Source organism: Hypanus sabinus, chromosome 4 (genome assembly GCF_030144855.1).
Source record: "Hypanus sabinus isolate sHypSab1 chromosome 4, sHypSab1.hap1, whole genome shotgun sequence".
Lineage (NCBI taxonomy): Eukaryota > Metazoa > Chordata > Chondrichthyes > Myliobatiformes > Dasyatidae > Hypanus > Hypanus sabinus.
In genome coordinates, this window is record NC_082709.1 from 182,794,309 (window position 1) to 182,866,397 (window position 72,089).

Genomic DNA, 72,089 nt, shown 5'->3' on the forward strand with positions numbered 1-72,089 from the left:
CGCATGCCGATATATTTTACATGCAATGAATACACTTTAAACACTTCTAATTCTAACTAGAAAATACTATTGAATGAATTACTAAGCGAAAATATTATAAACTAAATAACTGTCGTAAAGACAGCACACTCCCCGCTTGACCTTCGTAAGGTCACAATGAGCAGAGTACAAAACTTAGTCTCTTAATCAGTCATTGGGTAGAAGTAGAATAACTTCTGTAACTGGCCCTTGGTAAATTTTCACATCGCCTTGGTCGGTAGTCTTCAATTCGATCTTCCTGACATGTCCATCCTCGCTAGGGAATGTAGCAGTGATTCTGGCCGTTGGCCAGCTGTTGCGAGCGGCTTGCTTGTCCCTGAGCAGGACTAAGTCTTCAACTTGAAGATTCCTTCGGGGTTCTGTCCACTTTTGTCTCTGTTGCAACAAAGGTAGATATTTTTGTCTCCAGCGAGGCCAGAACTGATTTGCCAAAGCCTGGACTTGTCTCCATTGCTTTGTGTACAAATCCTTGTCTGAGAAGTCTCCTGGTGGAGGAGGTGCTCCTGCCTTCTGCGTAAGGAGCGTTGATGGCGAAAGTATAAAGGGGTTTTCTGGGTCAGAAGACGCAGGTAGGAATGATTGTGCGTTTATAATGGCTGTGACCTCTGCCGTTAGGGTGCACAGTACCTCGTGAGCCAATCGGGTGCGTTGCTGTATCTCAGGTTTCCTTTTCCAGGTTTTCCGTAAGGACGTGAACCGTTTGACTGCCTGCTCTTTGTTATCTGGTAAGCGCTGGCATGGTTCTCTGATAGGCAATGGGGCAACCCCATTATTTGCTTCATCTCTGAAGACCTTGGTGTCTTTGGTTTTTAAAGAAATGGTATCTTGAGCTGATTGTGCAAGTTTGTTTCCGTGCTCGGTTTGAACGAAAACTGACTGACCTAGCGTCTCGTCGGTTACTTTACGCTTGGTAATGTCTTGTTGTGCTTCTTTAGGGTACACCTCAGTGAGGCAGATCTCGGAACAAGAACGGCTTGACTGAGTTTGACCGCAAACTTCTGTACAGTTCGAGCTGACAATTGTTGTCCTGGAGTGAACCTCTCCCTCCCCGCCGTCCTGTTGTGGGGGTGAAGGAGCGTTGTCGGTTCTTTCATTCTTGACTTCATCACGGAGCCGTGAGGGTAAATTTCCTTCCTCGTATGGATGTGATGCAATCGTGACTCTCTGAGGTTCCTCGTAGCTGGGGAAGTTATCGAATACGTATGGAGAGGGGAGACGAGCCTGCCTGTCTATTTGAGATTGTACATAGTCGCTTGTGCGTTCCAGTCTGGTCCTTTCTAAAGTAGATCTTGCTGCGGTCAGATCACGCGACCCTTCAGCTTCTTCTATGTACTTTGCTTCCGCCATGGCAGCAGCTTCTTCTCTTTCTAGCTGCAGCACTTGCAACTCTGTCGATATTTTTGCCATTTCCAACTGGATTTCGGCTTCTCGGGCGGCCCTTTCTTTCTGGATTTCGGCTTCTCTGGCGGCCCTTTCTTTCTGGATTTCGGCTTCTCTGGCAGCCTCTTCTCTTTGTCTGGCGGCCCTTTCTTTCTGGATTTCGGCTTCTCTGGCAGCCTCTTCTTTCTGGATTTCGGCTTCTCTGGTGGCCAGTTTCATTTTCAAAACTGCTTCTTGTCTGGCGTAATGCAGTCGCACCTTGGCGGCTTCTGCCTTGGCTCTTGCCTGTGCGGACTTACTTGATGTCGTTCTACTGCCCTTGTCGCTGGGCGCCATCGACTTGATCCCGGATCGAGCTGACATTGCAGCACTTGGAACACCTGATAACGCCCGGGTGGGCTTACTTGATGTCGGTTTACTGCCCTTGTCGCAGGGCGGCGTCGACTTGATGCTGGATTGAGCTGACATTGCAGCACTTGAAACACCTGATAATGCCGCTTTTTCACTGTCACGTTCTCCTTCGGGTGTAACGAAACGCCGAATTTAACGTCCGGATAAACCACAGCCAATGCAAACCAGATCGCAGTAAGATTAACCATTTACTGTTCACTCTTCACATTAACATATGGTGAAAACTGTTGATAAAACAATACAAGATTGATACAGTATTTGTTCCTTCCTTAATATCACATTTCAAGTGTAAATACTTGCAAAGGTGACTATAACTACATTACACTAAGGTGCAGTATACAGGGAGAGTTTACCTGCTCCATTGACTACTTTAAATACACTTCCATGCAAACTATCCGCGACTCTTTAACTAACGAAAGCATAAACATTATCTACCGTCGTTACCTCTAACAGGATCAGCATTAACATCTTAGTTCAATATATCGATTATCTATTAACTTACAGCGTTGCTCTCACTGTGATTTCTCATGCCTGCAAAACTGCTTGTGCTCAGGTGAGCCTCGTGGAAAGCCCCCACCCTCGCGCTAATTTTAAACCGGTGTTTTCCCACAAGACGCGGCGAAACCGGATGTGACGTCATCGCATGCCGATATATTTTACATGCAATGAATACACTTTAAACACTTCTAATTCTAACTAGAAAATACTATTGAATGAATTACTAAGCGAAAATATTATAAACTAAATAACTGTCGTAAAGACAGCACACTCCCCGCTTGACCTTCGTAAGGTCACAATGAGCAGAGTACAAAACTTAGTCTCTTAATCAGTCATTGGGTAGAAGTAGAATAACTTCTGTAACTGGCCCTTGGTAAATTTTCACATCGCCTTGGTCGGTAGTCTTCAATTCGATCTTCCTGACATGTCCATCCTCGCTAGGGAATGTAGCAGTGATTCTGGCCGTTGGCCAGCTGTTGCGAGCGGCTTGCTTGTCCCTGAGCAGGACTAAGTCTTCAACTTGAAGATTCCTTCGGGGTTCTGTCCACTTTTGTCTCTGTTGCAACAAAGGTAGATATTTTTGTCTCCAGCGAGGCCAGAACTGATTTGCCAAAGCCTGGACTTGTCTCCATTGCTTTGTGTACAAATCCTTGTCTGAGAAGTCTCCTGGTGGAGGAGGTGCTCCTGCCTTCTGCGTAAGGAGCGTTGATGGCGAAAGTATAAAGGGGTTTTCTGGGTCAGAAGACGCAGGTAGGAATGATTGTGCGTTTATAATGGCTGTGACCTCTGCCGTTAGGGTGCACAGTACCTCGTGAGCCAATCGGGTGCGTTGCTGTATCTCAGGTTTCCTTTTCCAGGTTTTCCGTAAGGACGTGAACCGTTTGACTGCCTGCTCTTTGTTATCTGGTAAGCGCTGGCATGGTTCTCTGATAGGCAATGGGGCAACCCCATTATTTGCTTCATCTCTGAAGACCTTGGTGTCTTTGGTTTTTAAAGAAATGGTATCTTGAGCTGATTGTGCAAGTTTGTTTCCGTGCTCGGTTTGAACGAAAACTGACTGACCTAGCGTCTCGTCGGTTACTTTACGCTTGGTAATGTCTTGTTGTGCTTCTTTAGGGTACACCTCAGTGAGGCAGATCTCGGAACAAGAACGGCTTGACTGAGTTTGACCGCAAACTTCTGTACAGTTCGAGCTGACAATTGTTGTCCTGGAGTGAACCTCTCCCTCCCCGCCGTCCTGTTGTGGGGGTGAAGGAGCGTTGTCGGTTCTTTCATTCTTGACTTCATCACGGAGCCGTGAGGGTAAATTTCCTTCCTCGTATGGATGTGATGCAATCGTGACTCTCTGAGGTTCCTCGTAGCTGGGGAAGTTATCGAATACGTATGGAGAGGGGAGACGAGCCTGCCTGTCTATTTGAGATTGTACATAGTCGCTTGTGCGTTCCAGTCTGGTCCTTTCTAAAGTAGATCTTGCTGCGGTCAGATCACGCGACCCTTCAGCTTCTTCTATGTACTTTGCTTCCGCCATGGCAGCAGCTTCTTCTCTTTCTAGCTGCAGCACTTGCAACTCTGTCGATATTTTTGCCATTTCCAACTGGATTTCGGCTTCTCGGGCGGCCCTTTCTTTCTGGATTTCGGCTTCTCTGGCGGCCCTTTCTTTCTGGATTTCGGCTTCTCTGGCAGCCTCTTCTCTTTGTCTGGCGGCCCTTTCTTTCTGGATTTCGGCTTCTCTGGCAGCCTCTTCTTTCTGGATTTCGGCTTCTCTGGTGGCCAGTTTCATTTTCAAAACTGCTTCTTGTCTGGCGTAATGCAGTCGCACCTTGGCGGCTTCTGCCTTGGCTCTTGCCTGTGCGGACTTACTTGATGTCGTTCTACTGCCCTTGTCGCTGGGCGCCATCGACTTGATCCCGGATCGAGCTGACATTGCAGCACTTGGAACACCTGATAACGCCCGGGTGGGCTTACTTGATGTCGGTTTACTGCCCTTGTCGCAGGGCGGCGTCGACTTGATGCTGGATTGAGCTGACATTGCAGCACTTGAAACACCTGATAATGCCGCTTTTTCACTGTCACGTTCTCCTTCGGGTGTAACGAAACGCCGAATTTAACGTCCGGATAAACCACAGCCAATGCAAACCAGATCGCAGTAAGATTAACCATTTACTGTTCACTCTTCACATTAACATATGGTGAAAACTGTTGATAAAACAATACAAGATTGATACAGTATTTGTTCCTTCCTTAATATCACATTTCAAGTGTAAATACTTGCAAAGGTGACTATAACTACATTACACTAAGGTGCAGTATACAGGGAGAGTTTACCTGCTCCATTGACTACTTTAAATACACTTCCATGCAAACTATCCGCGACTCTTTAACTAACGAAAGCATAAACATTATCTACCGTCGTTACCTCTAACAGGATCAGCATTAACATCTTAGTTCAATATATCGATTATCTATTAACTTACAGCGTTGCTCTCACTGTGATTTCTCATGCCTGCAAAACTGCTTCTGCTCAGGTGTGCCTCGTGGTAAGCCCCCACCCTCGCGCTAATTTTAAACCGGTGTTTTCCCACAAGACGCGGCGAAACCGGATGTGACGTCATCGCATGCCGATATATTTTACATGTAATGAATACACTTTAAACACTTCTAATTCTAACTAGAAAATACTATTGAATGAATTACTAAGCGAAAATATTATAAACTAAATAACTGTCGTAAAGACAGCACAATCATCAAATGCCCAATTTCCGTTCAAAGTTGTTACAAGTCAATTTACATATCTAGGTGTAACAATTACTAACTTCAAGAATTTATTTAAAGGAAACTTAAACCCCTTATTGAATTATGTGAAAAAGACGCTTTCTAAATGGTCCCCTCTTACTTTATCCCTAATTGGCCGAATTAATTTGATTAAAATGAAGATTCTACCTAAATTTTTATATCTTTTTCAGGCCTTACCTATTTTTATTCCTAAGACATACTTTGATTCTTTAGATTCAATTTTAACCTCTTATATTTGGAACAATAAACAAGCTCATTTAAGTAAAGTTTACTTACAAAGAAATAAAGAGATGGGTGAACTAGCCCTACCCAATTTTAGGTTTTACTATTGGGCTGCCAATATAAGGAATAATACTTTCTGGTCCTATTATATTTATCATAAAGATTGCCATCATGGGTCTCCTTAGAAGTTAATTCTGTAAAAAATTCCTCTATTGTCTCTCTTCTTGGATCATACTCTTTTTCAGCAAATAAAACAACAGATAACATAATTGTTAGGAAAACTTTAAGGATCTGGTCTCAATTTAGAAAATTTTTTGGTTTAGCGAATTTTTCATTATCATCTCCCATTCTACTTAATTATTTTTTTATCCCTTCCATGAATGACAAAGTCTTTAAGGATTGGGATGAACTAGGTATTAAGTGTTTTTGGGACCTGTTTATCTCAGGATCTCTTGCTTCATTTGACCAATTGTCAAATAAATTTGCACTCCCAAAATCACATTTTTACAGATATCTTCAAATTAGAGATTTTCTATGTTTCCAATTAGCTACTTTCCTATAGGTCCTGATAAAAATTTGCTGGGCGGTCTTTTAAATTTAAAACCTCTTATTAATGGTTCTATTACCGGTATCTATAACTTGTTGATTGATTCTAGACAAGACTTTTTAGATAAAATAAAAAAAGCTTGGGAGGATGACCTAAGTTGTCAGATTTCTGATGATAGATGGAATAAAATTCTTAAGTGGGTTAATAAATCATCTTTCTGTGCTCGTCAGTCTCTTCTACAATTTAAAGTGGTTAATAGAGCTTACATTTCTAAACAGAAGCTGTCCAGTTTTTACCCGAATGTTTCTCCACTTTGTAATAAATGCAACTCTGCTGATGCCTCTTTAATTCATATGTTTTGGTTTTGCCCTACAATTGAAAAGTTTTGGCAAGAAGTATTCCATAACTTTTCACAACTTTTTAGGGTCTCCAATTTGACCCAAATCCCCTTACTGCCTTGTTGGTATTACTGCAAATGAAGATATAATTTTAAACACTCCTAACCTGCAGGTTTTAGTTTTTACCTCTCTTTTAGCAAGAAGAGCAATCTTGCTTAAATGGAAGGAGTCTACCTCTCCTACACATCTTCAATAGCTACGTGATATTATGTCATATTTAAATTTAGAAAAGATCCGCTGCTCAGACTTAAATAGAAAATGATCTTTTTATGATATTTGGGGACCTTTCCTATTAACAGTGCACAGACTTTTATGTATATTTTTATCTTCTTTTCTTAAGTGAATATGTTTTTATTCTAATTATCCATTGTCATCCATCAGCTTTTTTCTTTGGTAGTTGGTAAGGGGTTGAATTTTTTTATATATATAACAAATTGCTTTTATGATGTATGACCTATCTTTAAATTTTTGATTACAGAGTTGTATACCTTTATGTGTTATGCTATAACATTATGATCAATTTTATTACAGTATATGAATGTACACAAGTTATGTTGAGATGTATCTATGTGTTGCACTCTGTAAATCTCTGGATCCACAAAGCAATGTCTCCTTGGATCCCATGCTTCCTTACTTTCTCAATAAGCCTTGCATGTGGTATCTTATCAAATGCTTTGCTAAAATCCATATACACTACATCTACAGCTCTACCTTCATCAATGTGTTTAGTTACAACCTCAAAAAATTTAATCAGACTCGTAAGACACAACCTGCCCTTGACAAAGTCATACTGACTATTCCTAATCATATTATGCCTCTCCAAATGTTCATAAATCCTGCCTTTCAGAATCTTCTCCATCAACTTAACAACCACTGGTGTGACACTCACTGGCCTATAATTTCCTGGGCAATCTCTACCCCCTTTCTTGAATATGGCAACAACATTTGCAACCCTCCAGTCCTCCAGAACCTCTCCCATCCTCATTGATGATAAACATGTAACGTCCAGGGCTATCAGCTTGTGTACGTCTAGGGGAAAACCGTGTCTCCGGTTTGCATGGATGCTGTGAAATGCACACTGGTACAAACTCGCACTCACAATATCAGACCACACACCATGTACGTTTACAGAGTACACTTTATAAATCTTACTGGAACTAGGTAATTAATAGCCATACAATATATAAAGAAAAGATAAAGTTGCCAAAACTTATCAGAGTTCAATCAATTCGTGCACGACTGTTGGAGCTCAGTTATCGAAGCCTTCAGTCCACCGTCCGATCTTCCCCGACCTCCTCGACCCGCTGTCTGGGACCAAACTCGGTGGTCGACCAGAGTATGTCCAGCACGTCCTTCCTCTTTGGTTCTTCTCCCAAAAAACCTGCGTACTCACTCCAGGTTCCCACACATACAGATAGAACAACATTACTTCCATTGGTTAGCTTCTCCGTTATCAATAATTATAACCCAAACATTCCAACTAAACAGAGCAATACCTCATCAGTTACCCACAAAGAAGCCATTTCATTATAATGCCACACAGAAGCCATTTTATATATGCAGTTAACAGTTAACATTCAGTAAATAATCTGAGAACCCTGCACAAAGATCATTGCCAGAGGCCCAGCAATCTCCTCCCTCGCTTCCCACCGTAGCCTGGTGTACATCCCCTCTGGTCCTGGTGACTTGTCCAACTTGTTGCTTTCCAAAAGCTCCAGCGCATCCTCTTTCTTAATATCTACATGCTGAAGATTTTCAGTCCACTGCAAGTCATCCCTACAATCACCAACTTCCTTTTCCATACCAAATACTGAAGCAAAGTATTCATTAAGTATCTCTGCTAATTCCTCTGATTCCGTACACACTTTTCCACTGTCACACTTGTTTAGTCCTATTCTCTCACACCTTATCCTCTTGCTTTACACATACATGTAGAATGCCTTGGGGTTTTCCTTCATCCTGTCCACCAAGGCTTTCTCATGGCCCGTTCTGGCTCTCCTAATGTCATTCTTAAGCTCCTTCCTGCTACCCTTATAATCCTCTAGATCTCTATCATCACCCAGTTTTTTGAAGCTTTGTAAGCTCTTCTTTTCTTCTTGAATAGATTTACAACAGCCTTTGTACACCATGGTGCCTGTACCCTACCATCCTTTCCCTGTCTCATTGGAACATACCTACTCAGAACCCCACATAAATATCCCCTGAACATTTGCCACATTTCTTCTGTACATTTCCCTGAGAACATCTGTTTCCAATTTATCCTTCCAATTCCTGCCTGAAGCCTTATATTTCCCCTTACTCCAATTAAACACTTTCCTAACTTGTCTGTTCCTACCCCCTCCAATGCTATGGTAGTGAAGATAGAATTGTGATCACTATCTCCAAAATGCTCTCCCACTCAGAGACCTGACACCTGACCAGGTTCATTTCCCAATACCAGATCAAGTACAGCCTCTCCTCTTGTAGGCTTATCTACTTATTGTGTCAAGAAACCCTCCTGAACACACCTAACAAACTCTACCCCATCTAAACCCGTCACTTTAGTGAGAGGAAAATCAATATTTGGGATATTAACATCTCCCACCACAACAACCTTTTATTATCACTCCCTTCCAGAATCTGTCTCCCTATCTGCTCCTTGATGTCCCTGCTACTATTGGGTTATCTATAAAAAATACCCAGATAGAGTTAATGACCCTTTCCTATTCCTAACTTCCACCCACAGAGACCCCATAGACAACCCCTCCATGACATCCATCTTTTCTGCAGCCATGACACTATCTCTGATCAACAGTGCCACGCCCCCACCTCTTTTGCCTCCCTCCCTGTCCTTTCTGAAACATCTAAAACCTGGCACTTGAAGTAGCCATTCCTGCCCCTGCACCATCCAAGTCTCTGTGATGGCCACAACATCATAGCTCCAAGTGCTGATCCATGCTTTAAGCTCATCCGCTTTGTTCATAATACTCCTCACATTAAATAGACACATTTCAAACCATCGGTCTGAGCATGTCCCTTCTCTATCACCTGCTGATCATCCCTTTCACACTGTCTTGAAGCTTTCTCTATTTGTGAGCCAAACTCCCTTTCCTCCGTCACTTCAGTTCGGTTCCCACCCCCCAGCAATTCCAGTTTAAACTCTCCCCAGTAGCCTTAGCAAACCTCCCTGCCAAGATATTGGTTCCCCTGGGATTCAGGTGCAACCCGTCCTTTTGGTACAGGTCACACCTGCCCCAAAAGAGGTCCCAATGATCCAGAAATCTGAATCCCTGCCCCCGCTCCAATCCCTCAGCCACCCATTTATCCTCCACCTCATCCTATTCCTACTCTCACTGTTGCGTGGCACAGGCAGTAATCCCGAGATTACTACCTTTGCGGTCCTGTTTCTCAACTTCCTCCCTAACTACCTATAGTCTGTGTTCAGGACCTCCTCCCTTTTCCTAGTGATGTCGCTGGTACCAATATGTACCAAGACACCTGGCTGTTCTCCTTCTTCCTTCAAGCTATCGTGGACGTGATCAGAAGCATCCCGGAACCTGGCACCTGGGAGGCAATCTACCATCCGCGTTTCTTTCCTGCGTCCACAGAATCGCCTATCTGACCCCCTAACTATAAAGTCCCCTATCACTTCTGCCATCCTCTTCCTTCCCCTACCCTTCTGAGCCACAGGGCTAGATTCTGTGCCACTGTTGCTTCCCCCAGGTAGGCTGCCCCCCAGCAGAACTCAAGCAAGAATACTTACTAAGGGGGACAGCCACTGGGGAACTCTCTAGCACCTGCTTCTTGCCCTTCCCTCTTCTGATTGTTACCACTTCTCTGTCTCCTGTGGTCCTGGGGTGACTACCTGCCTTTAGTTCCTCTGTGTCACTTCCTCACTCTTCCTGACCAGATGAAGGTCATCGAGCTGCAGCTCCAGTTCCCTAACACGGTCCCTTAGGAGCTGCAGCTTGACGCACCTGGTGCAGATGTGGTTGTTCGGGGGCCGGGAGTCTCCAGGACCTCCCACATCTGACACTGAGCACAGAAAACTGGCCTCACACACATGCTTTCTCTCTTTATTTAAATAGATAACCTACTTGGCCTCGACCCCTTATCACCTAAGCACATGCTTGATTCAATTCCTTCTCCCACCACACTGCACAACTTTGTTTCTGATCTACATCCTTCTGTATCTTTTGGAAAACATCCTCACCATTTACAATTGCAGCAATCATCATATAATCAGCAAACTTACTTATCAGAACACAAACATTCTTAGCTAAATCAAACAGCACAAACTGTGGCTGTCGAGCTGCTAAGGACAAAGAGAGGGTGAAATTTGTTAAGCGTGTTCAGGAAAGTTTCCTCAATTAATAATTCAGGATGGCACAGTTGAATCTATGTGAGCATAACACTTTTACAGTGACAGCAATATGTGTTCAATTTCTGCACAAAAACACAAATGCAGATGCTCTGGATCAAAGAATACGTACACAACACTGGAAGAACTCAGCAGGCCAGGCAGCATCTGTGAGAAAAGAGTAGCCAACATAGCGGGCCGAGACCCTTGATCAGGATTGGGGGACCCCCATTACTGATGAAGGGTCTCGGCCCGACTCTTTTCCCACAGATGCTGCCTGACCTGCTGAGTTCTTCCAGTGTTGTGTACGTATTCTGTGTTCAATTTCTGCTGCTGTGTGTAAGGAGCTTGTACATTTCCCTGTGACCACATGGACTTCCTGCAGTGCTCCAGTTGCCTCCCTGGTCCAAAGATGCGCAGTTTAGTTAGTTAATTGGATACCCGGGAGTAAATGGGCGGCAAGAGCTTATTGGGGTTCATTCCACTCCAATTCCACCTCCCAAAATGAATGCTAACCTTGCATTTGCCTTCCTTAACACCAACTCAACCTATAAGTTAAATTTTCCAGTATCATGCACAAGGACTCCTAAATCCCTTTGAACCTCAGATTTTTGAATTTTCTCCCTGTTTAGAAATAGTCTACGTCTTTGTTCCTTCTACTAAAATGCATGACGATAACCACTTCCCTACACTATATTCCATTTGCCACTTCTTTGCCCATTCTCCTAATCTGTCTAGGTCCTTCTGCAGACTCCCTGTTTCTTCAGTACTAAATCAATTGGACCAGATAGTGTAGTCTATCTAGTCTAGATTATTTATTTACTTTCAGACAGGCAACTGTATTGGTAAAGAAGTATTTTGTAACCAACTATCTGAAATTGTTAGTGACCACCAGACTCCTGAGACAAGAGGCAATGTCTTCTCTCCAATAACTTAGTCAAACATAATATAAATTCCTCAAGCTCAAGAAGACCACATCTCACTCTATGTAGTCACACAGAAGACCTTTTTTGAATTATATGCCCATTCTAATGTTACGAAATTCCCGTAACTGGATCACTTACCAGCAAAGATAGAGAGGTCCGTTGAAGTCTGATGGTAATATTTTTAAAAGTCTTTATTTATAAAGAGGCACAAAAATAAGATTAATACAGACATTCAGATAATATACATCGTTAATACACAATCTAAAAATGCAGGTATAATAATAATCATCAATTAAGCAATAGCTCTATCGTTTGTCTAGGGGATATTGTATTATCCGATGGAAAGATAAAAGTCACTGTCCTTTCAAGCTGCAGCTCTTTGGGTTTAAGAGAGACGGTTTTAAACTTGCCCAGGTCTTTTATGAGGCCAATCTGTTGAGTCGGGGAAGTTGGTTCCCCGTTGTTAGTTCCAAGTCGTTTTCAGTGGTACCAGCCACCAGCCCCCAGGCAAGGGAACCGAACGCACGTGGCTTCCTTCAAATGGCTTCCCGCTATTACGGGATCACTAGCGTTTCTTCTGGTGCGTCTGAGGGGCTTTCCCTACTGCCCCTCTTTTATCTTAACTTGCAGGGTAGTAGATGTCAATCAGGTTGGGGTGATGCAATCTCTCTCTCAACCAGCCCATTTTGCCCGAGGGCTTGCACGTAGCATAGTCCCCAATTCACAAACGTTGTCTCCAGGAGACAATGGCCATGTCTCTCTCTCATTTCCTGGGTCCTCTGACCCAACCCAATAACGCTCTTGCGATTCTCACAAAGGAGGGGGCTACCCCGCACCCTTCGGCCCCTCAGAGCTGTGGTACATTCATAACATTCCCTTTCTTTAAAGCGTTTTCACCAGCAGTGAAACAAAATAGTACAGAGTCTTACAGGGTTTTAGAATCTAACACAATACAAAAGTTTTTTTTCTACAGAGTAATACAGTGATACATTCAATTCAGCATCCAAACGGTTAATGATTACAGTGCCATTTCCTTTAATATTTTAACATCTTGTACCTTACTAAAGTCCTGTAGCATCAGACTTCAAATTAATAACCACCTATTTTTTTTTCTTCAGCAACAAAACTAAGGAGTTGTGATCTTAGCTTACGTGCATCTACAAAAGTTTATGCGAATACTAATCTTTTCGGTCGTTTTCAACTTAACAGGTAGGCTTCCAAGGGGGCTGTCTTTATTATTCACAGGCTTTGGCGAAATCCAGTACAACCTGCTTTGCTATTTAAAATGGTGTCCCCATTAACCGTCGCTTCTTTTCCGGTGAGTTCCCATGTGGGGAACTTGAGTAATCTGGCGAGGTAAACTCCTGCCCGCCTTTTTCATGGGGGTTATTTTATCAACACCGTGTCCCAAACTGAGACCATTTCCACCCAATTCTTTAATTTTACCCAGGTGGCTAGCCCTCTCGTCGGGACCCTTCAGGCTATTGGTTTTTAATTTGAACTCTTTGTTCAAGCAGCATTTCGAATTCGGCCTCTTCACACCACATCCTGGCATAACAATAGAGTGGGGGGCCCCGCTATCTCCCGGCTCACTCTGTAAGCGATCTGCCGGGTTTAAAATTTCTTCATTCGACTTGGGAACTACAGACTTTCCGTTTCCTTCAATAATAATATTTATCTCTCCATTTTTGAGCTCTGCATTAACTTTTAACACACCTTCGAGCACAAACACTTGGGAACTCTCACTTCCCACTGTTACCAAGGTTAACCCTTTTTCCACTGAACCAAGTCTATCTGACCCACAAGGACGGCCGTCCCATTCCACTGAATCAAATACCTCAGACTTTTTCTGAGCTCCGTTACTAGGTTCAGTACCACGTGCATCCACATCTTGGACACACTCAAATGGGACATTGGCCTCTTCCAGGCTTTCAATACCTGTACCCTTTTCAAAAGTTCCCCCGATCCTCCCAGGCACTCTCTGGGCAACTCCCTTCCAGAGTAACCTCAACCCCGTGGGCTGAAACAACCTCATCTGCCAACCTAGCAGACTTCTTCGAGGTAAGGGCATCCTTTTCATCTAAGACTGCCCTCATTTCATTATCAGGAACACCTTTAGAATTTTCAACTTCTTCAAACAGTTCTGCCAAACCAGACAGATCATCCATGTCCAACTCTGGACCTCCTAACCGCTCTATCGGTTCCTCATCTTTATTTTCTGCCTCTAGGATCTTTCTCCTCGCAAAGGGCAGGTCTACCTCCGCTCCCTTACCCTCTTCCACTTTGCTACTCTTCGTTTTACCACTCTCTAAACCCTCATGGTACAGGGTTGGTAGAAACGTCTCGGCCAAATCAACACTGGCCAGATTTAAACTGCTCTCTGTCTTGGCTGCCTTTCTCGACAGGCTGCGAGTGACCACGCATGCGGGATAGATCTGGGACTCTAGGGGCGGAGCCTCAACACTCACCGGCCGGCCGGTCCTCGTCATGGCTGCCCAAACCTTACCACCTGCTAAATCATTACCGAGAAGGACGTTCGCGTCAGTTCTCGGGAATTCTGATGTCACCCCTATTTCAAAGGGTCCAGACACCAGCTCACAATCCATAATGACCTCATGTAAGGGCACCATTCCTATCCTTTTACTTATTCCCCTCACCGTTACCATTCCCGTTTTCCGACCAAATTCTAGTACCTTACTGCTGATCAACGACAGCTCAGCCCCCGTGTCTCTCCAGATCCGTACTGGAACTGGTGTGACTCCCTCCCTCACAGACACGGTTCCGTGTGACAGACAAGTCTCCAACCCTTCTCGTACTCTGTCTACCCGGGGCTCTCTCGTCGATCTACTGATTACCACGGCACATCCGATAGGGACTGCTGCCTTCCCCTTTCCTGTTTCTTTCCTCGGAGCAAAGCACCGCGATGCAATATGTCCCACTTTTCCACAATTAAAGCAGGTCAAGCCCGGAAATCTCTGGCCGTCTGGCCTTTCCCCCTCGACCTTACCACTAGCTCCCGGCGGGATGTCTGCCTCAGCCGGCGGACTTTCTCGATCGTTCCCACGGTCTCTTGGGGAACTTTTATTCGAGGAAAACTTTGTCTTGTGGGTTAGGGCATATTCATCTGCGAACCTAGCAAATTCTGAGATGGACCAATTCGGCTTCTCATTCAAATACATCCAGATCTCCTCCGGAACACAACCTTTAAATTCCTCAATCAAAATTAACTCCCTGAGACGCCCATAATCCTTGTCCACTATTTCTGCGGTGCACCAACGGTCCAAGAGCACACCATTCTCATGGGCAAACTAGGTATACGTCTGATTCCACCCTTTCCGTAAATTTCTGAACTTTTGTCTATATGCTTCAGGTACTAGCTCGTAACCCCGGAGAATGGCCACCTTTACTTTGTCATAACTCTCCTCCTCCATGGACAATGCCATATATACCTGCTGTGCCTTCCCTTTTAACACACTATGTAACAACGCCACCCACTGTGCTCTGGGCCACTCCTAATTCACTGCCACCTTTTCAAAAAGCAAGAAATAACTATCAACATCCATCTCCTCGAACGTGGGTACTAACCTCAACGCCTGACTTACATCAAACCACTCCTCTCGGTCTGACCCCTGACCACGTTGCTCTTGCTTTAACTTCTCCATCTCCAAGTCATGTTTCCTCTGTCTCTCTGCCTCCCTCTCCTTCTCGGCCCTTTCCCTCTCCTTCTCAGCTGCTTCCAGTTTTTTTTTTAACTGAAGTTCATGCTCTCTTTGCTTCTCAGCTCTTTCCTGCTCCCTTTTCAACTCTAACGCCCTTAGCTGGAGCTCCCCGCATGCTCCCTTTGTTTGTCGGCCCTTTCTCTCTCTCTCTCTTTCTCGGCTCTTTCTCTCTCTTTCTCGGCTGCTTTCAGCTACTTTAACTTAATTTCATGTTCTAACCTTAATTTCTCCAACTCTAACTGAGCCGTCCCACTAGCTGGTACTTTTTCAGGGATATTTTCCAATACCTCAGCTGCAAACACATTCTTCTCAATGTAATACTGAGTTATGGCCCTTCGCACATCCCGCTTTTTCATTGACGACCTCACCTCTGCAAGGTTTAACCCCTTCGCCAAATTTACCAAGTCTGATTTAGTGGCCGCCTCTAGCACCTCCAGAGTCGGGTTTTCTATAGATTTATCCACATCCATCTTTTCTGGTTTCCCGTCTGGCTAACCATGTACCAGATCCAAGTTTGGACTTACAAGCCCGATTCACTGACTCCCCAAAATGGTTTCAAATCCCGGACGAGTCCCCAATTGTTACGAAATTCCCGTAACTGGATCACTTACCAGCAAAGATAGAGAGGTCCATTGAAGTCTGATGGTACTATTTTTAAAAGTCTTTATTTATAAAGAGGCACAAAAATAAGATTAAAACAGACATTCAGATAATATACGTCGTCAATAATCTAAAAATGCGGGTAGAATAATAATCATCAATTAAGCAATAGCTCTATCGTTTGTCTAGGGGATATTGTATTGTCTGATGGAAAGATAAAAGTCACTGCTCTTTCAAGCTGCAGCTCTTTGGGTTTAAGAGAGACGGTTTTAAACTTGCCCGGGTCTTTTATGAGGCCAATCCATAGAGTCGGGGAAGTTGGTTCCCCGTTGTTAGTTCCAAGTCATTTTCAGTGGTACCAGCCACCAGCCCCCAGGCAAGGGAACCAAACGCAGGTGGCTTCCTTCAAATGGCTTCCCGCTATTACGGGATCGCTAGCGTTTCTTCTGGTGCATCTGAGGGGCTGTCCCTACTGCCCCTCTTTTATCTTAACTCGCAGGGGTAGTAGATGTCAATCAGGTTGGGGTGATGCAATCTCTCTCTCAACCAGCCCACTTTGCCCGAGGGCTTGCACGTAGCATAGTCCCCAATCCACAAACGTTGTCTCCAGGAGACAATGGCCATGTCTCTCTCTCATTTCCTGGATCCTCTGACCCAACCCAATAATGCTCTTGCGATTCTCACAAAGGAGGGGGCTACCCCACACCCTTCAGCCCCTCAGAGCTGTGGTACATTCATAACACTAAGTAATTATCGATACGTTTCCATACTTTATATTCATTTTTCACTGTAGTGGCTGCACGTGCAGCTATCACCAATATCTTGTCCTGCTCCAACCGTGTTGATGCTGTGGACAAGAATGCACATCAGTGCCTCTAGCTCCTCGGAACACGGAGTAAATCTGGCAAGTCCCCATTGACCCACACCAATTTTTACAGGTGTATTATAAAAACCATCCCATCTGGATGCTTCACAGCTTAGTATATCAGCTAGTCCACCTGTTTAGTCCATCAGGAAAACCTCCCCTCCATGGACTCTGTCTATGCTTCCCACTGCCTCCGTAAAGCAGCCAATATAACAAAAGGCACTTCCCAATGTGGACATTCTCTGCTCTCCCTCTTTCCAGCGAGCAGAAGATACAAAAGCTCACCAGGTTCAAGGACAGTTCTTATCCATCTGCTGTAAGACAACTGAATGAATATCTTACATGAGAAAGATGGACTCTGGATATCTCTAACAACACCTCATGAACTTCACACCTTATGATCTACCTACACTGCACTTTCTCTGTAACTTCTTTTTATTGTGTCCATGAACAGGCAATACGGAGCTCAGTCAGAACTGGACATGTTTTTGCTCCTTGTTGTTGAATTCGGCAAGATCTGCATCAGTGCAGGGTTCCTCTAGCAATGGGCATTGCAGGAGATGTTGCATAGATTGTGGCTCAGTTCCACATTCACAAGTTTTCGGGCTGGTTGTATATCCCATTTGCTCAGTGACACCTTTGAATGACCTACACCAGTCCCAAGTCTGTTAAGGCATTTCCAGGTTGCCCCGTTGCAATTAGCTCCTGGGGGAAGGCTTTCATCCGATGGAATTTCCATCATTGGGGGTTGTTTGAGACTGGCGAGCCGGTCTTCCCACAAGGCGATGCGGGCTTCAGATGGGGTTGATTGTAATGGAACAACATTGTACATGAAGCTCTTACTTGACTTCAGGCGGCTGGGTGTAGGTGTATGACCATGTAGAGGGTGCCTCTCAGCTGATGCTTGAGGGAATCATTCTTTCTTGCTGGCTACCATTCTTCTTATATCAGAGGGAGCGATACCCGCCAGGATATATAGGCTGTTGGTGTTTGTTGGTTTTAAACAACCTGTGATAAGTCAGCAGCTTGCATTCAGAACGGCATCCATCTTCCTATCATGAGTAGATCTTTCCCATGTAGGGCAGGCGTATTCGGCAGTGGAATAGCAAAGAGAAAGTGCACTGGCTCGCAATGGTTTCCAGCGTGCTCCTCATTTTGTGTTAGTGAGCTTGTTGTTTAACCTTATGGTCAAATGCTCTTGTGAACCCGTTGAAATTGGCCTTCTTGTAGTTGAAGTGCCATTTGAATGGTACAACAGTTGGTAACATGGCTGCATTTATCTGAATCCCAATAGGACTGTGCAGTGTCTGTGGTATTGAGTCTCTAACTGTAAACTTGTGTTCTGAGTTTTGTTAACTGCTTTTGCCCAGGTACTACCTCAGTGTCCATGTGTTCTGAAATGATCTGTATGGATGGCAAAATCATGTTTTTCACTTCAGTACATGTGACAATAATAAACCTATTGCCAATTACCAACTTCAATTATCTTTCTGTTTCCTGAGCCAGTGATTAAACAGCTCCACTCCCAGAAGCGACCCTTGTGCAGTCTGTTGTCTTAGCAGTTAGTCAAAGAGAATGACAGGATTGAGTTTTGATATTTGCTTGCATTTATTTTATTAAGCTGTGAACGAGAGCTGGTCCCTGCATAACTGGTGTTGCAGTGGTCTCAGCCATACAGAGCCAACTACTAACAGGGACATACACAGGGTTGGGAAGAGATGGCAGAAGTATTTTCATTTCAATCAGCAGCCCTCGACGAAATGCTGAATTGACCTTCCCTCGCAGTTGTCCACCCAGCTGACCCTGTAAAACAAGAGTGAAAGGAACAATCAGAGACTGAAGGGACTGCAGGTTTTTGACTCTGTTGCCTGCCTGGTGACTGGGGTTAGGACACTTCATCTGGCCTACAGAGAAATTTTCGAGAGGGAAGAGCAAAGAACCAAATACTGCAGTGTGTGTGTGTACTGACAACATAGGCAGAACAAGCATAGGGGTTTGGTTGAAGGAATTTGAACAGCTTGAGATCACTGGGTTGCTATCTGAACCACATGTATGTTGTACGGGGACAATAATTTTGAAGTGTTCTATACATGGCTGAACAATCAATGTGAGAGATGTGAGTTTGAATTTGTGGGTACAAGCACCAGTATTGGGGAAGGAGGGAGAGTTGCAATAGAACAGGCTCCACCAGACCCATCGTGGGGGGGGTCAGGGCCCTGGGGAATCGTGTAACAAGTGCTGTGGCTAGGCTTCAAATGAAATGGTAGCGGTGATGTGGGTTCAGCAGACTGGGAAAGTAAAGGTAAAATAAAAGTAGAAGAGAATGCAGGTGAAATTAGAGATGTTCCTGCAGAAGTGGACAGAGTGAGCAGCTTCAAGTTCCTGAATGTCAAGATCTCTGAGGATCTAACCTGGTCCCAACATATTGATGTAGTCATAAAGAAGGCAAGACAGCGGCTATACTTTATTAGGAGTTTGAAGTGATTTGGCATGTCAACAAATACGCTCAAAAAAATAGTTGTATCGTGGAGAGAATTCTGACAGGCTGCATCACTGTCTGGTATAGAGGGGTTACTGCACAGGACTGAAAGAAGCTGCAGAAGGTTGTAAATCTAGTCAGCTCCATCTTGGGCACTGGCCTACAAATTACCCAGGACATCTTTAGGGAGCGGTGTCTCAGAAAGGCAGCGTCCATTATTAAGGACCTCCAGCACCCAGGGCATGCCCTTTTCTCACTGTTACCATCAGGTAGGAGGTATAGAAGCCTGAAGGCACACACTCAGCAATTCAGGAACAGCTTCTTCCCCTCTGCCATTTGATTCCTAAATGGACTTTGAAGCTTTGGACACTATATTACGTTTAATAAACAGTATTTTTGTTTTTGCACATTTTTTAATAATCTATTCAATATATGTAATTGATCCACTGGTTTATTTATTATGTTTTAATTTCTCTCTCTCTCTCTCTCTCCTAGATTATGTATTGCATTGAACTGCTGCTGCTAAGTTAACAAATTTCACATCACATGCCAGTGATAATAAACCTGATTCTGATTCTGCATAAAAAGTAAGATCTGGTTCAGAAAGGGATAAGAAATAAACTTCAGGCAACGTGGAGACAAATTGGAGTAGAGCAGTGGTGCCTACAGTACTGACGGTGTACTGTACGTGGAGCAAGGTTGATGAGCTTATATCACAATTACAAATTGGGAGTCGGGACACTGGTCACCATAGGGTTGTGGTTGAAAGAAGATCACAGCTGGAAGCTAAACATCCAAGGACACACATTGTATTGAAAGGACCGCAAAGTGGGCAGAGCTGGAGGGAATGACTCTGCTGGTAAAAGATGAAAACAAATCCACAGCAAGAAAGAAGCAAAATCAAATTGCAAGGGTAAAAAGACCCTGCTGGGAGTAATAAACAGACCTCTGGACAGTAGCCATTTGTGGCGTTATTACGAGATAGAAAAGGCATGTAAGAAAGCTGGTGTTCCAGTGATCATGGGGACCTCAAGATTCAGATTGGCTGGAAAAGCTAGGTTGCTATTGGATCCCGAGAGATGGGATTTGTAGAATGCATATGAATGGCTTTTTAGATCAGGTCGCACGTGGGAAAAGGCAATAATAGACTTGGTGTTGTGTGATCAAACAGATTTGATCCGGGAGATGAAGGTAAAGGAACCCAAAGGAAACAGTGATTATAATATGATGGATTTCACCCTATGAGCTTGAGAAACAGAAGCTAAAATTGGATGTAATAGTATTACAAGTGAATCAAGGTAGTTATGGAGACGTGAGAGAGGGGATCGCTAAAGTTGATTGGAATTGAGTCTCTAGTAGGAGTGGTGGTAGGGCAGCAAAGGCATGTGTTTCTGGAATTAACGTGGAACAAGTAGGTTAATTCTGCTCCTATGTCTAATTGTCTTATGGAAGATGAAGTAACCAAGGCCGACAAAGACGGCATAATGCGATTGAGCAGGCATACAATGTTGCAAAACTTAGCAGGAGGATGGAAGATTGGAGAACTTTTCAAACCCAACAGAAGGCACTGAAAACAATCAATATGGGGAGAAAGGGTGAAATATAAAGGTAAACTCATAAATAATACAGGAGTAGATGCCAATTTTTTCCCAGATATTTAAAGAGTAAAAGAGAGGCAAGAGGATATTGGACTGCCAGAAAATGTTGCTGCAGATGTAGTAATGGGGAACAAATAGCAGATGAACTGAGTTAGTATTCACCGGCAATTCATGAGTGTCATGGGACAAAAGACAGTGTAGTTGATATTATGAACATGAAGGTGCTTAGGGTGCAGTAGCCAAAAAGACTATTGCAGTTACTTGGAAATCAGATTCATACTTAAGTATAGATCGTTGGAAGAATGAAATTTCCAGCTGTATTCTACTTGAAAAAATTTATAATTTAAGAGATAAATATGAAACATTTTTGAAAATTTGGCGCCCTTATTTACAAAAGACAGGATTAAATATATAGGTGCTCCGAAGATAAAATAATTGGTTATTTGGGGAAAGAAATAAATATATATACTAAAGTTATTACGAACTCCGTGGAGCAAGTGGGGATCTTCCGATATCCAGGCACTCTCTCTTTCTTTCTTTTTTTCCTTTTTCTTTTTCTTTTTTTTATAGGGATATTAGGGGGAAGGGGCTAAGGGGAAGGGGGAAGGGTATATATTTTTTCTTTCTGTAATCATTTGAAAACTCAATAAAAAAAGTTTAAAAATAAAATGAAGGTGCTTGGGAAGCTGAAAGATCTGAAGGTGAATAAGTCTCCTGGACCAGATGGACTATAGACCAGGATGCTGCATGACATAGCTGAAGAGATTATGGAGGCATTAGAAGTGATCTTTCAAGAATTATTTTGATATTTCATGCTAGAAAAGAAGTTGTTGGAAGTTTCAACGTACCAGGCCTTCATTCCTTGCTGTTCTGCTACAATTGCTGCACAATTTATGGCAGTTTGCACATCGTATAAATCTGAAACAATAAAAGGAAGAAAAGAATCAACACTCAAAGCTCAGCTATGATTTACTCCAAAGTTAGAAATGTTTACCATTATGGTAAACTCCATTGTCCTGCTGTTCAAATATCCTGATGGCTCAGCTTACGACCCTTTCCATTCATGGGGACCCCAGTTTCCATGTTTCCTCTAGAACTTCTATTCTGTTGTGATAAGACTATTGAACAGTCCCCTGGAACAATACGACAGACACCTGATCTCACAGTCAACTTCTTCATGGTCTTGCACCTTCTTGTCTGCCCGCACTGCAGCTTCTCCGTGGCTGTAACAAGTTATTCGGCATTTGGCTGTACAATGTACTGACGTGATTAAATGATCCATATGGATGACAAGCAAAACAGACTTTTTCATGGTACCTCGGTAGATATGAAATAATAAATCCGTTTGCCAATTAACAGTCTTTTATTATAATCTTAAACATAACATCCAAGGTGAACTAAGAGTGTGTCTGTGTGTCAATAGAAATAAGATACAATTGTGCAGCCAAGTGTGAACAAAGTGCCAGGCACACTAGATAATCAGGGATTTACTCTATTCTATATATAAAAATGGGAATCTATTGACCCTTTTGGAGTCTAATCGACTTTTTGAGGAAGGCCATTCCACCAACTATTTCCCTGTAACCATCCTAGCTTTCATATCCATCAACACCACACTGACTCTCCCCCCATACACCTGGCTGAGGGTCACTTCACAGCAACCGATTAACCAACCGAACTGTACACTGACAGCTCTGGGGGTTAGGATTGAAGCCGGGTCTCTCGAGCTGGGCGGCAGGGGCTTCAGACATGGTGCCACTGTGCCATGCATCTATGTTATCTGATGGAACAGGAACCCATCTGTGTGGGAAGCCTCAAATAAGCAAGGTACAACTTCAGGTTCCAGCAGGAAGCAGAAAGACAGTGGCTCACCAAAGACTGATGGAACCCATGAAAATGCAAAGAGAAACATATAAGACTAGAAACACTCAGCAGGTCGAGCCGTAACTGTGGGAAGAGAAACAGAGTTAACTATCATGTCATCAGAAACAATTGCATGTGTCATCCTCGTCACAACACAAGGAAGATTTTCAGGTCAGTGTCTGTAATGAAAACAGGCTTTGTAAGTGAGGATGGACATCAGGACCAGATGCTTCCTATAAAAGAGGTGTGATTGGACACAAATACCACAGTATATCGCATGGGCAGGATGGGTAAAATTTGTTTCAAAACTCATCCCCTCAGCACAGATGTGGGAAGAGAAAACATGAAATAAATAATGTAACAGTTCACATACCTTGGCAATAAACATTACAGCCATTCCCAGCACTTGGAAAACCTGGTTCGTAGCACCACCAATAACTGTTGATCTGAAAAATCCCAAAGTCCGCTGACCAGATATTTCCTGCACTGTTCCTCTCATAATGAATTGCGTTTGTTTGGAATGCGCTCTCATAGTTGGCCAGGCACACCCCTGTGATCAAAACAAAGATTTGACATGTGGCAACAAACGTTACACAATCAATCCAGAAACAGTGAACGGGGAATCGTCATCAGAATCCAAATGGAGGAAACAAGTGGAAGAGATATCCCGGTGGACACCTTCCTTCATTTAACCGGTCTCGCACACTGAAGGGAGTAAGTTGGAATAATCAATGTCGTTTTTTTCATGATCTCTGATGGACCTGACTTATGTTAGTGTACTACTCAAAGGTGCTCCAAAACAAACCTCACCATCCATCAAGGGTGATAAGACAGAAGGGGTTTAGGGCGGGTCTGAGGAGTAGCTTTTCCACCTAGAGGGTGCCTACTATCTGGAACACACTACAATACTTATGTTGGTTGTAGAGACAGAGACTCACAACGCAGGTTGATTGACAGGGTGGTGTAGAAGGCATTGGCACGCAGCCATCAAGGCAGTGAGTATAGAAGCTGGGATGTTAATCTGCAACTGTACAACACTTTGGTGAGGTTGCGCTTTGAATATTGTGGCCGCCCTGCTCTGTGAAAGTTACCATCAGGCTGGGAAGAGTGCACAGGGATTTACATGATGCTGGCACTGGAAGGACTGAGTTACATGGAGAGGTTGAGCAGGCTGGGAATTTGTTTATTGGAGTGTAGGAGAATGAGAGGTGATATTATGGAGGCGTATAAAGGTAAGGTGAATGTGCACGGTCACTTCCCCGGGTAGGGAAACAACATCTACAGGACATGGGTTCATGGTGAGAGGGAAGAGATTTAATAAGAACCTGAGGGGCAACTTGATTTAACACAACATCGTGGGCTGAAGGGCCTGTCCCTGTACTGTACTGTCTTGTATTTTAACTGTTTCACCAGAGGGTGGTCAGTAATGCAATGAGCTGCCAGGGTGAGTATTTGAGGCAGGTATATTAACATTTAAAATGCAGTTTGACAGGTTCAGGGTTGGGAATGGTTTTGAGGGATATGGGTCAAATGCAGGCAAATGGGAATAGCACAGATGGAGAGCTTGGTCAGTATGGTCCAGCTGGGCTGAAGGGCCTCCTTCTGTGCTGCTTGACTTCCTGTCAGTTTTCCCGTTGGGAGAATGAATGTCAAACTGATATCATCATATCGCTTGTAAAGGCAAAATATCTCAGATGGTAGAATGTGAAATATGAACAGTAAACTGTGGAAATATCCAAGAAATGGTGTCTGACCCACTGCAATTTCCTTGCATAGATTCTGGTGTTCCACCATGGTCAAACATGTTTAAGCCTGGATACACAAGAGAATGCAAATTGCTGGTTTAGACTTACTTACACACACACACACACACACACACACACACACACACACACACACACACACACACACCTGTTACAAATAGGAAACAACTTGATTTTCAACATAGTGTGACTAATTCCTCCTGGACATTTCACGTCATTGATATCAGTTTTGAAGATCCATAGGTGTTAGCTATAAACAAGCATATCTAATCTGCAATCCATCATCCTATCAATGTGCAACTGGGTCAAATCCTTCCTGCAGCAAAGGGCATGCATTCCCCACTCTCTCTCTAGCAATCTCTCTTGAGGGCTCAAAACTGTTTCAATAAAGGACAATGGTCTTACATCTATTGAGCTCCCAAATAAATAAACCATTTACTCCGGATAGATGTCAAAGAGGCAATGATCCACGAACTGAGGGATCTCGGATAGTTGAGTCTAAAACTAGAGGGCATGGGCCTAGGGGGAGAGGGGAACAATTTAAAAGAAAACTGAGAGACATCTTTTTCCCCTCAGAGAGTGTTGATCTTATGGAGGAAGTAGTGGGAAGTGATACAATTACAACCTTTAATCTCTTTCTGTACTGATAACCAAATAATTTATCCACTTACTTAATGATGAAGCTCAGTTATCTGTTACAGTTCTTTGAGCCACACTGCCCCAGCAATGCCGAACAAACCCAATTAGCCCTAACCTAATCACAACATAATTTACAATGATCAATGAACCTACTTGGTATATCTTTGGACTGTGGGTGGAAGATAGTTTGCCTGGAGGAAGCCCACAATTCCATGGTGAGGACGTACAGTAACTCCTTACAGAATTGCACTGGAATTGAACGCAAATTCCCGAATGCCCTGAGCTATAATAGCATCAGGCTAACTGCTACGGCACTGTGGCACCTAATTTCTATGATGTCACCACTAATGTTTCTCTCAGGTTAACTAGAAATGAAGATACTCACAGTCAGCCAAATCCGCTAAGTTTACTAGTCTTGAGTTCCTCACGGCGTTGGCGAATTCACATCTTGAGAGGTATTCGGCACTGGAGGCCACGAGCAAGGCACTAAGGATAGCAAGAACCTTCATCCTGTCAGTAGAGGCTGTGTCCAGACTGGAGAACATGTTGGGCTTTTATACAGCATCCTACACATGCTTATCAGTTACGCAATATTATTCAAACAATTACCTGCCAAGCTCCTGATAGCCACATGGTAACATAATAAACATGTTGAACAGGGGCAGGAAACAACGACCTTCAGAGGTGACTTCACTCTCACTGTGGAAAGGAGTGAAAAGAGAGAACACATAAAAATATGATGAATTCAGAGAAGACCTTGTCAATTCCAATTTCCCATCAGCATCCGTTCATTCCTTTGTTTTGCAAATCATCAGCCATAGAACATTCAAAGCATCTGCTTCTGCCACCTTTTGAGAAACGGAGTTCTCATCTCTGAGTTAAATGAGTAATGTCTTACTCTGAAGTAATGAATGCTTGTTCTTGATCTTTTGCCCAGTAGCATCTGCTGTGATGAAGTGATTTGAGAGATCTGTCATGACTAGAATGAACTTCTGCTTGAGCAAATATCCGGACACGCTGCCATTTGTCGACCACCACAACAGGTCTAAAGTGGATACAATCTCATTGGCTCTCATCGGGCTTTCCATATCAAGCTGTGCTGCAACCAGTCAATGTACTCTCCACCACACATCTATAGAAGCTTATCAAAGTTTTAGATGACAGGTGAATCTTCGGAAACTTCTAAATAGAGGTGCTGCCATGCTTTGTTTTTAAATGGCACTTACGTGCGTACCTGGGACAGATCCTATGAAATGATAGCACACAGGGATTTAAAGTTGCTGACCTTCTCCACCTCTAATCCGCCAAAGAGAACGGGCTCATGTTTCATCCTCGTGTATTCAATAACCAGCTCCTCGGTCTTGCTAACATTGAGTGAGAGGTTGTGTTATGGCACCACTCAGCCAGATTTTCAATCTCCCTCCTATATGCTGATTCGTCATCACCTTTGATTCAGCCAATGACAGTGGTGTCGTCAGCAACTTTCAATATGGCATTGGAGCTATGCTTGGCCTCACAGTCATAAGTGTAAAATGAGTAGAGCAGGGGGCTAAGTACACCGCCTTGTTGTGCACCTGAGCTGACGGTGAATGTGGAGGAGATATTAATGCTAATCTAAACTGACTAGAGTCTGCAAGTGAGGAAATGGCAGATCCTGTTGCACAAGGAGGTGTTGAGGCTGAGTTTCCGGAGCTCGTTCATTAGTTTTGAGGGATGATAGCAATGAATGTAGATACATACTCAAAGAAGAGAATCATGATGCCCATTGGCCCAAGCAGTCCATGCCAGCCAGGATGTTCATTCAAACTACTCCCATTTGTCAGCATTCCATCCACGACTTGAACCTTTTCTATCCATGGATCTGTGTAAATGCCTTTAAAAGCTGTTATTTTATTAACTTCAACAACATCCTCTGGCTGCTCAGTCCACTTATGTACAAGTTCTGTGCAAAAAAATGGTATTCAAGTTCCATATATATTTCTTCCCTCTCACAATAAAACTCGGCCTATTACATCTTGATTCCCCAAACCAGGAGACAAGCAGAGTGCATTCATCCTACCTGTGCTCCTCATGATCTTAACAGTTTTCTTTAACAGGAAGACATTTTATAAATAGTGTGCAAGACAACTTTTTTCACTCTATCTCGGCAGATGTGGCAATAATAAACCAAAACCATTACACCTCCACAAGATCATCCCTCAGTTTCTGATGTTCTCAGCCTCCCCAGAACTTAATTCAAATGTGCAGGAAACATCTCTCTCCTTCTTTTCTATTCTCGTCCCAGTTTAACAATATCTCTCTTTCCACTCCTGTATACCTCCTCATCACTTCAATGAGATTCCTCCCTCATTCTTATAAATTTCTTTGAGTACAGGCTCAGAGCCATCAAACACCCCTCAAATTACAACCCTTTAATTCCCGGAATCATTCTCGAGAACCTCCACTGAACAGTCTCCAGTGTCAGCAGATCCTTTCTTAGATAAGAGACCCAAAACTACACTCAATACTCCAAGTGAGGCATCACCAGTCCCTTATAAAGCCCCAGCATGACGCCATTGCTTTTATATTCTAGTCCTCATGGGATCCAACATCAACCTGATATCTCCAACTTATCTGAATATTGAAATCCCCCATCACTACCATAACATTGCCCTTTTTGACATGCATTTTCTATCTTCCATTGTAATTTATAGCCCACATCCTGGCTACTGTTTGGGGGCCTGTATATACCTCCCATTAGGATCTTTTAACCCTTGCAGTTTTTTTTTTAACTCTACCCAAGAGGATTCTACATCATTTGATCCTATGCCAACTCTTTGTAAGGATTTGAATTTATTTTTACCAACAAATCTAGCGCAGTCCCTCTGCCTATCTGCTTGTCCTTTTGATACGTGTTTCTGCGGATGTTAAGCTCTTAACTATAAGCTACCTTCTGCCACAACTCTGTACTACCTACAACATCACACCTGCCAATCTCCACTTGCTCTACAAGATCATTTACCTTATTCTGTATACTGCATACATTTAAATATAACACTTCCATACCTGTATTCATCACCCTTTTGATTTTGCCCTAATGTTACACTTCAGCTTATCCCACTGACTGCAATGTTGCCCTATCATCTACCTGTCCTTCCTGACAGTCTCACTACACACCGTCTCTGCTCATAAACCAACTGCCCCACTCTCTTCCCTATCAATCAGGAACCCAGCCTCCTGCCAAATTAGTTTAAATCCTCCCCAACAATTCAAGCAAACCTGCCCACAAGGATATTCTCCAAATATATATTTTTAAAATTTTATTCATTGAGACACAGCGTGGAATGGTTCCTTGCGGCCTTTCAAGCCGCGCCACCCAGTGACCCCCAATTGAACCCTGGCCTAATCACAGGACAGTTTCAATGACAATTTACCTCCAACCAATGCGTCTTTGGACTGTGGCAGGAAACCAGAGCACCTCGAGAAAACCTACGCGGTCGGGAGAAGAACGTACAAGCCCCTTGCACAAATACCTTACTTCCCATCGAGTTCCATCAGATTTTCCAATCCCTCAGTTTTCTTGTCCTCACCACCCTTTGCATAACCACGTTTCATTTGAATATCCTAAAAGCATTCGATATTTGCCACTTAACCCACCAATCAGATCCAAGACCAAACAGTAGCAAATCCATGTGTTGGCAGGGGGATGTGCAAACTCCACACAGACAGCACCAGAGGTTGATTGAAACCAGGTCGCTAGAGCTATACAGCTGTGGCTGGATTCTGCTCTACAGTTCTGCCCTTGAATATAGATAGCAACATAGACATGGAGTTCAAGTTCAAGTTTATTGTCATCTGACTGTACGTAAATGCAATCAGATGAAACAATGTTTAGCTGGACCTCTGTGCATCCACAAAGTATATATAAAACACCCAGCACATACAACTAAATATTACCATAAATGTTAATGAAATATTATTCAAAATGCATATAGAGCATAGCACAGGTAAACAGTAAAGTAAGCAGCTTGCTGTCCTAGTGACCAGACCTCGGTGGTGACAGAGTATTCATTAGTCTCACGGCATGAGGGAAGAAGCTGTTACCCAGTCTGACAGTCCTAGTCCTGATGCTCCTGTACTTCCTTCCTAAGATGGGAAATCATTTTCCCCCTGTGGGGTCAAATAAATTGTATGGTGTGTGGAAGGGATTCTGAACAAGCAATGGGCCCTTTGTATACAATGCTTCTGGTAAATGTCACATTTTGGAGGGGAGTGGTTGGAGGCAGGGATATCTACTGCACAGAAACCAGGCAAGTGGTTGCTTCTTGTGTGGAGACCTGTCTGTGATGTGCACACAGTACAGTTGTTAGACAGTAGCAGCACTGTTAAGACATTATAGTGTGTGTTTATCTCTAGAGATCTATCACTCAGGTTTTTAATAATGAAATATAGAACATTACTCAGACATTGGCATTCATGTGTATTAGAGATCTGTCCATTGTTCTGTAGTAGTTATATTGTATTGAACTGTTTGGATTCTTCACATTTAAAATACATGATCCAAATATACACCTATAAAACAGTTAATTGATACCATTGGATCCTGATGCTTTTACGATTGAAAGGTTTGAAAGGTTCTTTAGAAGTCTAGAATGAAGCATAAAACTTGTTGCTTATGTTTTAAATAAATTCCTTCAGCAGCTTGTGTGCATTGTTCTGGATTTCCATTATCTGCAGAATGTCTTGTGCTTATTATCATTTTCTGCCTTTCTAACAATTAATTAAAGGAACAAGAAAGAGGAGCTGAGAGGGCAAAGGAATGAAAAACGAAGAGAAAAGCAGCCGTGGTCATGTCATACTCTAGTGGAGTATACAGGGTCTGATTAGAGACAGTCAGCATGGATTTGTGTGTGGAAAGTCATGTTTGACAGATCTTATTGAATTTTTTGAAGAGGTTACTAGGAAAGTTGACAATGGTAAAGCAGTGGATGTTGTCTATATGGATCTAGGAATAATGGTGCATAGCTCCCTGAAAGTGGAATCTCATGTGGACAGGGTGGTGAAGAAAGCTTTTGGTATGCTGGCCTTTATAAATCAGAGCATTGAGTATAGGAGTTGGGATGTAATGTTAAAATTGTACAAGGCATTGGTGAGGCCTAATTTGGAGTATTGCGTACAGTTCTGGTCACCAAACCATAGGAAAGATGTCAAAAAAAGAGAAGGTACAGAGGAGATTTACTAGAATGTTGCCTGGGTTTCAGCACCTAAGTTACAGAGAAAGGTTGAACAAGTTTTGTATTTATTCTTTGGAGCGTAGAAGGTTGAGGGGGGACTTAATAGTGGTATTTAAAATTATAAGGGGGATAGATAGAGTTGATGTGGATAGGCTTTTTCCATTGAGAGTAGGGGAGATTCAAACAACAGGACATGAGTTGAGAGTTAAGGGGCAGAAGTTTAGGGGGAACACAAGAGGGAACTTCTTTACTCAGAGAGTGGTAGGTATGTGGAACGAACTTCCAGTAGAAGTGGTAGAGGCAGATTCGATTTTGGCATTTAAAAAGCAATTGGATAGCTATATGGACAGGAAAGGAATGGAGGGTTATGGGCTGAGTACAGGTCAGTGGGACTAGGTGAGAGTAAGCATTTGGCACGGACTAGAAGGGCCGAGATGGCCTGTTTCAGCGCTGTAATGGTTATATGTTTCTTTTTAACTTTGTTTACACACCATTCTCTGTGAACTCTGAGACTGTTGTGCGTTTGGGAGAAAAAAATCAATCCCAAGAGGTTAGCAGTTACTGAGATACTCGGACCACCCTGTCTGGCACCAACAATCATTCCACAATTAAAGTCACATAGATGACATATCTTCCCCATTCTGATGTTTCCTGAACAACAACTGAATCTCTTTTCCATGTCTGCATGCTTCTGTTCACTGAGTGGCAATCCAATGATTGGCTGATGAGATATTTGCATTAACGAACAGTTGTACAGGTGAGCCTAATAAAGTGGCCACTGAGAACCTGTGCTACCTGTGTTTGAGTTCAGGATCTATCAGTGGCAATGAGTCTAATTCTGTGATCTTCACCTGCTTAAGTCGTGCGCTCGTCATCTTTGAGTGCTGAAGGTGACTCCGTAAAGAGATGGATGTGGTGACTGTTGAATTAGTTCCAGAGGAAACAGAAAATTGAACGGAATATAAACATCCCTTAAAATAGTAACTTTGAAAGTGTGGTTTTGTTGACCCAGTTTCTGTGTGAGTTAGTTACTGGAGATTATGGATAAATAATCTTATGTGTATAGATCCTTCACTCCCAGTACCCATGATAACAGAACGAATTAGAAGTATTTTTTTTCCAGATGCCATTCAGAGTGTTTAGTGCAAAGGCGTGTTTTGATGACGGGCATTAGTTAAGTAAATGAACATTTGCAGTAATCAAAGTTGAACAAAAGAGTGCGGAATATAAAAGTGTTACTCAAGGGCGTGACCTTCTTCACCGTATATAGTATATAGCAGCAGTGGAGGGGGGATTAGTTAGAGGTATACATAATGATGAGAGGTGTAGTTAGGGTAAGCGTAAGCAGGCTTTTTCCACTTGAGGTTGGGTGGGACTACATCGGTTAAGGGTGAAAGCTGAAATGTTTCGGGGCACCATGAGGGGAAGCTTCTCTCAGAGGGTCGTGAGAGTATGGAATGAGCTGCCGGTGCTGGTGGTTTATGGAGCTCGATTTCACCTTTTAAAAGAAGTTTGGATAGGTACATGGATGGAAGGGGTATGGAGAGTGAGGTCTGGGTACAGGTCGATGGGATCAGATTATTTAAATAGTTCAGCACAGACCAGATGGGCCTAAGGGCCTGTTTCTGTGCTGCAATTTTCTGTGACTTTGTCTCTATTTATTGAGATACAGTGCAGAACAGGCTCCCTGGCCCTTCAAGTCGTACCACCTGGCAATCCTCCATTGTAAACCTCACCTGTTCATGGGATATTTTACAATAATGAATCAACCTACCAACCGGTACGTCTTTGGACTGTGGGAGGAAACGGGAGCACTTAGAGGAAACTCGCTGTCACAGGGAGAATGTACAAACTACTTACAGGCAGCAGAGGGAATTGAACCCAGGTCGCTAGTACTGTCAAGCATTCTACTAACCATGCTTTACTGTCCAGTGCACGCGAGATGCTGCAGGAACTCAGCAGCAAAACAGCATCTATGGAAACAAATAAACTGTCGACATTTTGAGGTGCAGGAGTAGGCCATTCGGTTCTTCGAGCCAGCACCCCCATTCACTGTGATCATGGCTGATCATCCACAATCAGTACCTTGTTCCTGCCTTCTCCCCATATCCCTTGACTCCACTATCTTTAAGAGCTCTGTCTAACTCTTTCAACTCAGAGTGCATACATGTCACCATGTTCAACCCTGAGATTCTTTTCCTGCAGGCAAACCTATAGAACAGCAATTGTCAACAGGATCTGTAAACATCAGGAACTGTAAACTGTAAACAAACTGCACAAATGCAGATAATAATTAAAACTCAATAAATGACAAGTATGAAGTAACAAGATAAAAGAGTCCTTAAATGAGTGAAGTTATCCTCTTTTGTTCAAGAGCCTGATGATTAAGGGGTAGAAAACTGGTGGTGCAAGTCCTGAGGCTCCTGTACCTTCTGTCTGACATCAGCAGTGAGAAAGGAGCAAGGACTGGATGGTGAGGATCTTTGATAATGGATTCTGCTTTTCTCTGGCAATGTTTCATGTGGATGTGCTCAATGGTTGGGAGGGTTTTACCCATGGTGTACTGGGCTGAATCCGCTACCACTTGTAAGATTTTCTGCTCAAAGGCATTGGTGTTCCCATACCAGGCAGCAAGTCAGCATTCTTCCCACCACACGTTGCTAAAAGTTTGCCAAAGTTATTGATGACATGCTGAATCTTCGCAGACTCCTGAGGAAGCAGAGGTGCTGTAATGCTTTCTTCACAATTATATTTATATGATTTCTTTTTCAATCTTTTTATTGAGTTTCATATATATATAAAGAAAAACATAACATAATAATGAATAGGTTATGAATACAATAGACTTGAAATTACACTGGTAATAAGATAATAATATCCTATTAAACATCAACAGAAAAAAGTACATTAATCAATCAAGTCTGTATAACTATATATGAAAAAAAAACAAAAATAATCATCAAAAAAGAAAAAAAAAAATTGAAAATAAGTAAAAGAAAATGTATATTAAAAAAACACTAAACTAAACTAACATGGGCAATAATAACAGTTTATAAGTATGTGATATCGTCAAAAAAACTCCGGAACTCCATACCTGAACAAGAATAACCAGAAAGAAGGTCTGGAAAAGGTCAGATTAATTCATATGAAAATGTCAAATAAACGGTCCCCAAGTTTCTTCAAATTTGACTGATGAGTCAAAAATAGTGCTTCTGATTTTTTCCAAACTTAGATATGAAATAGTTTGGGAAAGCCACTGAGACGTGGTAGGAGGATTTACTTCTTTCCAGTTTTGTAATATGGACCTTCTGGCCAAATATTTATATGATTTGTCCAGGACAAGTCCTTCAAATCTCCTTTGAAATTATTCCCTCTCATCTATAATGCATTCCCATTGGTATTGGACATACAACTAAACTAACTCTTCCCTCCAATATAGCCCTCCATTTTTCTTTCATCCATGTGCCTACCTATGAGTCCCTTAAACATCCCTAATGTTCTTCTCTGTGTATAAAACCTACCCCTGACATCTCCACTATACATTTCTCCAAATCACCTTAAATTATGCCCTCTTGGGAAAAATCTATGGCTGTTTACAGAAACTAGAGAGTCAGGTTTTAGAACATAGTTCAATCTAATCCTTCCTTCCCCCATAACCCTCCATTTCTCATTCCATTTTGAAGCTTGTTGATCAGTACTCAGGGGGTGATGACATTAATGATGAGATGTGATGGATAAAGAGCAGGATAGGATTTTCTCAAAGCCGAAAGGCCCAGTGGAGAACCAGTGAAATTCCATCTGCTGTAGACATGTCGTAACAGTAGGTAAAATCCAGTGGGTCCAGGTATTTGCTCAGGTAACTGTTCATTCTAGTCATGACAAATATCAAAGAGCACTTCATCTCAGTAGCTGTGAGTGCTACTGGGCAATAGATCTAGAACCAAGTTCATTATTTCAAAGTAATGCATCTCTCATTTAAAGGAGAGGTGAGACAGAAAAATTTCACTCAGGGATATGTGAGTTGTTGGAACTCTCTTCTTCAAAAGCTGGCAATAGCAGATGCTTTGAATGTTCTCTGGCAGAGGACTTGAAAGACCAGATAAAGAAGATGATGAGAAATTGGAATTGACAAGGGTCTGCTCTGAATTCACCTATCTGTGTTCACTCTTTTTGCTCACTTCTACAGAGAGAGTGAAGTCACCTCTGAAAGTTCCCCTTCTCCAACATGTTTATTATATTGCCACATGGCTATCATGAACTTGGCACCAATTTTGCTCTGATTTTTCTAGATAATTGTCTGAACAATTTTGTGTGACTGATATGGATGTGAAGGATCCTGTATACAAGCACAATATGTTCTTCAGTCTGGACACAGCCTCTAGTGACAGGATGAAGGTCCTTGCTGTCCTCAATGTCTGTCTTGTGGCCTCTAGGTCTGAATACCTCTCAAGAAGTGAATTTGCCAATGTTGTAGAGAACGCAAGGCTAATGGACTTCTCTTAATTAAATTTGGCAAACTGGGAGTATCACTCCTTTCTCAGTTAATCTGAGGAAAACATTTGTGGTGACATCTTAGAGAATTATAAAGTCATCACTATGGAAAGAAGTCAACTGACCTAGTTGGTCCATGTTGACCAAGATGTCTACCTGTCTTGGATCCATTTGCCTGGATTTAGCCTATAACGAAACATAGAAAACCTACAGCACAATACAGGCCCTTCAGCCCATAAAGCTGTGCTGAACGTGTCCCTACCTAAAAACTACCTAGGCTTTACCCATAGCCCTCTATTTTTCTAAGCTCCATGTAGCCATCCAGGAGACTCTTAAAACACCCTATCGTTTCTGCCTCCATCACCACTACCAGCAGCCCAATCCACAACTTCACCACCTTCTGCGTAAAAAATTAATCCCTGACATCGCCTCTGTACCTACTTCCAAGCAACTTAAAACTATGCCCTCTGATGCTAACCCTTTCCGCCCTGGGGAAAAGCCTTGGACTATCCACATGGTCAATGCCTCTCGTTATCTTGTACACTTCTCATTCACTGTCGCTCCAAGGAGAAGAGGCCAAGTTCACTCAACCTATTCTCATAAGGCATGCTCCCCAATCCAGGCAACATCCTTGTAAATCTCCTCTGTGACCCTTTCTATGGTTTTCACATCCTTCTTGTGTGAGATGACCAGAAATGAGCCCAGAACTCCAAGTGGGGAATAACCAAAGACCTATATAGCTGCAACATTACCTTTTAGCTCTTAAACTCAATCCTGCAATTGATGAAGGCCAATGCACTGTATACCTTCTTAACCACAGAGTCAACCTGCATAGCTGCCTTGAGTATCCTATGGACTCGGATCCCAAAATCCCTCTGATTCTCCATACTACAAAGAATCTTATCATTAATGCTATATTCTGCCATCATATTTAACCTAGCAAAAAGAACCATCTCACACCTATCTGGGTTGAACTCCATCTGCTACTTCTCAGCCCAGTTTTGCATCCTATCAATGTCTCATTTTAACCTCTGACAGCCCTCCAGGTTATCTACAACACCCCCAACCTTTGTGTCATCAGCAAATTTACTAACCCATCCCTCCATTTCCCCATCCGGGTCATTTATAAAGATCATGAAGAGTAGGGGTCCCAGAACAGATCCCTGAGCCACACTACTGGTCACCGGACTCCATGCAGAATATGACCCATCTACAAGCACACTTTCCCTTCTGTGGGCAAGCCAGTTCTAGATCCATGGAGACTTCCGGTGGCTGTAATGGAGTAGGTTGCACTAGCTACATGCTCCAAAATTATTTGCTTACTTTGCTGTTTAAACCTATCTCGGTGAGAGAACCATGAGTAGAAAGCTGTCAAAAAAAGAGACTACTTTACAGACTTTGACAGAAATGATTCAACAAATGTCAGAGAAACTCGAAAAATTGGATAAACTGGATGACTTGGAATCCAAGTTTGATTTGTTACAGAATTCCTTCGACCTGGTTAAATCTGAACTGAAAACGCTTAATCGGAAACTTGGAAGTATACAGCAGTCTGTGAATGACCACGAAATTCATATTAAGCTACACGAAGAATCTCTGCCGGTGTTGCAGAAGGATATCGAAGGTTTCAAGAAAATTTCTAAGGAACAACTTAAAAAATACGACGCGTTACTGAAGAAACTTACAGTCTTGGAGATCAGGAACCTAAGGTGCAATATCAGAATTCTTGGGCTTCCTGAAAAACTGGAGGGTAATCAGCCTATCGATTTTTGTGCTCAAATGCTGAAAGATTTATTCCCTGATATATTATCGGAACTACCAAAATTAGACTGCTCTTCAAGTAAAACCCCTGTCACTAATAAATCAGTCCTACATTTTAAATCTTTTTTTATCTCAATGTGGTATTCTTGACGTGTGACATTTTTTTACACCCCCAAGAAAAGGACACAATCCTGTGATTATAAGAAGATTGCTTTGTCTGATATTGCACCTGTGCTTCTGGCTTTAAGATTACCTGTTTACTCTGTACCAAATAGAAGCTGGTGTTTTAACTTATCATTGTTATCTGATAAAAATTTTCTAAAGATTTTGGAAAACCATATTACTTTTTTCTTTAAAGAAAATTTTAAAGGAGATACTGCTGGTAATATAGTCTGGTATACTTTTAAAGCATATATTTGTGGAGAAATTATCTCTTACTCTACCTATATAAAGAAAAAAGCTGACAAAGAAAGGTCTGACCTAGCAGCGATATTAAAAGATCTTGATCGAATGTATGCCCTATCTCCATATCCAAGTATATATAATAAGCGTATTGAAATCCAATCCAAGTATAATCTTCTGCTGACTTACCCAATTGAACGACAGCTGTTGAGAGATAAAACTCAATTTTACATTCACGGGGATAGAACTGGTAATTTATTAGCCAATCGCTTAAAATCCTTTACAGTTAATCATCAAATCACAGAAATTTTTAAAGATAATGGAACTAAGACATCTGACCATTCTGAAATTAACGAAGTATTTAAAGACTTTTACTTTAAGTTGTATCAGTCTGACGCTTCTTCAGATGATACCTATATGAATATATGAATGCTTTTGTCAGTAATATCAACATTCCTACATTGTCTGCTGATAGTCTAACACAGTTAGATCAGCCTATTTCCAATGCAGAAGTGGCTGAGGCTATCCGTGCTTTACATTCTGGTAAGACCCCAGGACATGATGGCTTTGCTGGGGAGTTTTATAAAACTTTCACTACATTACTTACCCCTTATTTATCCTCTGTTTTATCAGAGTCCTTTAAATCAGGTAAACTCCCTCAATCTTTTTATGAAGCTTTTACTTCTCTTATTCTTAAAAAAAAAATAAAAATCCAGCTGAATGTTCTTCATACAGACCGATTTCTTTATTAAATGTTGATGCAAAAATTTTATCCAAAATCTTAGCTCGAAGACTTGAAAATATTCTACCATCTATTATATCACATGACCAGACAGGATTTATTAAAAATCGTTACTCACATTTTAATATACATCGGTTATTGAATGTGATATATTCACCATCCAAAAAAATATTAGAGTGTACATTATCCTTAGATGCAGAAAAAGCCTTTGATAGGATTGAGTGGAATTATCTTTTTAAGGCCTTAGAAAAGTTTAATTTTGGGCTTAATTTTATTCTTTGGGTTAAATTAATCTACTTGTCTCCCGCCGCTCAGGTTTTTACTAACTCCCAAATTTCTAAGCCCTTTAAATTACAGCAGGGAACTAGACAAGGATGTCCTCTTAGTCCTTTACTTTTTGCTTTAGCTATAGAACCCTTAGCAATAGCACTTTGAGAATCTAAGGACATTTCTGGTATACTAAGGGAAGGTATGTCTCATAAAATTTCATTATACGCTTATGATATTTTACTTCTTATCTCTAACTCTGAAATTTCTTTACCCTTGGTTCTTTCTTTAATCTCCCAGTTCAGTTCTTTTTCAGGATATAAGCTGAACCTACATAAAAGTGAGCTATTTCCTTTAAATGACTTAATATCATCAAATGCCCAATTTCCGTTGTTACAAGTCAATTTACATATCTAGGTGTAACAATTACTAACTTCAAGAATTTATTTAAAGGAAACTTAAACCCCTTATTGAATTATGTGAAAAAGACGCTTTCTAAATGGTCCCCTCTTACTTTATCCCTAATTGGCCGAATTAATTTGATTAAAATGAAGATTCTACCTAAATTTTTATATCTTTTTCAGGCCTTACCTATTTTTATTCCTAAGACATACTTTGATTCTTTAGATTCAATTTTAACCTCTTATATTTGGAACAATAAACAAGCTCATTTAAGTAAAGTTTACTTACAAAGAAATAAAGAGATGGGTGAACTAGCCCTACCCAATTTTAGGTTTTACTATTGGGCTGCCAATATAAGGAATAATACTTTCTGGTCCTATTATATTTATCATAAAGATTGCCATCATGGGTCTCCTTAGAAGTTAATTCTGTAAAAAATTCCTCTATTGTCTCTCTTCTTGGATCATACTCTTTTTCAGCAAATAAAACAACAGATAACATAATTGTTAGGAAAACTTTAAGGATCTGGTCTCAATTTAGAAAATTTTTTGGTTTAGCGAATTTTTCATTATCATCTCCCATTCTACTTAATTATTTTTTTATCCCTTCCATGAATGACAAAGTCTTTAAGGATTGGGATGAACTAGGTATTAAGTGTTTTTGGGACCTGTTTATCTCAGGATCTCTTGCTTCATTTGACCAATTGTCAAATAAATTTGCACTCCCAAAATCACATTTTTACAGATATCTTCAAATTAGAGATTTTCTATGTTTCCAATTAGCTACTTTCCTATAGGTCCTGATAAAAATTTGCTGGGCGGTCTTTTAAATTTAAAACCTCTTATTAATGGTTCTATTACCGGTATCTATAACTTGTTGATTGATTCTAGACAAGACTTTTTAGATAAAATAAAAAAAGCTTGGGAGGATGACCTAAGTTGTCAGATTTCTGATGATAGATGGAATAAAATTCTTAAGTGGGTTAATAAATCATCTTTCTGTGCTCGTCAGTCTCTTCTACAATTTAAAGTGGTTAATAGAGCTTACATTTCTAAACAGAAGCTGTCCAGTTTTTACCCGAATGTTTCTCCACTTTGTAATAAATGCAACTCTGCTGATGCCTCTTTAATTCATATGTTTTGGTTTTGCCCTACAATTGAAAAGTTTTGGCAAGAAGTATTCCATAACTTTTCACAACTTTTTAGGGTCTCCAATTTGACCCAAATCCCCTTACTGTCTTGTTGGTATTACTGCAAATGAAGATATAACTTTAAACACTCCTAACCTGCAGGTTTTAGTTTTTACCTCTCTTTTAGCAAGAAGAGCAATCTTGCTTAAATGGAAGGAGTCTACCTCTCCTACACATCTTCAATGGCTACGTGATATTATGTCATATTTAAATTTAGAAAAGATCCGCTGCTCAGACTTAAATAGAAAATGATCTTTTTATGATATTTGGGGACCTTTCCTATTAACAGTGCACAGACTTTTATGTATATTTTTATCTTCTTTTCTTAAGTGAATATGTTTTTATTCTAATTATCCATTGTCATCCATCAGCTTTTTTCTTTGGTAGTTGGTAAGGGGTTGAATTTTTTTATATATATAACAAATTGCTTTTATGATATATGACCTATCTTTAAATTTTTGATTACAGAGTTGTATACCTTTATGTGTTATGCTATAACATTATGATCAATTTTATTACAGTATATGAATGCACACAAGTTATGTTGAGATGTATCTATGTGTTGCACTCTGTAAATCTCTGGATCCACAAAGCAATGTCTCCTTGGATCCCATGCTTCCTTACTTTCTCAATAAGCCTTGCATGTGGTATCTTATCAAATGCTTTGCTAAAATCCATATACACTACATCTACAGCTCTACCTTCATCAATGTGTTTAGTTACAACCTCAAAAAATTTAATCAGACTCGTAAGACACAACCTGCCCTTGACAAAGTCATACTGACTATTCCTAATCATATTATGCCTCTCCAAATGTTCATAAATCCTGCCTTTCAGAATCTTCTCCATCAACTTAACAACCACTGGAGTGACACTCACTGGCCTATAATTTCCTGGGCAATCTCTACCCCCTTTCTTGAATATGGCAACAACATTTGCAACCCTCCAGTCCTCCAGAACCTCTCCCGTCCTCATTGATGATAAACATGTAACGTCCAGGGCTATCAGCTTGTGTACGTCTAGGGGAAAACCGTGTCTCCGGTTTGCATGGATGCTGTGAAATGCACACTGGTACAAACTCGCACTCACAATATCAGACCACACACCATGTACGTTTACAGAGTACACTTTATAAATCTTACTGGAACTAGGTAATTAATAGCCATACAATATATAAAGAAAAGATAAAGTTGCCAAAACTTATCAGAGTTCAATCAATTCGTGCACGACTGTTGGAGCTCAGTTATCGAAGCCTTCAGTCCACCGTCCGATCTTCCCCGACCTCCTCGACCCGCTGTCTGGGACCAAACTCGGTGGTCGACCAGAGTATGTCGAGCACGTCCTTCCTCTTTGGTTCTTCTCCCGAAAAACCTGCGTACTCACTCCAGGTTCCCACACATACAGATAGAACAACATTACTTCCATTGGTTAGCTTCTCCGTTATCAATAATTATAACCCAAACATTCCAACTAAACAGAGCAATACCTCATCAGTTACCCACAAAGAAGCCATTTCATTATAATGCCACACAGAAGCCATTTTATATATGCAGTTAACAGTTAACATTCAGTAAATAATCTGAGAACCCTGCACAAAGATCATTGCCAGAGGCTCAGCAATCTCCTCCCTCGCTTCCCACCGTAGCCTGGTGTACATCCCCTCTGGTCCTGGTGACTTGTCCAACTTGTTGCTTTCCAAAAGCTCCAGCGCATCCTCTTTCTTAATATCTACATGCTGAAGATTTTCAGTCCACTGCAAGTCATCCCTACAATCACCAACTTCCTTTTCCATACCAAATACTGAAGCAAAGTATTCATTAAGTATCTCTGCTAATTCCTCTGATTCCGTACACACTTTTCCACTGTCACACTTGTTTAGTCCTATTCTCTCACACCTTATCCTCTTGCTTTACACATACATGTAGAATGCCTTGGGGTTTTCCTTCATCCTGTCCACCAAGGCTTTCTCATGGCCCGTTCTGGCTCTCCTAATGTCATTCTTAAGCTCCTTCCTGCTACCCTTATAATCCTCTAGATCTCTATCATCACCCAGTTTTTTGAAGCTTTGTAAGCTCTTCTTTTCTTCTTGAATAGATTTACAACAGCCTTTGTACACCATGGTGCCTGTACCCTACCATCCTTTCCCTGTCTCATTGGAACATACCTACTCAGAACCCCACATAAATATCCCCTGAACATTTGCCACATTTCTTCTGTACATTTCCCTGAGAACATCTGTTTCCAATTTATCCTTCCAATTCCTGCCTGAAGCCTTATATTTCCCCTTACTCCAATTAAACACTTTCCTAACTTGTCTGTTCCTACCCCCTCCAATGCTATGGTAGTGAAGATAGAATTGTGATCACTATCTCCAAAATGCTCTCCCACTCAGAGACCTGACACCTGACCAGGTTCATTTCCCAATACCAGATCAAGTACAGCCTCTCCTCTTGTAGGCTTATCTACTTATTGTGTCAAGAAACCCTCCTGAACACACCTAACAAACTCTACCCCATCTAAACCCGTCACTTTAGTGAGAGGAAAATCAATATTTGGGATATTAACATCTCCCACCACAACAACCTTTTATTATCACTCCCTTCCAGAATCTGTCTCCCTATCTGCTCCTTGATGTCCCTGCTACTATTGGGTTATCTATAAAAAATACCCAGATAGAGTTAATGACCCTTTCCTATTCCTAACTTCCACCCACAGAGACCCCATAGACAACCCCTCCATGACATCCGTCTTTTCTGCAGCCATGACACTATCTCTGATCAACAGTGCCACGCCCCCACCTCTTTTGCCTCCCTCCCTGTCCTTTCTGAAACATCTAAAACCTGGCACTTGAAGTAGCCATTCCTGCCCCTGCACCATCCAAGTCTCTGTGATGGCCACAACATCATAGCTCCAAGTGCTGATCCATGCTTTAAGCTCATCCGCTTTGTTCATAATACTCCTCACATTAAATAGACACATTTCAAACCATCGGTCTGAGCATGTCCCTTCTCTATCACCTGCTGATCATCCCTTTCACACTGTCTCGAAGCTTTCTCTATTTGTGAGCCAAACTCCCTTTCCTCCGTCACTTCAGTTCGGTTCCCACCCCCCAGCAATTCCAGTTTAAACTCTCCCCAGTAGCCTTAGCAAACCTCCCTGCCGGGATATTGGTTCCCCTGGGATTCAGGTGCAACCCGTCCTTTTGGTACAGGTCACACCTGCCCCAAAAGAGGTCCCAATGATCCAGAAATCTGAATCCCTGCCCCCGCTCCAATCCCTCAGCCATGCATTTATCCTCCACCTCATTCTATTCCTATTCTCACTGTTGCGTGGCACAGGCAGTAATCCCGAGATTACTACCTTTGCGGTCCTGTTTCTCAACTTCCTCCCTAACTACCTATAGTCTGTGTTCAGGACCTCCTCCCTTTTCCTAGTGATGTCGCTGGTACCAATATGTACCAAGACACCTGGCTGTTCTCCTTCTTCCTTCAAGCTATCGTGGACGTGATCAGAAGCATCCCGGAACCTGGCACCTGGGAGGCAATCTACCATCCACGTTTCTTTCCTGCGTCCACAGAATCGCCTATCTGACCCCCTAACTATAAAGTCCCCTATCACTTCTGCCATCCTCTTCCTTCCCCTACCCTTCTGAGCCACAGGGCTAGATTCTGTGCCACTGTTGCTTCCCCCAGGTAGGCTGCCCCCCAGCAGAACTCAAGCAAGAATACTTACTAAGGGGGACAGCCACTGGGGAACTCTCTAGCACCTGCTTCTTGCCCTTCCCTCTTCTGATTGTTACCACTTCTCTGTCTCCTGTGGTCCTGGGGTGACTACCTGCCTTTAGTTCCTCTGTGTCACTTCCTCACTCTTCCTGACCAGATGAAGGTCATCGAGCTGCAGCTCCAGTTCCCTAACACGGTCCCTTAGGAGCTGCAGCTTGACGCACCTGGTGCAGATGTGGTTGTTCGGGGGCCGGGAGTCTCCAGGACCTCCCACATCTGACACTGAGCACAGAAAACTGGCCTCACACACATGCTTTCTCTCTTTATTTAAATAGATAACCTACTTGGCCTCGACCCCTTATCACCTAAGCACATGCTTGATTCAATTCCTTCTCCCACCACACTGCACAACTTTGTTTCTGATCTACATCCTTCTGTATCTTTTGGAAAACATCCTCACCATTTACAATTGCAGCAATCATCATATAATCAGCAAACTTACTTATCAGAACACAAACATTCTTAGCTAAATCAAACAGCACAAACTGTGGCTGTCGAGCTGCTAAGGACAAAGAGAGGGTGAAATTTGTTAAGCGTGTTCAGGAAAGTTTCCTCAATTAATAATTCAGGATGGCACAGTTGAATCTATGTGAGCATAACACTTTTACAGTGACAGCAATATGTGTTCAATTTCTGCACAAAAACACAAATGCAGATGCTGTGGATCAAAGAATACGTACACAACACTGGAAGAACTCAGCAGGCCAGGCAGCATCTGTGAGAAAAGGGTAGCCAACATAGCGGGCCGACACCCTTGATCAGGATTGGGGGACCCCCATTACTGATGAAGGGTCTCGGCCCGACTCTTTTCCCACAGATGCTGCCTGACCTGCTGAGTTCTTCCAGTGTTGTGTACGTATTCTGTGTTCAATTTCTGCTGCTGTGTGTAAGGAGCTTGTACATTTCCCTGTGACCACATGGACTTCCTGCAGTGCTCCAGTTGCCTCCCTGGTCCAAAGATGCGCAGTTTAGTTAGTTAATTGGATACCCGGGAGTAAATGGGCGGCAAGAGCTTATTGGGGTTCATTCCACTCCAATTCCACCTCCCAAAATGAATGCTAACCTTGCATTTGCCTTCCTTAACACCAACTCAACCTATAAGTTAAATTTTCCAGTATCATGCACAAGGACTCCTAAATCCCTTTGAACCTCAGATTTTTGAATTTTCTCCCTGTTTAGAAATAGTCTACGTCTTTGTTCCTTCTACTAAAATGCATGACGATAACCACTTCCCTACACTATATTCCATTTGCCACTTCTTTGCCCATTCTCCTAATCTGTCTAGGTCCTTCTGCAGACTCCCTGTTTCTTCAGTACTAAATCAATTGGACCAGATAGTGTAGTCTATCTAGTCTTGATTATTTATTTACTTTCAGACAGGCAACTGTATTGGTAAAGAAGTATTTTGTAACCAACTATCTGAAATTGTTAGTGACCACCAGACTCCTGAGACAAGAGGCAATGTCTTCTCTCCAATAACTTAGTCAAACATAATATAAATTCCTCAAGCTCAAGAAGACCACATCTCACTCTATGTAGTCACACAGAAGACCTTTTTTGAATTATATGCCCATTCTAATGTTACGAAATTCCCGTAACTGGATCACTTACCAGCAAAGATAGAGAGGTCCGTTGAAGTCTGATGGTAATATTTTTAAAAGTCTTTATTTATAAAGAGGCACAAAAATAAGATTAATACAGACATTCAGATAATATACATCGTTAATACACAATCTAAAAATGCAGGTATAATAATAATCATCAATTAAGCAATAGCTCTATCGTTTGTCTAGGGGATATTGTATTATCCGATGGAAAGATAAAAGTCACTGTCCTTTCAAGCTGCAGCTCTTTGGGTTTAAGAGAGACGGTTTTAAACTTGCCCAGGTCTTTTATGAGGCCAATCTGTTGAGTCGGGGAAGTTGGTTCCCCGTTGTTAGTTCCAAGTCGTTTTCAGTGGTACCAGCCACCAGCCCCCAGGCAAGGGAACCGAACGCACGTGGCTTCCTTCAAATGGCTTCCCGCTATTACGGGATCACTAGCGTTTCTTCTGGTGCGTCTGAGGGGCTTTCCCTACTGTCCCTCTTTTATCTTAACTTGCAGGGTAGTAGATGTCAATCAGGTTGGGGTGATGCAATCTCTCTCTCAACCAGCCCATTTTGCCCGAGGGCTTGCACGTAGCATAGTCCCCAATTCACAAACGTTGTCTCCAGGAGACAATGGCCATGTCTCTCTCTCATTTCCTGGGTCCTCTGACCCAACCCAATAACGCTCTTGCGATTCTCACAAAGGAGGGGGCTACCCCGCACCCTTCGGCCCCTCAGAGCTGTGGTACATTCATAACATTCCCTTTCTTTAAAGCGTTTTCACCAGCAGTGAAACAAAATAGTACAGAGTCTTACAGGGTTTTAGAATCTAACACAATACAAAAGTTTTTTTTCTACAGAGTAATACAGTGATACATTCAATTCAGCATCCAAACGGTTAATGATTACAGTGCCATTTCCTTTAATATTTTAACATCTTGTACCTTACTAAAGTCCTGTAGCATCAGACTTCAAATTAATAACCACCTATTTTTTTTTCTTCAGCAACAAAACTAAGGAGTTGTGATCTTAGCTTACGTGCATCTACAAAAGTTTATGCGAATACTAATCTTTTCGGTCGTTTTCAACTTAACAGGTAGGCTTCCAAGGGGGCTGTCTTTATTATTCACAGGCTTTGGCGAAATCCAGTACAACCTGCTTTGCTATTTAAAATGGTGTCCCCATTAACCGTCGCTTCTTTTCCGGTGAGTTCCCATGTGGGGAACTTGAGTAATCTGGCGAGGTAAACTCCTGCCCGCCTTTTTCATAGGGGTTATTTTATCAACACCGTGTCCCAAACTGAGACCATTTCCACCCAATTCTTTAATTTTACCCAGGTGGCTAGCCCTCTCGTCGGGACCCTTCAGGCTATTGGTTTTTAATTTGAACTCTTTGTTCAAGCAGCATTTCGAATTCGGCCTCTTCACACCACATCCTGGCATAACAATAGAGTGGGGGGCCCCGCTATCTCCCGGCTCACTCTGTAAGCGATCTGCCGGGTTTAAAATTTCTTCATTCGACTTGGGAACTACAGACTTTCCGTTTCCTTCAATAATAATATTTATCTCTCCATTTTTGAGCTCTGCATTAACTTTTAACACACCTTCGAGCACAAACACTTGGGAACTCTCACTTCCCACTGTTACCAAGGTTAACCCTTTTTCCACTGAACCAAGTCTATCTGACCCACAAGGACGGCCGTCCCATTCCACTGAATCAAATACCTCAGACTTTTTCTGAGCTCCGTTACTAGGTTCAGTACCACGTGCATCCACATCTTGGACACACTCAAACGGGACATTGGCCTCTTCCAGGCTTTCAATACCTGTACCCTTTTCAAAAGTTCCCCCGATCCTCCCAGGCACTCTCTGGGCAACTCCCTTCCAGAGTAACCTCAACCCCGTGGGCTGAAACAACCTCATCTGCCAACCTAGCAGACTTCTTCGAGGTAAGGGCATCCTTTTCATCTAAGACTGCCCTCATTTCATTATCAGGAACACCTTTAGAATTTTCAACTTCTTCAAACAGTTCTGCCAAACCAGACAGATCATCCATGTCCAACTCTGGACCTCCTAACCGCTCTATCGGTTCCTCATCTTTATTTTCTGCCTCTAGGATCTTTCTCCTCGCAAAGGGCAGGTCTACCTCCGCTCCCTTACCCTCTTCCACTTTGCTACTCTTCGTTTTACCACTCTCTAAACCCTCATGGTACAGGGTTGGTAGAAACGTCTCGGCCAAATCAACACTGGCCAGATTTAAACTGCTCTCTGTCTTGGCTGCCTTTCTCGACAGGCTGCGAGTGACCACGCATGCGGGATAGATCTGGGACTCTAGGGGCGGAGCCTCAACACTCACCGGCCGGCCGGTCCTCGTCATGGCTGCCCAAACCTTACCACCTGCTAAATCATTACCGAGAAGGACGTTCGCGTCAGTTCTCGGGAATTCTGATGTCACCCCTATTTCAAAGGGTCCAGACACCAGCTCACAATCCATAATGACCTCATGTAAGGGCACCATTCCTATCCTTTTACTTATTCCCCTCACCGTTACCATTCCCGTTTTCCGACCAAATTCTAGTACCTTACTGCTGATCAACGACAGCTCAGCCCCCGTGTCTCTCCAGATCCGTACTGGAACTGGTGTGACTCCCTCCCTCACAGACACGGTTCCGTGTGACAGACAAGTCTCCAACCCTTCTCGTACTCTGTCTACCCGGGGCTCTCTCGTCGATCTACTGATTACCACGGCACATCCGATAGGGACTGCTGCCTTCCCCTTTCCTGTTTCTTTCCTCGGAGCAAAGCACCGCGATGCAATATGTCCCACTTTTCCACAATTAAAGCAGGTCAAGCCCGGAAATCTCTGGCCGTCTGGCCTTTCCCCCTCGACCTTACCACTAGCTCCCGGCGGGATGTCTGCCTCAGCCGGCGGACTTTCTCGATCGTTCCCACGGTCTCTTGGGGAACTTTTATTCGAGGAAAACTTTGTCTTGTGGGTTAGGGCATATTCATCTGCGAACCTAGCAAATTCTGAGATGGACCAATTCGGCTTCTCATTCAAATACATCCGGATCTCCTCCGGAACACAACCTTTAAATTCCTCAATCAAAATTAACTCCCTGAGACGCCCATAATCCTTGTCCACTATTTCTGCGGTGCACCAATGGTCCAAGAGCACACCATTCTCATGGGCAAACTAGGTATACGTCTGATTCCACCCTTTCCGTAAATTTCTGAACTTTTGTCTATATGCTTCAGGTACTAGCTCGTAACCCCGGAGAATGGCCACCTTTACTTTGTCATAACTCTCCTCCTCCATGGACAATGCCATATATACCTGCTGTGCCTTCCCTTTTAACACACTATGTAACAACGCCACCCACTGTGCTCTGGGCCACTCCTAATTCACTGCCACCTTTTCAAAAAGCAAGAAATAACTATCAACATCCATCTCCTCGAACGTGGGTACTAACCTCAACGCCTGACTTACATCAAACCACTCCTCTCGGTCTGACCCCTGACCACGTTGCTCTTGCTTTAACTTCTCCATCTCCAAGTCATGTTTCCTCTGTCTCTCTGCCTCCCTCTCCTTCTCGGCCCTTTCCCTCTCCTTCTCAGCTGCTTCCAGTTTTTTTTTTAACTGAAGTTCATGCTCTCTTTGCTTCTCAGCTCTTTCCTGCTCCCTTTTCAACTCTAACGCCCTTAGCTGGAGCTCCCCGCATGCTCCCTTTGTTTGTCGGCCCTTTCTCTCTCTCTCTCTTTCTCGGCTCTTTCTCTCTCTTTCTCGGCTGCTTTCAGCTACTTTAACTTAATTTCATGTTCTAACCTTAATTTCTCCAACTCTAACTGAGCCGTCCCACTAGCTGGTACTTTTTCAGGGATATTTTCCAATACCTCAGCTGCAAACACATTCTTCTCAATGTAATACTGAGTTATGGCCCTTCGCACATCCCGCTTTTTCATTGACGACCTCACCTCTGCAAGGTTTAACCCCTTCGCCAAATTTACCAAGTCTGATTTAGTGGCCGCCTCTAGCACCTCCAGAGTCGGGTTTTCTATAGATTTATCCACATCCATCTTTTCTGGTTTCCCGTCTGGCTAACCATGTACCAGATCCAAGTTTGGACTTACAAGCCCGATTCACTGACTCCCCAAAATGGTTTCAAATCCCGGACGAGTCCCCAATTGTTACGAAATTCCTGTAACTGGATCACTTACCAGCAAAGATAGAGAGGTCCATTGAAGTCTGATGGTACTATTTTTAAAAGTCTTTATTTATAAAGAGGCACAAAAATAAGATTAAAACAGACATTCAGATAATATACGTCGTCAATAATCTAAAAATGCGGGTAGAATAATAATCATCAATTAAGCAATAGCTCTATCGTTTGTCTAGGGGATATTGTATTGTCTGATGGAAAGATAAAAGTCACTGCTCTTTCAAGCTGCAGCTCTTTGGGTTTAAGAGAGACGGTTTTAAACTTGCCCGGGTCTTTTATGAGGCCAATCCATAGAGTCGGGGAAGTTGGTTCCCCGTTGTTAGTTCCAAGTCATTTTCAGTGGTACCAGCCACCAGCCCCCAGGCAAGGGAACCAAACGCACGTGGCTTCCTTCAAATGGCTTCCCGCTATTACGGGATCGCTAGCGTTTCTTCTGGTGCATCTGAGGGGCTGTCCCTACTGCCCCTCTTTTATCTTAACTCGCAGGGGTAGTAGATGTCAATCAGGTTGGGGTGATGCAATCTCTCTCTCAACCAGCCCACTTTGCCCGAGGGCTTGCACGTACCATAGTCCCCAATCCACAAACGTTGTCTCCAGGAGACAATGGCCATGTCTCTCTCTCATTTCCTGGATCCTCTGACCCAACCCAATAATGCTCTTGCGATTCTCACAAAGGAGGGGGCTACCCCGCACCCTTCAGCCCCTCAGAGCTGTGGTACATTCATAACACTAAGTAATTATCGATACGTTTCCATACTTTATATTCATTTTTCACTGTAGTGGCTGCACGTGCAGCTATCACCAATATCTTGTCCTGCTCCAACTGTGTTGATGCTGTGGACAAGAAAGCACATCAGTGCCTCTAGCTCCTCGGAACACAGAGTAAATCTGGCAAGTCCCCATTGACCCACACCAATTTTTACAGGTGTATTATAAAAACCATCCCATCTGGATGCTTCACAGCTTAGTATATCAGCTAGTCCACCTGTTTAGTCCATCAGGAAAACCTCCCCTCCATGGACTCTGTCTATGCTTCCCACTGCCTCCGTAAAGCAGCCAATATAACAAAAGGCACTTCCCAATGTGGACATTCTCTGCTCTCCCTCTTTCCAGCGAGCAGAAGATACAAAAGCTCACCAGGTTCAAGGACAGTTCTTATCCATCTGCTGTAAGACAACTGAATGAATATCTTACATGAGAAAGATGGACTCTGGATATCTCTAACAACACCTCATGAACTTCACACCTTATAATCTACCTACACTGCACTTTCTCTGTAACTTCTTTTTATTGTGTCCATGAACAGGCAATACGGAGCTCAGTCAGAACTGGACATGTTTTTGCTCCTTGTTGTTGAATTCGGCAAGATCTGCATCAGTGCAGGGTTCCTCTAGCAATGGGCATTGCAGGAGATGTTGCATAGATTGTGGCTCAGTTCCACATTCACAAGTTTTCGGGCTGGTTGTATATCCCATTTGCTCAGTGACACCTTTGAATGACCTACACCAGTCCCAAGTCTGTTAAGGCATTTCCAGGTTGCCCCGTTGCAATTAGCTCCTGGGGGAAGGCTTTCATCCGATGGAATTTCCATCATTGGGGGTTGTTTGAGACTGGCGAGCCGGTCTACCCACAAGGCGATGCGGGCTTCAGATGGGGTTGATTGTAATGGAACAACATTGTACATGAAGCTCTTACTTGACTTCAGGCGGCTGGGTGTAGGTGTATGACCATGTAGAGGGTGCCTCTCAGCTGATGCTTGAGGGAATCATTCTTTCTTGCTGGCTACCATTCTTCTTATATCAGAGGGAGCGATACCCGCCAGGATATATAGGCTGTTGGTGTTTGTTGGTTTTAAACAACCTGTGATAAGTCAGCAGCTTGCATTCAGAACGGCATCCATCTTCCTATCATGAGTAGATCTTTCCCATGTAGGGCAGGCGTATTCGGCAGTGGAATAGCAAAGAGAAAGTGCACTGGCTCGCAATGGTTTCCAGCGTGCTCCTCATTTTGTGTTAGTGAGCTTGTTGTTTAACCTTATGGTCAAATGCTCTTGTGAACCCGTTGAAATTGGCCTTCTTGTAGTTGAAGTGCCATTTGAATGGTACAACAGTTGGTAACATGGCTGCATTTATCTGAATCCCAATAGGACTGTGCTGTGTCTGTGGTATTGAGTCTCTAACTGTAAACTTGTGTTCTGAGTTTTGTTAACTGCTTTTGCCCAGGTACTACCTCAGTGTCCATGTGTTCTGAAATGATCTGTATGGATGGCAAAATCATGTTTTTCACTTCAGTACATGTGACAATAATAAACCTATTGCCAATTACCAACTTCAATTATCTTTCTGTTTCCTGAGCCAGTGATTAAACAGCTCCACCCCCAGAAGCGACCCTTGTGCAGTCTGTTGTCTTAGCAGTTAGTCAAAGAGAATGACAGGATTGAGTTTTGATATTTGCTTGCATTTATTTTATTAAGCTGTGAACGAGAGCTGGTCCCTGCATAACTGGTGTTGCAGTGGTCTCAGCCATACAGAGCCAACTACTAACAGGGACATACACAGGGTTGGGAAGAGATGGCAGAAGTATTTTCATTTCAATCAGCAGCCCTCGACGAAATGCTGAATTGACCTTCCCTCGCAGTTGTCCACCCAGCTGACCCTGTAAAACAAGAGTGAAAGGAACAATCAGAGACTGAAGGGACTGCAGGTTTTTGACTCTGTTGCCTGCCTGGTGACTGGGGTTAGGACACTTCATCTGGCCTACAGAGAAATTTTCGAGAGGGAAGAGCAAAGAACCAAATACTGCAGTGTGTGTGTGTACTGACAACATAGGCAGAACAAGCATAGGGGTTTGGTTGAAGGAATTTGAACAGCTTGAGATCACTGGGTTGCTATCTGAACCACATGTATGTTGTACGGGGACAATAATTTTGAAGTGTTCTATACATGGCTGAACAATCAATGTGAGAGATGTGAGTTTGAATTTGTGGGTACAAGCACCAGTATTGGGGAAGGAGGGAGAGTTGCAATAGAACAGGCTCCACCAGACCCATCGTGGGGGGGGTCAGGGCCCTGGGGAATCGTGTAACAAGTGCTGTGGCTAGGCTTCAAATGAAATGGTAGCGGTGATGTGGGTTCAGCAGACTGGGAAAGTAAAGGTAAAATAAAAGTAGAAGAGAATGCAGGTGAAATTAGAGATGTTCCTGCAGAAGTGGACAGAGTGAGCAGCTTCAAGTTCCTGAATGTCAAGATCTCTGAGGATCTAACCTGGTCCCAACATATTGATGTAGTCATAAAGAAGGCAAGACAGCGGCTATACTTTATTAGGAGTTTGAAGTGATTTGGCATGTCAACAAATACGCTCAAAAAAATAGTTGTATCGTGGAGAGAATTCTGACAGGCTGCATCACTGTCTGGTATAGAGGGGTTACTGCACAGGACTGAAAGAAGCTGCAGAAGGTTGTAAATCTAGTCAGCTCCATCTTGGGCACTGGCCTACAAATTACCCAGGACATCTTTAGGGAGCGGTGTCTCAGAAAGGCAGCGTCCATTATTAAGGACCTCCAGCACCCAGGGCATGCCCTTTTCTCACTGTTACCATCAGGTAGGAGGTATAGAAGCCTGAAGGCACACACTCAGCAATTCAGGAACAGCTTCTTCCCCTCTGCCATTTGATTCCTAAATGGACTTTGAAGCTTTGGACACTATATTACGTTTAATAAACAGTATTTTTGTTTTTGCACATTTTTTAATAATCTATTCAATATATGTAATTGATCCACTGGTTTATTTATTATGTTTTAATTTCTCTCTCTCTCTCTCTCTCCTAGATTGTGTATTGCATTGAACTGCTGCTGCTAAGTTAACAAATTTCACATCACATGCCAGTGATAATAAACCTGATTCTGATTCTGCATAAAAAGTAAGATCTGGTTCAGAAAGGGATAAGAAATAAACTTCAGGCAACGTGGAGACAAATTGGAGTAGAGCAGTGGTGCCTACAGTACTGACGGTGTACTGTACGTGGAGCAAGGTTGATGAGCTTATATCACAATTACAAATTGGGAGTCGGGACACTGGTCACCATAGGGTTGTGGTTGAAAGAAGATCACAGCTGGAAGCTAAACATCCAAGGACACACATTGTATTGAAAGGACCGCAAAGTGGGCAGAGCTGGAGGGAATGACTCTGCTGGTAAAAGATGAAAACAAATCCACAGCAAGAAAGAAGCAAAATCAAATTGCAAGGGTAAAAAGACCCTGCTGGGAGTAATAAACAGACCTCTGGACAGTAGCCATTTGTGGCGTTATTACGAGATAGAAAAGGCATGTAAGAAAGCTGGTGTTCCAGTGATCATGGGGACCTCAAGATTCAGATTGGCTGGAAAAGCTAGGTTGCTATTGGATCCCGAGAGATGGGATTTGTAGAATGCATATGAATGGCTTTTTAGATCAGGTCGCACGTGGGAAAAGGCAATAATAGACTTGGTGTTGTGTGATCAAACAGATTTGATCCGGGAGATGAAGGTAAAGGAACCCAAAGGAAACAGTGATTATAATATGATGGATTTCACCCTATGAGCTTGAGAAACAGAAGCTAAAATTGGATGTAATAGTATTACAAGTGAATCAAGGTAGTTATGGAGACGTGAGAGAGGGGATCGCTAAAGTTGATTGGAATTGAGTCTCTAGTAGGAGTGGTGGTAGGGCAGCAAAGGCATGTGTTTCTGGAATTAACGTGGAACAAGTAGGTTAATTCTGCTCCTATGTCTAATTGTCTTATGGAAGATGAAGTAACCAAGGCCGACAAAGACGGCATAATGCGATTGAGCAGGCATACAATGTTGCAAAACTTAGCAGGAGGATGGAAGATTGGAGAACTTTTCAAACCCAACAGAAGGCACTGAAAACAATCAATATGGGGAGAAAGGGTGAAATATAAAGGTAAACTCATAAATAATACAGGAGTAGATGCCAATTTTTTCCCAGATATTTAAAGAGTAAAAGAGAGGCAAGAGGATATTGGACTGCCAGAAAATGTTGCTGCAGATGTAGTAATGGGGAACAAATAGCAGATGAACTGAGTTAGTATTCACCGGCAATTCATGAGTGTCATGGGACAAAAGACAGTGTAGTTGATATTATGAACATGAAGGTGCTTAGGGTGCAGTAGCCAAAAAGACTATTGCAGTTACTTGGAAATCAGATTCATACTTAAGTATAGATCGTTGGAAGAATGAAATTTCCAGCTGTATTCTACTTGAAAAAATTTATAATTTAAGAGATAAATATGAAACATTTTTGAAAATTTGGCACCCTTATTTACAAAAGACAGGATTAAATATATAGGTGCTCCGAAGATAAAATAATTGGTTATTTGGGGAAAGAAATAAATATATATACTAAAGTTATTACGAACTCCGTGGAGCAAGTGGGGATCTTCCGATATCCAGGCACTCTCTCTTTCTTTCTTTTTTTCCTTTTTCTTTTTCTTTTTTTTATAGGGATATTAGGGGGAAGGGGCTAAGGGGAAGGGGGAAGGGTATATATTTTTTCTTTCTGTAATCATTTGAAAACTCAATAAAAAAAGTTTAAAAATAAAATGAAGGTGCTTGGGAAGCTGAAAGATCTGAAGGTGAATAAGTCTCCTGGACCAGATGGATTATAGACCAGGATGCTGCATGACATAGCTGAAGAGATTATGGAGGCATTAGAAGTGATCTTTCAAGAATTATTTTGATATTTCATGCTAGAAAAGAAGTTGTTGGAAGTTTCAACGTACCAGGCCTTCATTCCTTGCTGTTCTGCTACAATTGCTGCACAATTTATGGCAGTTTGCACATCGTATAAATCTGAAACAATAAAAGGAAGAAAAGAATCAACACTCAAAGCTCAGCTATGATTTACTCCAAAGTTAGAAATGTTTACCATTATGGTAAACTCCATTGTCCTGCTGTTCAAATATCCTGATGGCTCAGCTTACGACCCTTTCCATTCATGGGGACCCCAGTTTCCATGTTTCCTCTAGAACTTCTATTCTGTTGTGATAAGACTATTGAACAGTCCCCTGGAACAATACGACAGACACCTGATCTCACAGTCAACTTCTTCATGGTCTTGCACCTTCTTGTCTGCCCGCACTGCAGCTTCTCCGTGGCTGTAACAAGTTATTCGGCATTTGGCTGTACAATGTACTGACGTGATTAAATGATCCATATGGATGACAAGCAAAACAGACTTTTTCATGGTACCTCGGTAGATATGAAATAATAAATCCGTTTGCCAATTAACAGTCTTTTATTATAATCTTAAACATAACATCCAAGGTGAACTAAGAGTGTGTCTGTGTGTCAATAGAAATAAGATACAATTGTGCAGCCAAGTGTGAACAAAGTGCCAGGCACACTAGATAATCAGGGATTTACTCTATTCTATATATAAAAATGGGAATCTATTGACCCTTTTGGAGTCTAATCGACTTTTTGAGGAAGGCCATTCCACCAACTATTTCCCTGTAACCATCCTAGCTTTCATATCCATCAACACCACACTGACTCTCCCCCCATACACCTGGCTGAGGGTCACTTCACAGCAACCGATTAACCAACCGAACTGTACACTGACAGCTCTGGGGGTTAGGATTGAAGCCGGGTCTCTCGAGCTGGGCGGCAGGGGCTTCAGACATGGTGCCACTGTGCCATGCATCTATGTTATCTGATGGAACAGGAACCCATCTGTGTGGGAAGCCTCAAATAAGCAAGGTACAACTTCAGGTTCCAGCAGGAAGCAGAAAGACAGTGGCTCACCAAAGACTGATGGAACCCATGAAAATGCAAAGAGAAACATATAAGACTAGAAACACTCAGCAGGTCGAGCCGTAACTGTGGGAAGAGAAACAGAGTTAACGTCACCTCGGCACTATCATGTCATCAGAAACAATTGCATGTGTCATCCTCGTCACAACACAAGGAAGATTTTCAGGTCAGTGTCTGTAATGAAAACAGGCTTTGTAAGTGAGGATGGACATCAGGACCAGATGCTTCCTATAAAAGAGGTGTGATTGGACACAAATACCACAGTATATCGCATGGGCAGGATGGGTAAAATTTGTTTCAAAACTCATCCCCTCAGCACAGATGTGGGAAGAGAAAACATGAAATAAATAATGTAACAGTTCACATACCTTGGCAATAAACATTACAGCCATTCCCAGCACTTGGAAAACCTGGTTCGTAGCACCACCAATAACTGTTGATCTGAAAAATCCCAAAGTCCGCTGACCAGATATTTCCTGCACTGTTCCTCTCATAATGAATTGCGTTTGTTTGGAATGCGCTCTCATAGTTGGCCAGGCACACCCCTGTGATCAAAACAAAGATTTGACATGTGGCAACAAACGTTACACAATCAATCCAGAAACAGTGAACGGGGAATCGTCATCAGAATCCAAATGGAGGAAACAAGTGGAAGAGATATCCCGGTGGACACCTTCCTTCATTTAACCGGTCTCGCACACTGAAGGGAGTAAGTTGGAATAATCAATGTCGTTTTTTTCATGATCTCTGATGGACCTGACTTATGTTAGTGTACTACTCAAAGGTGCTCCAAAACAAACCTCACCATCCATCAAGGGTGATAAGACAGAAGGGGTTTAGGGCGGGTCTGAGGAGTAGCTTTTCCACCTAGAGGGTGCCTACTATCTGGAACACACTACAATACTTATGTTGGTTGTAGAGACAGAGACTCACAACGCAGGTTGATTGACAGGGTGGTGTAGAAGGCATTGGCACGCAGCCATCAAGGCAGTGAGTATAGAAGCTGGGATGTTAATCTGCAACTGTACAACACTTTGGTGAGGTTGCGCTTTGAATATTGTGGCCGCCCTGCTCTGTGAAAGTTACCATCAGGCTGGGAAGAGTGCACAGGGATTTACATGATGCTGGCACTGGAAGGACTGAGTTACATGGAGAGGTTGAGCAGGCTGGGAATTTGTTTATTGGAGTGTAGGAGAATGAGAGGTGATATTATGGAGGCGTATAAAGGTAAGGTGAATGTGCACGGTCACTTCCCCGGGTAGGGAAACAACATCTACAGGACATGGGTTCATGGTGAGAGGGAAGAGATTTAATAAGAACCTGAGGGGCAACTTGATTTAACACAACATCGTGGGCTGAAGGGCCTGTCCCTGTACTGTACTGTCTTGTATTTTAACTGTTTCACCAGAGGGTGGTCAGTAATGCAATGAGCTGCCAGGGTGAGTATTTGAGGCAGGTATATTAACATTTAAAATGCAGTTTGACAGGTTCAGGGTTGGGAATGGTTTTGAGGGATATGGGTCAAATGCAGGCAAATGGGAATAGCACAGATGGAGAGCTTGGTCAGTATGGTCCAGCTGGGCTGAAGGGCCTCCTTCTGTGCTGCTTGACTTCCTGTCAGTTTTCCCGTTGGGAGAATGAATGTCAAACTGATATCATCATATCGCTTGTAAAGGCAAAATATCTCAGATGGTAGAATGTGAAATATGAACAGTAAACTGTGGAAATATCCAAGAAATGGTGTCTGACCCACTGCAATTTCCTTGCATAGATTCTGGTGTTCCACCATGGTCAAACATGTTTAAGCCTGGATACACAAGAGAATGCAAATTGCTGGTTTAGACTTACTTACACACACACACACACACACACACACACACACACACACACACACACACACACACACACACACACCTGTTACAAATAGGAAACAACTTGATTTTCAACATAGTGTGACTAATTCCTCCTGGACATTTCACGTCATTGATATCAGTTTTGAAGATCCATAGGTGTTAGCTATAAACAAGCATATCTAATCTGCAATCCATCATCCTATCCATGTGCAACTGGGTCAAATCCTTCCTGCAGCAAAGGGCATGCATTCCCCACTCTCTCTCTAGCAATCTCTCTTGAGGGCTCAAAACTGTTTCAATAAAGGACAATGGTCTTACATCTATTGAGCTCCCAAATAAATAAACCGTTTACTCCGGATAGATGTCAAAGAGGCAATGATCCACGAACTGAGGGATCTCGGATAGTTGAGTCTAAAACTAGAGGGCATGGGCCTAGGGGGAGAGGGGAACAATTTAAAAGAAAACTGAGAGACATCTTTTTCCCCTCAGAGAGTGTTGATCTTATGGAGGAAGTAGTGGAAAGTGATACAATTACAACCTTTAATCTCTTTCTGTACTGATAACCAAATAATTTATCCACTTACTTAATGATGAAGCTCAGTTATCTGTTACAGTTCTTTGAGCCACACTGCCCCAGCAATGCCGAACAAACCCAATTAGCCCTAACCTAATCACAACATAATTTACAATGATCAATGAACCTACTTGGTATATCTTTGGACTGTGGGTGGAAGATAGTTTGCCTGGAGGAAGCCCACAATTCCATGGTGAGGACGTACAGTAACTCCTTACAGAATTGCACTGGAATTGAACGCAAATTCCCGAATGCCCTGAGCTATAATAGCATCAGGCTAACTGCTACGGCACTGTGGCACCTAATTTCTATGATGTCACCACTAATGTTTCTCTCAGGTTAACTAGAAATGAAGATACTCACAGTCAGCCAAATCCGCTAAGTTTACTAGTCTTGAGTTCCTCACGGCGTTGGCGAATTCACATCTTGAGAGGTATTCGGCACTGGAGGCCACGAGCAAGGCACTAAGGATAGCAAGAACCTTCATCCTGTCAGTAGAGGCTGTGTCCAGACTGGAGAACATGTTGGGCTTTTATACAGCATCCTACACATGCTTATCAGTTACGCAATATTATTCAAACAATTACCTGCCAAGCTCCTGATAGCCACATGGTAACATAATAAACATGTTGAACAGGGGCAGGAAACAACGACCTTCAGAGGTGACTTCACTCTCACTGTGGAAAGGAGTGAAAAGAGAGAACACATAAAAATATGATGAATTCAGAGAAGACCTTGTCAATTCCAATTTCCCATCAGCATCCGTTCATTCCTTTGTTTTGCAAATCATCAGCCATAGAACATTCAAAGCATCTGCTTCTGCCACCTTTTGAGAAACGGAGTTCTCATCTCTGAGTTAAATGAGTAATGTCTTACTCTGAAGTAATGAATGCTTGTTCTTGATCTTTTGCCCAGTAGCATCTGCTGTGATGAAGTGATTTGAGAGATCTGTCATGACTAGAATGAACTTCTGCTTGAGCAAATATCCGGACACGCTGCCATTTGTCGACCACCACAACAGGTCTAAAGTGGATACAATCTCATTGGCTCTCATCGGGCTTTCCATATCAAGCTGTGCTGCAACCAGTCAATGTACTCTCCACCACACATCTATAGAAGCTTATCAAAGTTTTAGATGACAGGTGAATCTTCGGAAACTTCTAAATAGAGGTGCTGCCATGCTTTGTTTTTAAATGGCACTTACGTGCGTACCTGGGACAGATCCTATGAAATGATAGCACACAGGGATTTAAAGTTGCTGACCTTCTCCACCTCTAATCCGCCAAAGAGAACGGGCTCATGTTTCATCCTCGTGTATTCAATAACCAGCTCCTCGGTCTTGCTAACATTGAGTGAGAGGTTGTGTTATGGCACCACTCAGCCAGATTTTCAATCTCCCTCCTATATGCTGATTCGTCATCACCTTTGATTCAGCCAATGACAGTGGTGTCGTCAGCAACTTTCAATATGGCATTGGAGCTATGCTTGGCCTCACAGTCATAAGTGTAAAATGAGTAGAGCAGGGGGCTAAGTACACCGCCTTGTTGTGCACCTGAGCTGACGGTGAATGTGGAGGAGATATTAATGCTAATCTAAACTGACTAGAGTCTGCAAGTGAGGAAATGGCAGATCCTGTTGCACAAGGAGGTGTTGAGGCTGAGTTTCCGGAGCTCGTTCATTAGTTTTGAGGGATGATAGCAATGAATGTAGATACATACTCAAAGAAGAGAATCATGATGCCCATTGGCCCAAGCAGTCCATGCCAGCCAGGATGTTCATTCAAACTACTCCCATTTGTCAGCATTCCATCCACGACTTGAACCTTTTCTATCCATGGATCTGTGTAAATGCCTTTAAAAGCTGTTATTTTATTAACTTCAACAACATCCTCTGGCTGCTCAGTCCACTTATGTACAAGTTCTGTGCAAAAAAATGGTATTCAAGTTCCATATATATTTCTTCCCTCTCACAATAAAACTCGGCCTATTACATCTTGATTCCCCAAACCAGGAGACAAGCAGAGTGCATTCATCCTACCTGTGCTCCTCATGATCTTAACAGTTTTCTTTAACAGGAAGACATTTTATAAATAGTGTGCAAGACAACTTTTTTCACTCTATCTCGGCAGATGTGGCAATAATAAACCAAAACCATTACACCTCCACAAGATCATCCCTCAGTTTCTGATGTTCTCAGCCTCCCCAGAACTTAATTCAAATGTGCAGGAAACATCTCTCTCCTTCTTTTCTATTCTCGTCCCAGTTTAACAATATCTCTCTTTCCACTCCTGTATACCTCCTCATCACTTCAATGAGATTCCTCCCTCATTCTTATAAATTTCTTTGAGTACAGGCTCAGAGCCATCAAACACCCCTCAAATTACAACCCTTTAATTCCCGGAATCATTCTCGAGAACCTCCACTGAACAGTCTCCAGTGTCAGCAGATCCTTTCTTAGATAAGAGACCCAAAACTACACTCAATACTCCAAGTGAGGCATCACCAGTCCCTTATAAAGCCCCAGCATGACGCCATTGCTTTTATATTCTAGTCCTCATGGGATCCAACATCAACCTGATATCTCCAACTTATCTGAATATTGAAATCCCCCATCACTACCATAACATTGCCCTTTTTGACATGCATTTTCTATCTTCCATTGTAATTTATAGCCCACATCCTGGCTACTGTTTGGGGGCCTGTATATACCTCCCATTAGGATCTTTTAACCCTTGCAGTTTTTTTTTTAACTCTACCCAAGAGGATTCTACATCATTTGATCCTATGCCAACTCTTTGTAAGGATTTGAATTTATTTTTACCAACAAATCTAGCGCAGTCCCTCTGCCTATCTGCTTGTCCTTTTGATACGTGTTTCTGCGGATGTTAAGCTCTTAACTATAAGCTACCTTCTGCCACAACTCTGTACTACCTACAACATCACACCTGCCAATCTCCACTTGCTCTACAAGATCATTTACCTTATTCTGTATACTGCATACATTTAAATATAACACTTCCATACCTGTATTCATCACCCTTTTGATTTTGCCCTAATGTTACACTTCAGCTTATCCCACTGACTGCAATGTTGCCCTATCATCTACCTGTCCTTCCTGACAGTCTCACTACACACCGTCTCTGCTCATAAACCAACTGCCCCACTCTCTTCCCTATCAATCAGGAACCCAGCCTCCTGCCAAATTAGTTTAAATCCTCCCCAACAATTCAAGCAAACCTGCCCACAAGGATATTCTCCAAATATATATTTTTAAAATTTTATTCATTGAGACACAGCGTGGAATGGTTCCTTGCGGCCTTTCAAGCCGCGCCACCCAGTGACCCCCAATTGAACCCTGGCCTAATCACAGGACAGTTTCAATGACAATTTACCTCCAACCAATGCGTCTTTGGACTGTGGCAGGAAACCAGAGCACCTCGAGAAAACCTACGCGGTCGGGAGAAGAACGTACAAGCCCCTTGCACAAATACCTTACTTCCCATCGAGTTCCATCAGATTTTCCAATCCCTCAGTTTTCTTGTCCTCACCACCCTTTGCATAACCACGTTTCATTTGAATATCCTAAAAGCATTCGATATTTGCCACTTAACCCACCAATCAGATCCAAGACCAAACAGTAGCAAATCCATGTGTTGGCAGGGGGATGTGCAAACTCCACACAGACAGCACCAGAGGTTGATTGAAACCAGGTCGCTAGAGCTATACAGCTGTGGCTGGATTCTGCTCTACAGTTCTGCCCTTGAATATAGATAGCAACATAGACATGGAGTTCAAGTTCAAGTTTATTGTCATCTGACTGTACGTAAATGCAATCAGATGAAACAATGTTTAGCTGGACCTCTGTGCATCCACAAAGTATATATAAAACACCCAGCACATACAACTAAATATTACCATAAATGTTAATGAAATATTATTCAAAATGCATATAGAGCATAGCACAGGTAAACAGTAAAGTAAGCAGCTTGCTGTCCTAGTGACCAGACCTCGGTGGTGACAGAGTATTCATTAGTCTCACGGCATGAGGGAAGAAGCTGTTACCCAGTCTGACAGTCCTAGTCCTGATGCTCCTGTACTTCCTTCCTAAGATGGGAAATCATTTTCCCCCTGTGGGGTCAAATAAATTGTATGGTGTGTGGAAGGGATTCTGAACAAGCAATGGGCCCTTTGTATACAATGCTTCTGGTAAATGTCACATTTTGGAGGGGAGTGGTTGGAGGCAGGGATATCTACTGCACAGAAACCAGGCAAGTGGTTGCTTCTTGTGTGGAGACCTGTCTGTGATGTGCACACAGTACAGTTGTTAGACAGTAGCAGCACTGTTAAGACATTATAGTGTGTGTTTATCTCTAGAGATCTATCACTCAGGTTTTTAATAATGAAATATAGAACATTACTCAGACATTGGCATTCATGTGTATTAGAGATCTGTCCATTGTTCTGTAGTAGTTATATTGTATTGAACTGTTTGGATTCTTCACATTTAAAATACATGATCCAAATATACACCTATAAAACAGTTAATTGATACCATTGGATCCTGATGCTTTTACGATTGAAAGGTTTGAAAGGTTCTTTAGAAGTCTAGAATGAAGCATAAAACTTGTTGCTTATGTTTTAAATAAATTCCTTCAGCAGCTTGTGTGCATTGTTCTGGATTTCCATTATCTGCAGAATGTCTTGTGCTTATTATCATTTTCTGCCTTTCTAACAATTAATTAAAGGAACAAGAAAGAGGAGCTGAGAGGGCAAAGGAATGAAAAACGAAGAGAAAAGCAGCCGTGGTCATGTCATACTCTAGTGGAGTATACAGGGTCTGATTAGAGACAGTCAGCATGGATTTGTGTGTGGAAAGTCATGTTTGACAGATCTTATTGAATTTTTTGAAGAGGTTACTAGGAAAGTTGACAATGGTAAAGCAGTGGATGTTGTCTATATGGATCTAGGAATAATGGTGCATAGCTCCCTGAAAGTGGAATCTCATGTGGACAGGGTGGTGAAGAAAGCTTTTGGTATGCTGGCCTTTATAAATCAGAGCATTGAGTATAGGAGTTGGGATGTAATGTTAAAATTGTACAAGGCATTGGTGAGGCCTAATTTGGAGTATTGCGTACAGTTCTGGTCACCAAACCATAGGAAAGATGTCAAAAAAAGAGAAGGTACAGAGGAGATTTACTAGAATGTTGCCTGGGTTTCAGCACCTAAGTTACAGAGAAAGGTTGAACAAGTTTTGTATTTATTCTTTGGAGCGTAGAAGGTTGAGGGGGGACTTAATAGTGGTATTTAAAATTATAAGGGGGATAGATAGAGTTGATGTGGATAGGCTTTTTCCATTGAGAGTAGGGGAGATTCAAACAACAGGACATGAGTTGAGAGTTAAGGGGCAGAAGTTTAGGGGGAACACAAGAGGGAACTTCTTTACTCAGAGAGTGGTAGGTATGTGGAACGAACTTCCAGTAGAAGTGGTAGAGGCAGATTCGATTTTGGCATTTAAAAAGCAATTGGATAGCTATATGGACAGGAAAGGAATGGAGGGTTATGGGCTGAGTACAGGTCAGTGGGACTAGGTGAGAGTAAGCATTTGGCACGGACTAGAAGGGCCGAGATGGCCTGTTTCAGCGCTGTAATGGTTATATGTTTCTTTTTAACTTTGTTTACACACCATTCTCTGTGAACTCTGAGACTGTTGTGCGTTTGGGAGAAAAAAATCAATCCCAAGAGGTTAGCAGTTACTGAGATACTCGGACCACCCTGTCTGGCACCAACAATCATTCCACAATTAAAGTCACATAGATGACATATCTTCCCCATTCTGATGTTTCCTGAACAACAACTGAATCTCTTTTCCATGTCTGCATGCTTCTGTTCACTGAGTGGCAATCCAATGATTGGCTGATGAGATATTTGCATTAACGAACAGTTGTACAGGTGAGCCTAATAAAGTGGCCACTGAGAACCTGTGCTACCTGTGTTTGAGTTCAGGATCTATCAGTGGCAATGAGTCTAATTCTGTGATCTTCACCTGCTTAAGTCGTGCGCTCGTCATCTTTGAGTGCTGAAGGTGACTCCGTAAAGAGATGGATGTGGTGACTGTTGAATTAGTTCCAGAGGAAACAGAAAATTGAACGGAATATAAACATCCCTTAAAATAGTAACTTTGAAAGTGTGGTTTTGTTGACCCAGTTTCTGTGTGAGTTAGTTACTGGAGATTATGGATAAATAATCTTATGTGTATAGATCCTTCACTCCCAGTACCCATGATAACAGAACGAATTAGAAGTATTTTTTTTCCAGATGCCATTCAGAGTGTTTAGTGCAAAGGCGTGTTTTGATGACGGGCATTAGTTAAGTAAATGAACATTTGCAGTAATCAAAGTTGAACAAAAGAGTGCGGAATATAAAAGTGTTACTCAAGGGCGTGACCTTCTTCACCGTATATAGTATATAGCAGCAGTGGAGGGGGGATTAGTTAGAGGTATACATAATGATGAGAGGTGTAGTTAGGGTAAGCGTAAGCAGGCTTTTTCCACTTGAGGTTGGGTGGGACTACATCGGTTAAGGGTGAAAGCTGAAATGTTTCGGGGCACCATGAGGGGAAGCTTCTCTCAGAGGGTCGTGAGAGTATGGAATGAGCTGCCGGTGCTGGTGGTTTATGGAGCTCGATTTCACCTTTTAAAAGAAGTTTGGATAGGTACATGGATGGAAGGGGTATGGAGAGTGAGGTCTGGGTACAGGTCGATGGGATCAGATTATTTAAATAGTTCAGCACAGACCAGATGGGCCTAAGGGCCTGTTTCTGTGCTGCAATTTTCTGTGACTTTGTCTCTATTTATTGAGATACAGTGCAGAACAGGCTCCCTGGCCCTTCAAGTCGTACCACCTGGCAATCCTCCATTGTAAACCTCACCTGTTCATGGGATATTTTACAATAATGAATCAACCTACCAACCGGTACGTCTTTGGACTGTGGGAGGAAACGGGAGCACTTAGAGGAAACTCGCTGTCACAGGGAGAATGTACAAACTACTTACAGGCAGCAGAGGGAATTGAACCCAGGTCGCTAGTACTGTCAAGCATTCTACTAACCATGCTTTACTGTCCAGTGCACGCGAGATGCTGCAGGAACTCAGCAGCAAAACAGCATCTATGGAAACAAATAAACTGTCGACATTTTGAGGTGCAGGAGTAGGCCATTCGGTTCTTCGAGCCAGCACCCCCATTCACTGTGATCATGGCTGATCATCCACAATCAGTACCTTGTTCCTGCCTTCTCCCCATATCCCTTGACTCCACTATCTTTAAGAGCTCTGTCTAACTCTTTCAACTCAGAGTGCATACATGTCACCATGTTCAACCCTGAGATTCTTTTCCTGCAGGCAAACCTATAGAACAGCAATTGTCAACAGGATCTGTAAACATCAGGAACTGTAAACTGTAAACAAACTGCACAAATGCAGATAATAATTAAAACTCAATAAATGACAAGTATGAAGTAACAAGATAAAAGAGTCCTTAAATGAGTGAAGTTATCCTCTTTTGTTCAAGAGCCTGATGATTAAGGGGTAGAAAACTGGTGGTGCAAGTCCTGAGGCTCCTGTACCTTCTGTCTGACATCAGCAGTGAGAAAGGAGCAAGGACTGGATGGTGAGGATCTTTGATAATGGATTCTGCTTTTCTCTGGCAATGTTTCATGTGGATGTGCTCAATGGTTGGGAGGGTTTTACCCATGGTGTACTGGGCTGAATCCGCTACCACTTGTAAGATTTTCTGCTCAAAGGCATTGGTGTTCCCATACCAGGCAGCAAGTCAGCATTCTTCCCACCACACGTTGCTAAAAGTTTGCCAAAGTTATTGATGACATGCTGAATCTTCGCAGACTCCTGAGGAAGCAGAGGTGCTGTAATGCTTTCTTCACAATTATATTTATATGATTTCTTTTTCAATCTTTTTATTGAGTTTCATATATATATAAAGAAAAACATAACATAATAATGAATAGGTTATGAATACAATAGACTTGAAATTACACTGGTAATAAGATAATAATATCCTATTAAACATCAACAGAAAAAAGTACATTAATCAATCAAGTCTGTATAACTATATATGAAAAAAAAACAAAAATAATCATCAAAAAAGAAAAAAAAAATTGAAAATAAGTAAAAGAAAATGTATATTAAAAAAACACTAAACTAAACTAACATGGGCAATAATAACAGTTTATAAGTATGTGATATCGTCAAAAAAACTCCGGAACTCCATACCTGAACAAGAATAACCAGAAAGAAGGTCTGGAAAAGGTCAGATTAATTCATATGAAAATGTCAAATAAACGGTCCCCAAGTTTCTTCAAATTTGACTGATGAGTCAAAAATAGTGCTTCTGATTTTTTCCAAACTTAGATATGAAATAGTTTGGGAAAGCCACTGAGACGTGGTAGGAGGATTTACTTCTTTCCAGTTTTGTAATATGGACCTTCTGGCCAAATATTTATATGATTTGTCCAGGACAAGTCCTTCAAATCTCCTTTGAAATTATTCCCTCTCATCTATAATGCATTCCCATTGGTATTGGACATACAACTAAACTAACTCTTCCCTCCAATATAGCCCTCCATTTTTCTTTCATCCATGTGCCTACCTATGAGTCCCTTAAACATCCCTAATGTTCTTCTCTGTGTATAAAACCTACCCCTGACATCTCCACTATACATTTCTCCAAATCACCTTAAATTATGCCCTCTTGGGAAAAATCTATGGCTGTTTACAGAAACTAGAGAGTCAGGTTTTAGAACATAGTTCAATCTAATCCTTCCTTCCCCCATAACCCTCCATTTCTCATTCCATTTTGAAGCTTGTTGATCAGTACTCAGGGGGTGATGACATTAATGATGAGATGTGATGGATAAAGAGCAGGATAGGATTTTCTCAAAGCCGAAAGGCCCAGTGGAGAACCAGTGAAATTCCATCTGCTGTAGACATGTCGTAACAGTAGGTAAAATCCAGTGGGTCCAGGTATTTGCTCAGGTAACTGTTCATTCTAGTCATGACAAATATCAAAGAGCACTTCATCTCAGTAGCTGTGAGTGCTACTGGGCAATAGATCTAGAACCAAGTTCATTATTTCAAAGTAATGCATCTCTCATTTAAAGGAGAGGTGAGACAGAAAAATTTCACTCAGGGATATGTGAGTTGTTGGAACTCTCTTCTTCAAAAGCTGGCAATAGCAGATGCTTTGAATGTTCTCTGGCAGAGGACTTGAAAGACCAGATAAAGAAGATGATGAGAAATTGGAATTGACAAGGGTCTGCTCTGAATTCACCTATCTGTGTTCACTCTTTTTGCTCACTTCTACAGAGAGAGTGAAGTCACCTCTGAAAGTTCCCCTTCTCCAACATGTTTATTATATTGCCACATGGCTATCATGAACTTGGCACCAATTTTGCTCTGATTTTTCTAGATAATTGTCTGAACAATTTTGTGTGACTGATATGGATGTGAAGGATCCTGTATACAAGCACAATATGTTCTTCAGTCTGGACACAGCCTCTAGTGACAGGATGAAGGTCCTTGCTGTCCTCAATGTCTGTCTTGTGGCCTCTAGGTCTGAATACCTCTCAAGAAGTGAATTTGCCAATGTTGTAGAGAACGCAAGGCTAATGGACTTCTCTTAATTAAATTTGGCAAACTGGGAGTATCACTCCTTTCTCAGTTAATCTGAGGAAAACATTTGTGGTGACATCTTAGAGAATTATAAAGTCATCACTATGGAAAGAAGTCAACTGACCTAGTTGGTCCATGTTGACCAAGATGTCTACCTGTCTTGGATCCATTTGCCTGGATTTAGCCTATAACGAAACATAGAAAACCTACAGCACAATACAGGCCCTTCAGCCCATAAAGCTGTGCTGAACGTGTCCCTACCTAAAAACTACCTAGGCTTTACCCATAGCCCTCTATTTTTCTAAGCTCCATGTAGCCATCCAGGAGACTCTTAAAACACCCTATCGTTTCTGCCTCCATCACCACTACCAGCAGCCCAATCCACAACTTCACCACCTTCTGCGTAAAAAATTAATCCCTGACATCGCCTCTGTACCTACTTCCAAGCAACTTAAAACTATGCCCTCTGATGCTAACCCTTTCCGCCCTGGGGAAAAGCCTTGGACTATCCACATGGTCAATGCCTCTCGTTATCTTGTACACTTCTCATTCACTGTCGCTCCAAGGAGAAGAGGCCAAGTTCACTCAACCTATTCTCATAAGGCATGCTCCCCAATCCAGGCAACATCCTTGTAAATCTCCTCTGTGACCCTTTCTATGGTTTTCACATCCTTCTTGTGTGAGATGACCAGAAATGAGCCCAGAACTCCAAGTGGGGAATAACCAAAGACCTATATAGCTGCAACATTACCTTTTAGCTCTTAAACTCAATCCTGCAATTGATGAAGGCCAATGCACTGTATACCTTCTTAACCACAGAGTCAACCTGCATAGCTGCCTTGAGTATCCTATGGACTCGGATCCCAAAATCCCTCTGATTCTCCATACTACAAAGAATCTTATCATTAATGCTATATTCTGCCATCATATTTAACCTAGCAAAAAGAACCATCTCACACCTATCTGGGTTGAACTCCATCTGCTACTTCTCAGCCCAGTTTTGCATCCTATCAATGTCTCATTTTAACCTCTGACAGCCCTCCAGGTTATCTACAACACCCCCAACCTTTGTGTCATCAGCAAATTTACTAACCCATCCCTCCATTTCCCCATCCGGGTCATTTATAAAGATCATGAAGAGTAGGGGTCCCAGAACAGATCCCTGAGCCACACTACTGGTCACCGGACTCCATGCAGAATATGACCCATCTACAAGCACACTTTCCCTTCTGTGGGCAAGCCAGTTCTAGATCCATGGAGACTTCCGGTGGCTGTAATGGAGTAGGTTGCACTAGCTACATGCTCCAAAATTATTTGCTTACTTTGCTGTTTAAACCTATCTCGGTGAGAGAACCATGAGTAGAAAGCTGTCAAAAAAAGAGACTACTTTACAGACTTTGACAGAAATGATTCAACAAATGTCAGAGAAACTCGAAAAATTGGATAAACTGGATGACTTGGAATCCAAGTTTGATTTGTTACAGAATTCCTTCGACCTGGTTAAATCTGAACTGAAAACGCTTAATCGGAAACTTGGAAGTATACAGCAGTCTGTGAATGACCACGAAATTCATATTAAGCTACACGAAGAATCTCTGCCGGTGTTGCAGAAGGATATCGAAGGTTTCAAGAAAATTTCTAAGGAACAACTTAAAAAATACGACGCGTTACTGAAGAAACTTACAGTCTTGGAGATCAGGAACCTAAGGTGCAATATCAGAATTCTTGGGCTTCCTGAAAAACTGGAGGGTAATCAGCCTATCGATTTTTGTGCTCAAATGCTGAAAGATTTATTCCCTGATATATTATCGGAACTACCAAAATTAGACTGCTCTTCAAGTAAAACCCCTGTCACTAATAAATCAGTCCTACATTTTAAATCTTTTTTTATCTCAATGTGGTATTCTTGACGTGTGACATTTTTTTACACCCCCAAGAAAAGGACACAATCCTGTGATTATAAGAAGATTGCTTTGTCTGATATTGCACCTGTGCTTCTGGCTTTAAGATTACCTGTTTACTCTGTACCAAATAGAAGCTGGTGTTTTAACTTATCATTGTTATCTGATAAAAATTTTCTAAAGATTTTGGAAAACCATATTACTTTTTTCTTTAAAGAAAATTTTAAAGGAGATACTGCTGGTAATATAGTCTGGTATACTTTTAAAGCATATATTTGTGGAGAAATTATCTCTTACTCTACCTATATAAAGAAAAAAGCTGACAAAGAAAGGTCTGACCTAGCAGCGATATTAAAAGATCTTGATCGAATGTATGCCCTATCTCCATATCCAAGTATATATAATAAGCGTATTGAAATCCAATCCAAGTATAATCTTCTGCTGACTTACCCAATTGAACGACAGCTGTTGAGAGATAAAACTCAATTTTACATTCACGGGGATAGAACTGGTAATTTATTAGCCAATCGCTTAAAATCCTTTACAGTTAATCATCAAATCACAGAAATTTTTAAAGATAATGGAACTAAGACATCTGACCATTCTGAAATTAACGAAGTATTTAAAGACTTTTACTTTAAGTTGTATCAGTCTGACGCTTCTTCAGATGATACCTATATGAATATATGAATGCTTTTGTCAGTAATATCAACATTCCTACATTGTCTGCTGATAGTCTAACACAGTTAGATCAGCCTATTTCCAATGCAGAAGTGGCTGAGGCTATCCGTGCTTTACATTCTGGTAAGACCCCAGGACATGATGGCTTTGCTGGGGAGTTTTATAAAACTTTCACTACATTACTTACCCCTTATTTATCCTCTGTTTTATCAGAGTCCTTTAAATCAGGTAAACTCCCTCAATCTTTTTATGAAGCTTTTACTTCTCTTATTCTTAAAAAAAAAATAAAAATCCAGCTGAATGTTCTTCATACAGACCGATTTCTTTATTAAATGTTGATGCAAAAATTTTATCCAAAATCTTAGCTCGAAGACTTGAAAATATTCTACCATCTATTATATCACATGACCAGACAGGATTTATTAAAAATCGTTACTCACATTTTAATATACATCGGTTATTGAATGTGATATATTCACCATCCAAAAAAATATTAGAGTGTACATTATCCTTAGATGCAGAAAAAGCCTTTGATAGGATTGAGTGGAATTATCTTTTTAAGGCCTTAGAAAAGTTTAATTTTGGGCTTAATTTTATTCTTTGGGTTAAATTAATCTACTTGTCTCCCGCCGCTCAGGTTTTTACTAACTCCCAAATTTCTAAGCCCTTTAAATTACAGCAGGGAACTAGACAAGGATGTCCTCTTAGTCCTTTACTTTTTGCTTTAGCTATAGAACCCTTAGCAATAGCACTTTGAGAATCTAAGGACATTTCTGGTATACTAAGGGAAGGTATGTCTCATAAAATTTCATTATACGCTTATGATATTTTACTTCTTATCTCTAACTCTGAAATTTCTTTACCCTTGGTTCTTTCTTTAATCTCCCAGTTCAGTTCTTTTTCAGGATATAAGCTGAACCTACATAAAAGTGAGCTATTTCCTTTAAATGACTTAATATCATCAAATGCCCAATTTCCGTTGTTACAAGTCAATTTACATATCTAGGTGTAACAATTACTAACTTCAAGAATTTATTTAAAGGAAACTTAAACCCCTTACTGAATTATGTGAAAAAGACGCTTTCTAAATGGTCCCCTCTTACTTTATCCCTAATTGGCCGAATTAATTTGATTAAAATGAAGATTCTACCTAAATTTTTATATCTTTTTCAGGCCTTACCTATTTTTATTCCTAAGACATACTTTGATTCTTTAGATTCAATTTTAACCTCTTATATTTGGAACAATAAACAAGCTCATTTAAGTAAAGTTTACTTACAAAGAAATAAAGAGATGGGTGAACTAGCCCTACCCAATTTTAGGTTTTACTATTGGGCTGCCAATATAAGGAATAATACTTTCTGGTCCTATTATATTTATCATAAAGATTGCCATCATGGGTCTCCTTAGAAGTTAATTCTGTAAAAAATTCCTCTATTGTCTCTCTTCTTGGAT

General features: G+C 42.1%; 2 protein-coding genes across 2 annotated transcripts; both read right to left on the reverse strand.

Annotated features, from left to right (window-relative positions):
- Nucleotides 1-18,332: 18,332 nt before the first annotated feature.
- On the reverse strand, nucleotides 18,333-26,155 carry LOC132392195 (lysozyme C-1/C-2-like). Its single transcript, XM_059966038.1, has 5 exons — nucleotides 25,978-26,155; nucleotides 25,689-25,778; nucleotides 23,051-23,227; nucleotides 21,663-21,732; nucleotides 18,333-18,540 (listed from the first exon to the last, which is right to left on the reverse strand). The coding sequence occupies exons 1-5, from the start codon at nucleotides 26,153-26,155 to the stop codon at nucleotides 18,480-18,482; spliced, it is 576 nt and encodes a 191-aa protein (XP_059822021.1). The 3' UTR covers nucleotides 18,333-18,479.
- Nucleotides 26,156-51,580: 25,425 nt separating this feature from the next.
- LOC132392196 (lysozyme C-1/C-2-like) lies at nucleotides 51,581-59,424 on the reverse strand. The gene is made up of 5 exons (XM_059966039.1): nucleotides 59,247-59,424; nucleotides 58,958-59,047; nucleotides 56,312-56,488; nucleotides 54,911-54,980; nucleotides 51,581-51,788 (listed from the first exon to the last, which is right to left on the reverse strand). Exons 1-5 carry the CDS (start codon nucleotides 59,422-59,424, stop codon nucleotides 51,728-51,730), a joined length of 576 nt encoding a protein of 191 aa, XP_059822022.1. The 3' UTR covers nucleotides 51,581-51,727.
- Between the last annotated feature and the right edge of the window lie 12,665 nt (nucleotides 59,425-72,089).

Coding starts and splice junctions, on each gene's coding strand:
- LOC132392195 (XM_059966038.1), bottom strand. CDS start 26,155: ATGAGAGCCAATGAGATTGTATCCACTTTAGACCTGTTGTGGTGGTCG. Junction 25,779..25,977: donor CAAGCATTCATTACTTCAGA/GTAAGACATTAC, acceptor TCCTTTCCACAG/TGAGAGTGAAGTCACCTCTG. Junction 18,541..21,662: donor CAGCAAGGAATGAAGGCCTG/GTACGTTGAAAC, acceptor CTTGTTTTACAG/GGTCAGCTGGGTGGACAACT.
- LOC132392196 (XM_059966039.1), bottom strand. CDS start 59,424: ATGAGAGCCAATGAGATTGTATCCACTTTAGACCTGTTGTGGTGGTCG. Junction 56,489..58,957: donor GGCTATCAGGAGCTTGGCAG/GTAATTGTTTGA, acceptor TTTTGATCACAG/GGGTGTGCCTGGCCAACTAT. Junction 54,981..56,311: donor CTGTAATGTTTATTGCCAAG/GTATGTGAACTG, acceptor TTATTGTTTCAG/ATTTATACGATGTGCAAACT.